This window comes from Lactuca virosa, chromosome 2 (genome assembly GCF_052849685.1).
Source record: "Lactuca virosa cultivar CGN04683 chromosome 2, Lactuca_virosa_CGN04683_v6, whole genome shotgun sequence".
Classification (NCBI taxonomy): domain Eukaryota; kingdom Viridiplantae; phylum Streptophyta; class Magnoliopsida; order Asterales; family Asteraceae; genus Lactuca; species Lactuca virosa.
The window spans coordinates 88,127,209-88,199,297 of record NC_136427.1 but is presented as its reverse complement, the minus strand read 5'-3'; the positions used below and the strand labels follow the sequence as shown (position 1 = coordinate 88,199,297).

The window sequence follows — 72,089 nt, the reverse complement described above, 5'->3', positions numbered from 1 at the left end:
ACAAAAGTCAACTCTCCGGGTTACGCTGTGCGTACCAAACCTGTATGCTGGGCGTACCCGGCGACCTCACAGAAACGGGGAACGCGACCCCCTACGCCGCGCGTATTGGGATTACGCCCAACGTAATTCCCAGTTTCAGATTCCTTAGCTTTTGGGGTCTTAATCAGTTAAGAACCACGACCAACTTCTAGATCTGACCATTTCTAAGCCTCTTAATCCATAAAGTTGGTGACTTTAAGCCTTTGCATGGCTGGACAAGTCACTAACACCCATCACATTCCATTTCCCAACTCTAGAAAGCTCATAACTCAAGCATGACCTCATAACAACGACCAAGATGGAAACTTTATGGATCTATAACACAAATATCACTGAAATGGGACAGATCTAGGTCCATGGAGTACATTACACTCATAAAGTCTCCACCTTTGGGACTTTTAACCCTAGAAATGGTCCATGCAACATCAAACCAAATAAAGAGGAAAGTTTTGAACTTTATACCTCTAGATGAAGCTCCTTTCTCTGAAGATCTCAGATCCAAACTTGCACTTCAAGCCCTAGCCTCCACAAGTTCCTCTCATTCTTCTTCACTAACACACAAAGGCACTTTTAGCTCAACTCACCCACACACAAGCTTTAGGACGAAGGAAATGCTCTCTTAGGGTTTCTCTCTGTGAAATGGTGGCTGAGGATAAGGCCATATCATTCCTTTTATAGTCCTCAAGTCTTATTAGGGTTTTGCACCTGGGCCGGTTACGCCCAGCGTAACTTTGGTACGCCCAGCGTACCTTAAGGAGTTCGCGTCCATTTCAAGCGCATGAGTACGTGCAGCGTACTCATTTTCCATAACTTTCTTTTAAGGGCTAAACTTGACAACTTGGAAAAGAAGAAGGGTTTAAGAGATGCACCTGAATTTCAGGATGTTACAATTCTCCCCTACTAGAACAAGACTTCGCCCTCGAAGTCTCACGCTGAAAACAACTTTGGATGCTGCTCCCGCATCTCTGACTCTGGCTCCCAAGTCAGCTCGGACCCTCTCCGATGTTGCCACTGGACCTGAACCAGGGGCACTTCCTTGTTCCTCAAAACCTTGATCTTTCGATCCACAATCGCGATTGGCCTCTCAACATAATTCAGGCTCGCATCCACCTGAATGTCCTCTAACGGTACAACTGCTGTCTCGTCGGCAATACACTTCCTTAACTGAGACACGTGACAGGTATCATGAATCTGGCTCAACTCCGCAGGTAGCTCCAAACGATATGCTACCCTGCCCACCCTCGCGGTCACCCTGAACGGCCCGATGTACCGGGGCCCCAGCTTGCCCCTCTTCCTGAATCGGATCACTCCTTTCCATGGAGATAATTTCAGGAGTACGAAATCTCCTACCTGGAACTCAAGCTCGGATCGTCGTCTATCCGCATAACTCTTCTGACGACTCTGAGCCGTCAATAATCTCTGTCTAACCTGCTGTATCTGCTCTGTCGTCTGAAGCACTATCTCAGTGCTACCCATCACACGCTGCCCTACCTCTCCCCAACAAATGGGAGTCTGACACCTCCTCCCGTACAACAACTCGAAGGGAGGCATACCAATACTAGAATGGTGGCTGTTGTTGTAGGAAAACTCAGCCAACGGTAAGTACGTGTCCCAACTTCCTCCAAAGTCCAACACACATGCTCGAAGCATGTCCTCGAGCGTCTGAATCGTCCGCTCACTCTGCCCATCCGTCTGTGGGTAGTAGGCGGTACTGAAATGCAACCTCGTACCCAACTCCTCGTGGAACCTCTTCCAGAACCTGGAAGTGAAACGTACATCTCGATCTGACACAATCGAGATCGGTACTCCATGGCGCGATACCACCTCCCTCACATACAACTCTGCCAACCTCTCAGCAGAAGAGCTCTCACTGATAGCAAGAAAATGCGCGCTCTTCGTCAGCCGGTCGACGATCACCCAAATTGCATCGACACCCCTCGCGGTCCTCGGCAATTTGGTGATGAAATCCATGGAAATCTGTTCCCACTTCCACTGGGGAAACTCAAGCGGCTACAACTTGCCATGCGGACGCTGGTGCTCGGCCTTAACCTTGCGACAGGTTAAGCACCTCTCGACAAACCACGCGACATCCCTCTTCATACAGGGCCACCAATAATCTTTCTTCAGGTCCAAATACATCTTCGTGGCCCCGGGATGGATCGAGAACCTCGATCTATGCACCTCCTCCATCAGAATGGTACGTGCCCCGCCTGCATGCGGCACCCAAATCCGACCCTGAAAGGTCATCAGCCCTCGACTATCGGTAACGAACTCGGACACCTGCCCGATCACCCGCTCCCTCTTGCGGTTCTCCGGTATCACGGCCTCTGCCTGGGCCTCCCGAATGGTGTCCAACATCGGGGTCATCACTGTCAATCTCATATAATTGCCTCGAATAGGGGCACTCTCCGCCCTACGGCTCAGCGCATCAGCTACGACATTAGCTTTGCCCGGGTGGTACAGGATCTCACAATCGTAATCCTTTACCACATCCAACCATCTCCTCTGGCACATATTCAGGTTGGGCTGATCCATCAGATACTTCAAACTCTTGTGGTCCGTGTGTAAGGTACACCGAACCCCATACAGATAGTGGCGCCAGATCTTGAGGGCGAACACCACTGCCCCCAACTCCAGATCGTGGGTGGGATACCTCGTCTCATGAGGCTTCAGCTGCCTCGATGCATACGCTATCACATGCCCTCTCTGCATAAGCACCGCACCCAACCCTGATATCGATGCATCACAATACACCACAAAATCCTCCATCCCTTCCGAGAGGGCTAACACTGGGGCTTCGCATAATCTCTGGCGAAGTGTCTCAAACGAGGTCTGCTGCTCCGGACCCCATGAAAAAGCAACACCCTTCCGGGTCAACTTGGTGAGAGGCACGGCGATCTTGGAGAAATCTCTGATAAATCTCCGATAGTAGCCTGCCAATCCCAGAAAACTCCTGATCTCGGTGGGAGATCTCGGCACCTCCCACCTCATAACCGCCTCAATCTTGGCCGGATCGACCAAAATCCCATCCTGGTTGACGAGATGCCCCAAGAACGGGACCTCCCGTAACCAGAACTCGCACTTGGAGAATTTGGCATAAAGCCTCTCCGTCCTCAATACCCCAAGAATCTCTCTCATATACTCCTCGTGCTGCTCTCTAGATCTCAAATACACCAGTATATCATTGATGAACACGATCACCGAACGATCCAACATCGGTCTACACACCCTGTTCATGAGATCCATGAACGCTGCTAGTGCATTGGTGAGCCCGAAAGGCATCACCACGAACTCGTAATGCCCATAACGAGTCCTGAACGTCGTCTTCTGGATATCCTCATCACACACTCTCATCTGATGATATCCAGACCTCAGATCAATCTTGGAGAACCAAGACGCTCCCTGTAACTGATCGAACAAATCGTCGATCCTCGATAATGGATAACGGTTTCTTGACCGTCAACTTGTTCAACTCCCGGTAATCAATACACATCCGGTGCGAACCATCCTTTTTCTTGATAAAAAGGACCGGCGCTCCCCATGGCGAGCTACTCGGTCGAATAAACCCCTTCCCCAGCAGCTCCTGAAGCTGCGAGGATAACTCCTGCATCTCTGGCGGCGCAAGGCGATAAGGCGCCTTGGCGATAGGCGCTGCCCCCGGAACCAAATCAATGCGGAACTCTACTTGCCTCTCGGGAGGCACACCCGGCAACTCCTAGGGAAAAACATCCGGAAACTCACGCACTATCGGAACGTTATCCACCGAACTTGGCCTCCCAGCAGCCTCTCGTGTGTCCATGACATAGGCTACAAACCCGCTGCAGCCCTGCTGTAAACTCTGTCTCGCTCTGGCAGCCGAACAGAACGCTGACCCACATCGGGTACCCTCGCCGTACACCGTAAGTACTCCCCCACTGGGGTCCCGTATCGTCACCAACTGTCGCTCGCAGTCTATGACAACCCCAAATCGGCTCAACCAATCCATGCCTACTATGACACATACGTCCCCCATCGCTATCGGGACCAGATCTATCGGGAACTCAACACCGAAGATCTCGAGTACACATCCTCAAATCATATCTGTAGCATACACCGCTCGCTCGTCAGCTATGGAAACTCGTAAAGGTCGTCTCAACGCCTCTCGTCTGCTACTGATGTGTCGACTAAACGCTATCGACACAAATGATCGACTCGCACCCGAGTCAAATAGCACTAAGGCAGGTACAGAACTCACAAGAAAAGTACCTACGCATATCATCATATAAGCACAATATCTCAACTCAGCATAAATAAATAAAGAATACATACCAGCCATAACATCGGTCGCTGCGCGTACCTCCTCCGCTGTCAACTGGAAAGCTCTCCCGCGAGCCTTCGGTGCCTCGGCCTTCGCTGGCCGAACCTCGGTAACCCTAGCAGCAGGTGCAGATCCCTGTGCTGATCCCTGATGTAGCTGCGGGCACTCGGCCTTCCGATGGCCAGTCTGGTTGCAATGAAAGCAAACCATAAATCCCTTGGGGCAATCCTTGGCGATATGCCTCTCCTTGCCACATTTGTAGCAAGCACCCGATCGACAGATCCCATCATGTCCCTTGCCGCACTTCCCACAAGTGCATCCCTTCTGGCCTCCAGATCTCGTATAAGCGGACTTTGCCCGCTTGGCTGCCGGCTGAGACTGTGTCGGCCGCCGATCCATCCTCTGAGACTCGGCCTCCTCCCTTGCCTGAGTCTCCAACTCAATCTCCCTCTTCCGGGCATTTTCCTGAAGCTCGGCAAATGTCCGGTAAGTCGAGTTCGACACGAACTCCCGTATATCCCTCCTCAAAACGCCCAAATACCGGCTCATGCGTGCCTGCTCAGTAGACACCTGCTCAGGGCAGAACATTGCCCTCTCATGAAACTTCCTGGTAACCACAGTAACTGAATCAGTACCCTGCTTGAGGTTCAAGAACTCCTGAACCAACCGTTCCCTCTCCACCGGGGGAACATACTCGTCTCTGAACATGGTGGTGAACCTTTCCCAGGTCACCGCTGAAATCTCTGCAAGAGTGAAGCTCGCCGTCACGAACTTCCACCAATCCTTCGCTCCCAAGCGAAGCTGGTTCAATGCGAACCGTACCCTCAGATGCTCCGGACATGAACACGTGTAGAAGCATCCCTCGATATCAGATATCCATCCCATCGCAGCGATCGGATCCTGCGTCCCATCAAACTCTGGTGGCTTCGTGTTGCTGAACTCCCGAAGCAACAACGAATCACCTCCCTGAGGTCTGGCAACAGCCACAGCTGCAGTAGCTGCAGCAGCCGTAGCCTCAGTCACCGTTGCATACCACTCGTCAAAAGTCTCAATCAATGTGGTCTTGATAGACCCAAACATCTCCGGAATCTCGGCCCGTATCGCCGCCGCCACCTCATCGTGGACTATCTGACGAAGCTCCTCGTCACTCACGTCGCTCGCCTCAGGTCTGTGGCGTGTCCCAACCATGATGTCTCTGAAATACAACATAATAATATCAGAGACTCGCTTGAGCATACTCACACTCGATAACTCAACCCTACTCGTTCCTTAGTACCCAAAGGATTCTTACTTATAGTGCGCACTGCTCCGGTGTCTTCAGTAGTACGGGCCCTATACTACCGTCCACACCGCATCAGTATTCACCCTAAGTCCTCCTCCTTGGGTCCCATATCACAAGTACTCTATATCTCGCTGGCATAGGCTACCCTTCGGTAGACCTCTCATCAGCTCCTCACTGCTACCTACTCGCTCTCAAGCATCACATAGCAGCAAAATCCTTCCTAGGCTAAGGCATCACAAAATCAGGCCACTCTAGTCCTAATATGAATACCTAGCCAACTCTAGCATGCATATCATATCATAACATATCTCATAACACATAATGTAAGGGTATTTTGGGAAATCACCGTTCGGGCGCTGGCTGATCGTACACACTGCTTCCTTCTGCCTTTCTCAAAATCTTTTACTTTCTTAGAAAAATTGTTTATTTTATGAAAAACTTTCTCAATTCCTCAGTTTGAGTTCAGATTCATCTGAAGACGCACCCGAATCCCTCAACCCAAGGCTCTGATACCAACTTGTAACGACGTAAATTTTTCAAAACAATTTTTCATTTTTAAAACATACTTTCAATCACACGATGATCATAAAACATAATGTATTCACTGTGTCATAACAAAACATGTCCCCAGAATCTCAATAACATAAAATCTATAAGTGTGTACGGATCATGTCGGCGCCTTCCCGTGATCCTCGCTCGTACCTGAAACACATAACATAACAACTGTAAGCATAAATGCTTAGTGAGTTCCCCAAAATACCACATACCACACATACGCCTTTCCAGGCCATAACTCTGTAGGATCTTCCGATCCATGTGTCTCAGGGACTTCCGTCCCAAATCCCGGTAGACCTTCCAGTCCTACCCGTATCGACCTTCCGGTCCGTAACCTCTTGACCTTCCGGTCCATATCATCTTGACCTTCCGGTCCATACCATACATAACATACATAGCACATACATATCACATAACCCATATAGCACATATATCTCATAGCATACAAGACCTTCCGGTCACACATAAGTACCCTTCCAGGTACAGTATAGTGAGAAGACTCACCTCTTATGATGTCTAGTAACTCACATGCTCGATATCCCTGAATCTCGAAACAACGACCTAGCCCCGCCTAGTTACATAAAGTAATTATTTCAAATCATTAACGGCTCTCAAGGCTAGACTAATCCCTTCCTATGTCTTCTCAGAAGGGTAAAAGAACATTTTACCCCTCTCATGGCTCAAAGACCCAAATGTTGACCAAACCCTAAAAGTCAACAAAAGTCAACTATCCGGGTTACGCTGCGCGTACCAAACCTGTACGCTGGGCGTACCCGGCGACCTCACAGAAACGGGGAACGCGACCCCCTACACCGTGCGTACTGGGATTATGCCCAGCGTAATTCCCAGTTTTAGATTCCTTAGCTTTTGGGGTCTTAATCAGTTATGACCCACGACCAACTTCTAGATCTGACCATTTCTAAGCCTCTTAATCCATAAAGTTGGTGACTTTAAGCCTTTGCATGGCTGGACAAGTCACTAACACCCATCACATTCCATTTCCCAACTCTAGAAAGCTCATAACTCAAGCATGACCTCATAACAACGACCAAGATGGAAACTTTATGGATCTATAACACAAATATCACTGAAATGGGACAGATCTAGGTCCATGGAGTACATTACACTCATAAAGTCTCCACCTTTGGGACTTTTAACCCTAGAAATGGTCCATGCAACATCAAACCAAATAAAGAGGAAAGTTTTGAACTTTATACCTCTAGATGAAGCTCCTTTCTCTGAAGATCTCAGATCCAAACTTGCACTTCAAGCCCTAGCCTCCACAAGTTCCTCTCCTTCTTCTTCACTAACACACAAAGGCACTTTTAGCTCAACTCACCCACACACAAGCTTTAGGACGAAGGAAATGCTCTCTTAGGGTTTCTCTCTGTGAAATGGTGGCTGAGGATAAGGCCATATCATTCCTTTTATAGTCCTCAAGTCTTATTAGGGTTTTGCACCTGGGCCGGTTACGCCCAGCGTAACTTTGGTACGCCCAGCGTACCTTAAGGAGTCCGCGTCCATTTCAAGCGCATGAGTACGCGCAGCGTACTCTTCAGTACGCCCAGCGTACTCATTTGCCATAACTTTCTTTTAAGGGCTAAACTTGACAACTTGGAAAAGAAGAAGGGTTTAAGAGATGCACCTGAATTTCGGGATGTTACAATGGTTTGGAGGGTTCTATATATAAGTTTAGGTATAACAGCCACATATTCCCTAAGCCCAATTGTTAAGGGAAAAGTGAATATGTGGTTGTTATGTACCTAAGCTTAGGTATAGAACCTCTTAAACGACATAGTTTTAAACAAAACAAATCAAATTTCATTTTCTCTTAATTTTGTTTTAGTATATTACCATTGAATTGAGTTAAATTATGGAAGGAAAAAGATAAATTATATATCTTTTTATTGCAAAAAAAAATCATTGAAGTTTATAGGGAAAGTAAAAAACAAATATATTTTTAACGAATATAACTCAAACGTTTTTTCCTTCAATTGAAAAACTATATCCAAAGATTTGTGAAAACCTTGATTGAGTTATTGGATGTTCTTCTTTTATCTTTTATTATATTTCTTTTTATTTAAATTTTAGTAAGGTTGAGTAATGGTCATTACTTTCAATGCTCTAAGTTCTTAGACACAATGAAGAAAAAGAACATAAATTCGATGGGTTTAGCAAGTCACATGATTAAATAAGAATAGTAAGCGAGATATCATTATTAGTTTAGATATAATTGATCAAAACTATATAGTTTGGAGGGTTCTAAATATAAGTTTATTTACATAACAGCCACATATTCCCTAAGCCCAATTGTTAAAGGAAAAGTGAATATGTGGTTGTTATGTACCTAAGCTTAGGTATAGAACCTCTTAAACGACATAGTTTTAAACAAAACAAATCAAATTTCATTTTCTCATAATTTTGTTTTAATATATTACCATTGAATTGAGTTAAACTATGAAAGGAAAAAGATCAATTATATATCTTTTTATTGCAAAAAAAATCATTAAAGTTTATATTAAAAGTAAAAAACAAATATATTTTTAACGAATATAACTCAAACGTTTTTTCCTTCAATTGAAAAACTATATCCAATGATTTGTGAAAACCTTGATTGAGTTATTGGATGTTCTTCTTTTATCTTTTATTGTATTTGTTTTTATATAAAATTTAGTAAGGTTAAGTAAATAGTCATGACCTTCGATGCTTTAAGTTCTTAGACACAATGAAGAAAAAGAACATAAATTCGATGTGTTTAGCAAGTCACATGATTAAAGAAGAATAGTAAGCGAGATATAGTTATTAGTTTAGATATAACTGATCAAAACTATATAGTTTGGAGGGTTCTATATATAAGTTTAGGTACATAACAGCCACATATTCCAATTGTTAAGGGAAAAGTGAATATGTGGTTGTTATGTACCTAAGCTTATGTATGGAACCTCTTAAACGACATAGTTTTAAACAAAACAATTCAAATTTCATTTTCTCTTAAATTGTGGAAGGAAAAAGATCAATTATATATCTTTTTATTGCAAAAACAATCATTAAAGTTTATAGGGAAAGTAAAAAAACAAATATATTTTTAACGAATATAACTCAAACGTTTTTTGCTTCAATTGAAAAACTATATCCAATGATTTGTGAAAACCTTGATTGAGTTATTGGATATTCTTGTTTTATCTTTTATTGTATTTGTTTTTATTTAAAATTTAGTAAGGTTGAGTAAATGGTCATGACTTTCAATGCTTTAAGTTCTCAGAGACTATGAAGAAAAAGAACATAAATTCGATAGGTCTAGCAAGTCACATGATTAAAGAAGAATAGTAAGCGAGATATCATTATTAGTTTAGATATAATTCATCAAAACTATATAGTTCGGAGGGTTCACATAACAACCACATATTCCCTAAGCCCAATTGTTAAGGGAAAAGTGAATATGTAGCTGTTATGTACCTAAGCTTAGGTATAGAATCTCTTAAACGACATAGTTTTAAACAAAACAAATCAAATTTCATTTTCTCATAATTTTGTTTTAATATATTACCATTGAATTGAGTTAAATTATGGAAGGAAAAATATCAATTATATATCTTTTTATTGCAAAAAAAATCATTAAAGTTTATAGGGAAAGTAAAAAACAAATATATTTTTAACGAATATACCTCAAACGTTTTTTCCTTCTATTGAAAAACTATATCCAATGATTTGTGAACCCTTGATTGAGTTATTGGATGTTCTTCTTTTATCTTTTATTGTATTTTTTTTATTTAAAATTTAGTAAGGTTGAATAAATGGTCATGACTTTCAATGTTTTAAGTTCTCAGAGACTATGAAGAAAAAGAACATAAATTCGATAGGTTTAGCAAGTGACATGATTGAAGAAGAATAGTAAGCGAGATATCATTATTAGTTTAGATATAATTGATCAAAACTATATAGTTTGGAGGGTTCTATATATAAGTTTAGGTACATAACAAACACATATTCCCTAAGCCCAATTGTTAAGGGAAAAGTGAATATGTGGCTGTTATATACCTAAGCTTAGGTATAGAACCTCTTAAACGACATAGTTTTAAACAAAACAAATCAAATTTCATTTTCTCATAATTTTGTTTTAATATATTACCATTGAATTGAGTTAAATTATGGAAGAAAAAAGATCAATTATATATCTTTTTATTGCAAAAAAAAATCATTAAAGTTTATAGGGAAAGTAAAAGATAAATATATTTTTAACGAATATAACTCAAACGTTTTTTCCTTCAACTGAAAAACTATATCCAATGATTTGTGAAAACCTTGATTGAGTTATTGGATGCTCTTCTTTTATCTTTTATTGTATTTGTTTTTATTTAAAATCTAGTAAGGTTAAGTAAATGGTCATGACCTTCGATGCTTTGAGTTCTTAGACACAATGAAGAAAAAGAACATAAATTCGATGTGTTTAGCAAGTCACATTATTAAAGAAGAATAGTAAGCGAGATATCGTTATTAGTTTAGATATAACTGATCAAAACTATATAGTTTGGAGGGTTCTATATATAAGTTTAGGTACATAACAGCCACATATTCCCTAAGCCCAATTGTTAAGGGAAAAGTGAATATGTGGTTGTTATGTGACTAAGCTTATGTGTGCAACCTCTTAAACGACATAGTTTTAAACAAAACAATTCAAATTTCATTTTCTCTTAAATTATGGAAGGAAAAAGATCAATTATATATCTTTTTATTGAAAAAACAATCATTGAAGTTTATAGGGAAAGTAAAAAAAAACAAATATATTTTTAACGATTATAACTCAAACGTTTTTTGCTTCAATTGAAAAACTATATCCAATGATTTGTGAAAACCTTGATTGAGTTATTGGATGTGCTTCTTTTATCTTTTATTGTATTTTTTTATTTAAAATTTAGTAAGGTTGAGTAAATGGTCATGACTTTCAATGCTTTAAGTTCTCAGAGACAATGAAGAAAAAGAACATAAATTCGATAGGTTTAGCAAGTCACATGATTAAAGAAGAATAGTAAGCGAGATATCATCATTAGTTTAGATATAATTGATCAAAACTATATAGTTTGGAGGGTTCTATATATAAGTTTACGAACATAACAACCACATATTCCCTAAGCCCAATTGTTAAGGGAAAAGTGAATATGTGGCTGTTATGTACCTAAGCTTAGGTATAGAACCTCTTAAACGACATAGTTTTAAACAAAACAAATCAAATTTCATTTTCTCTTAATTTTGTTTTAATATATTATCATAGAACTGAGTTAAATTATGGAAGGAAAAAGATCAATTATATATCTTTTTATTGCAAAAAAAAATCATTAAAGTTTATAGGGAAAGTAAAAAACAAATATATTTTTAACGAATATAACTCAAACGTTTTTTTCTTCAATTGAAAAATTATATCCAATGATTTGTGAAAACCTTGATTGATTTATTGGATGTTCTTCTTTTATCTTTTATTGTATTTGTTTTTATTTAAAATTTAGTAAGGTTGAGTAAATGGTCATGACTTTTAATGCTTTAAGTTCTTAGACACAATGAAAAAAAAGAACATAAATTCAATGGGTTTAGCAAGTCACGTGATTAAAGAAGAATAGTAAGCGAGATATCATTATTAGTTTAGATATAATTGGTCAAAACTATATAGTTTGGAGGGTTCTATATATAAGTTTAGGTATAACAGCCACATATTCCCTAAGCCCAATTGTTAAAGGAAAAGTGAATATGTGGCTGTTATGTACCTAACCTTAGGTATAGAACCTTTTAAACGACATAGTTTTAAACAAAACAAATCAAATTTCATTTTCTCTTAAATTATGGTAGGAAAAATATCAATTATATATCTTTTTATTTCAAAAAAACAATCATTGAAGTTTATAGGGAAAGTAAAAAACAAATATATTTTTAACGAATATAACTCAAACGTTTTTTCCTTCAATTGAAAAACTAAATCCAATGATTTGTGAAAACCTTCATTGAGTTATTGGATGTTCTTCTTTTATCTTTTATTGTATTTGTTTTTATTTAAAATTTAGTAAGGTTGAGTAAATGGTCATGACTTTCAATGCTTTAAGTTCTTAGACACAATGAAGAAAAAGAATATAAATTCGATGGGTTTAGCAATTCACATGATTAAAGAAGAATAGTAAGCGAGATATCATTATTAGTTTAGATATAATTAATCAAAACTATATAGTTTGGAAGGTTCTATATATAAGTTTAGATACATAACAGCCACATATTCCCTATGCCCAAATTCGATAGGTTTAGCAAGTCACATGATTAAAGAAGAATAGTAAGTCAGATATCATTATTAGTTTAGATATAATTGATCAAAACTATATAGTTTGGAGGTTTCTATATATAAGTTTAGGTACATATCAGCCACATATTCCCCAAGCCCAAGTGTTAATCTCACTTTACTTTTTAAATTTTAAATCCCATATACTTAAACAAATGAGATAGCCAACTTCATGGGGAAAAAATCCACCTAAGCTTCTCCTCTAAATATGGTTCTGCTACAAACGCACTTCAAAACCGCATATCCATACTGTATACGAAATGCTCAACCATAAAAAATTTTGCGTTTGTTGCTTTCTTGCCGAAAACACCCATCCATGTTTAATTCCAACACTTTATCTCAATTCGCGTCTTCCTTGTTTGATTTTTAAATTACAGAGCATCACCCATTGTTTCTCTAAATGTAATTAAGCTACATACCCCAATGTAAAAACCTCCCCTGAGAGCCCCATGGCCAATTGAGTAAATTCAGGTAAGTTTAATAAGTATAATATGGAAGATACCAACCTTTAATTGTGGCAATCTTATGTACAATGTACGTAGACTATTTTTCTTTTTTCCTTATGGTATTAACCATGAGGAAAAATAAAAATACTAAAAATATATTTAAAATAAAAAATAATAAGAAAAACTGAAAAATAGAAGAAAAATGAATAAAAACACTAGTTTGGTAAATATTTTTTTCAATAACCTTATTTTGGTCAAAAACTCTCCAATCTCTAGTTGCAAACTTTTCTCATTGAATTCAACTTCTAACACCATACTCGAAGGGTATTTGAAATCTCACCGTTAGAGATGTATTTAAGGGAACCTTAATCTCATCGCTACCACCATAGACATGTGCACTAAGTCTCTAGCTAAACCGTTTATCAAGTGGTTTGCTAATTTTTGTTGAGACCGGATAAACTTTGTGGATGTCACTCTATTCATGATCTACTCACAAAATGGACAAAAATGTATAAGTAAATATGATTTTGTTGTCATGGTTGTGAACCAATGAAAAGAATCGAGTCATCAAAGAGACAAAAGCTCTCTTAGAATGGAATATCAAGAAGTTGTCTTACAAGAAAAATTGAATTGCTTTTGGTGATATGGTAGCATAGGTAAGTCAATTGAAACCCTTGTAGCTTTCGGTTTATGTTGCATTTAAGGTCATAATGTGATTCTCAACCCCACATCAACCTTGGGATCAATTGTTGATATGGAGTAACATTTGTAAGTTTGGAATAACTGGGTTAGTCGAAATATTGATAGAAAGCTAAATTTTGAATTTCAAGTTCTTGAAACCATTTTAAAGAGTTTTAAGAATCAGATGAGCAATATGAGAATTTGTGAAGTGCAACAACAATCCATGCTACATAATAACTGAAAACTTGTTGATATAAAACATCAGGAGATGACAATATCAAACTACTCAAGACTACATCAAAATTTAAAACCGAAACACATACATAAACAGAACCAATCAGAGATCAAACACTACTCTCAATAAACAAAAAAACTAAGTCTCAAAACAAACCTTGATTTAGAAATGGAATCAACACCTAAATTGAAACACATTAGAGCATCATATATAATACAGACTTGCAAAACATACTCTTATTCCTCCCTCCAATTTCAGTAGGTGATGGTGAGATGTTACTTACTGGCTTTTGCCATTTTGCTGTGAAGCAGCAAAATTACGAATCACTTCCATTGCCAATTGATGAGCACTCTTGTTCTCAACCCTTGCAAGTGCATCCACAGCTTCAAATGTTTCCTTATCAGTGAAAAGCTTTAAGTAGTATCGCGATGATGATTTTGGTACACCTTCCCATTTGTCCACTATTTCTTGAAGTTTCTCAAATCCCTAAATTGTAATTCAATAATAAAAAGCTAAATTAATTTTTTAATTTTAGTTTTATTCAAATATTTATTTTTTTTATCATAGATACATATAATTGAACTTATTGTTTTTACTTATTTCAATATATAACAATGGTATTTTGGTCTTTTAATAAGAAAATAGATATGAATCTTACGACGCGATTTGTCAAGTCGCCAAATGATTCTTTAGATTTCCTCTTGGATTTCCAGCTGTGGAACAAGGGTTCAAAGACTTTCTCAAGGTCCTGGATCTTAACCTTGTTCATGAAAGTTCTGGCTAATGCAGTTTGACCTGGTGTTCCCCTAAGCCATAGCTACAAAAAAAACCAATGTCATTTTCTTTTAAATATCTAATACTTTATCACAAAAGAAATAATCAAAACTCCTAGCAACTAGTATAAAAATCAAAACACTAAGGTTGTGTTTGGCACGCCATAGCTAGCTGATAAGCTGGCTTATTTTTCGATCTTTTTTAAGTTGTCATGTTTGGCAAGCCAAACAGTAGCTTATAATCTAGCTTTTTTAAATTTTTCCAAATATACCCCATAATTAATTATAGAAACACATTCTTTTAAATGTCTTTTTATGTCATTTTATATCTTTCAACTAGCTTTTCAACTAATTTTACCAAACACCATTTTTTATTAGTTACTTTTTCAGTTAGCTTTTTATTTAACAGCTCGATTTTCAACTAACAGCTAACTTTTCAACTAACAGTTAACTTTTCAGCTAGTACTCCAAATATAACCTAATATTACATTTTTACAAAGGGTAAGACTAATCAAACATTTTAGGGCTATTTTCCATGATGATGAGGACACAAAGGGCGTGCAAGTCTTTTGCACACATGATCAAAAGTGAACCCCTGTCCACACCTGACAAAAAAATTGCTACTTTTTTTATCATTAACGCCACTCTTTGTCTTGGGTAGGACAAAAACTTGCAGCTTTTGTCTTATTGACATCAGTCGCAACTCTCCATTACTTTAAATGTATGTCAGATGAAGTACAACCTGTTCTATTCTGTTTTGTATTGTGTAACAAAAAGAAGTGAAAAGTACCTGATAGCTATTAGGACCATCACCAACTAATCCAAGTTCAGCCATGTAGGGTCGAGCACAGCCATTAGGGCAACCAGTAACTCTTACTACTATGGATTCATTATACGGAAGACCAACCTGACATCACAATTTCATGCTTCTTATCTTAATTAAAATCACATGCAATTTTTTTTTAAATAAAACAACCAAGTTTCACACTTGTTTCACCTAGGTACCTCCAACATTTTTTCAACAAGTTTAACCCCTCAACTTTTAAATGTACAGTGAAACTTTTTTTTGGTCCATTGTTACGAAATTTTGTATTTATTGATGACGTGGCACAGCGTATAAGATGTGGCAGACAAATGGAAACAACTTCATTAAATAATAACCAAGTTTCACTATCAGCAAAATGTACAAATTTGAGAGTTAACAAGAAGCTTGAGATATTTAGGTGGAATAATCATAAAATTTTGTTGCTATTTAAGTTATGTTTGGCATACTAGCTAAAAAGCTAGTTGATAGCTAAAAAACCAACCGATAAAAAACGAAGTTTGGTAAAGCTAGCTGAAATATATAAATGACATAAATAGGCATTAAAAGAATATGTTTTTTATAATTAATTAAGGGTATATTTGAAAAAAAAAATTAAAAAGCTCCTAAAAAGTTAGTGTAAGTAGCGTTTTAAAACGTTAGCTTATGAGCTACTTTTTGGCTTGCCAAACATGACAACTTAGAAAAACTCGAAAAATAAGCTAGATGTGACACGCCAAACACAATATTAGTAAACTAATGAAATTGATTTGATAAATACCTTCTCAAATACAACTCGGTAATTGCGAATTCCTCGTTCGGCTTCGGTAATTGCAAGAGGGCAAAGAGGAAGAGCAGGGCATGTCATTGCAGTTATGTTAAGGGGGTCCACATAAGTAGGAGGCTACTAAAAAATAACATTATATAAGTAACAACTATAGAAAACCTATAAAAGGTCATGTTATTTTCATTTCTTTTTATTTTGACTATTTTCTATATTTTTTTCTTATTAAAGAAATTATACTTTGAAGAAATGAAAGTAGGATGATATAAAAAAACAAACAAAAGTACGTTGCTATTTCTTGTAAAAGCTAAATGACTTACCAAAAGACCTCCTTGTGCTAGAGCTACAGTAATAGGGCATTTCCAAGAGGGGCGAATATCACAAAGGACAATATTTTGGTTTAATGTGATCCTCACATTCAAGTTATACTTCTCAATTATTTCCCTTAATGTCTTCTTCATTATCCCCTTAACCCTGCCACTATCAACATGGAACCCACAAAATAAACGCCCATCACCCTGCCACTGCCACAAAAAAATAAATAAAACTCAAGTAAGAAAAATAAAGTAACGTCTTTTTAAGAAAAAGATTGAAAGTATCAATGTACAATGACATAAGTGGATAGATTTTGATGAAACTAACCTGATCATTCCATCCAAGGTGGCTTTTGAATTCCCATTCAGGTAACTCCTTTGGAGGTTCAAACTTCTTTCCATAGTACTCTTCAACAACTGATCTAAACTTATCAATTCCCCATGAATCTATCAAGTACTTCATTCTACTGTATCTTCGGTCATCTCTTCTCCCATTTTAAACAACAAACCAAATTTTAGTAAGCCAAACTATCAAACTAGGCAATAAAAAGTATGCATCAACAGAAAAGACATCGATAAAATAATTTTTTCCCATTTTCATATTACTTAACAAAAAAATTAAGAATAAGTTGATATGACTTATATACATCTATCAATCAATTTTTCTCTTTCCCTCACAATCCGGTCTAATCCACCATCCATTTTAGTTAATTTAACTAAAACTTAATAAAAGAGGCATTTGATATAATTTATAACCATGTTTATCATAAATCACTTTAATGATCTATGCAAATGAATAAACTAAAAAAATTAGGTATGTAGTTATTTATTTTGTCTTTCCAGCTTCAGAAGAATATGAGCTTATGGAGTTACATATGGAAAAGAGAATATTAAAGAAAAAGAAATTAAAGAAATAGTTGAATACTAAAAGAATACACTTATAAGAAATGATATCTTGAACAGATCATGGATGGTCCATGTGTTTATGTGCTTTTCTCGTTTTTTTGGTTTAGGTCCATTAAATTATTTTCCAATTTTAGTCCCTGCTTCATGGTTTATCACTCACACCGTTAATTTAAGTTTCTCAAGCCTTATTAAATGACTATTGTCACACCCCCGAACCAGACGGTGGAAACGTCCGGGGGCTTGTGCGTGACTTCATCTTGAAATATCATTATGGTGATTATAAATGAAACATAACATCATCATTACCATGCATAATATAATACAGCTGTCATTGTTTACATCAAGTACAATCTTTTAAATAACATGACCAAAACATTCAATGTATGATGTTTAACAGTACACAGAACAAGATCCCATATTCTTGTTGATTCTTCTGCTTAACGAGTCCCTAAGAATACAAGTTATTTAAAAAATGTCAACATATATAATGTTGGTGAGTTCATAAGTATATTTGAGAAAATGATTTGTATAACTTTGTAATCACAAGAAAATCCTGCATTTTCTTAAATAGTTTGGTATGTTTATGTCTGATCTTGTATTAATGCATGTGTGTTATTGTTTAATAGAATGCCAAAGGTGATAGAAGAAAATGTAAATAGAATGCCCCCAGACAACCCGATGTTGCCCGAAAAAGAAGAATAGACAATGTTGTCGTACCAACACCGAGGTTGAGTACCAGTATGAGTAAGTTTCCGAGTAATCCGACATAAAAGAAAAATAGTCTTCCGCAAACTTCATAATGTTAATTCCTCTAAGTGAGCCGTCATAACCATACTAAATAATGACAATTTCTCCTGTCTTGGCGTTTGTGAATGCCGACTGAAAAATATAATAAGGTTATAGTCACCCTAGACCGATGTAGTCTAACTGTAGCGAACAGCTCAGGTGTGGGGGGTCATCCCCGTATAGATTTATACACAAAACCCCACTCTCCCTCAAATAGACTCTGATTATAACTACAGGCTATAATCGTACACTTAATAGGTGTCGACCGACAAAAACTCACTAGATCCTTAATCGAATTTACGCGAAGATAAACGTATATAACTCATTCCAGGCCCAACGAACCATGTAAGTGAGCCACTAGGGCATCGCTAAACATGTAAGTCATTTCAAAACCTAATATGAATGAGATTATATAACATGGGTCCAAAATATATGTAAAAGGACAACTAAGACCCATTTCACATGTAAGGTATTTATAGGCCCAAATAGCACGCAAATAGTATACAAAACCTATCAAACATATAAATGGGCCACTAAGGCCCAATAGCCTAAAAATGATCAAAATTAAACCGTTTGTTAGTTTATTGTTGGTTTTGGTTCAAGTAGTCACTAAAATAGCATAAAAGGCCCACTTTTTGTAAAAATGACGTTCTTGGCCCATTAAGCCAAAAATTTACAATTAAGGCCCAATTTTTGTAAAAATAACACATTACTCCCCATTTTGTTCAAAACTTGTATTTATGACTAGTTTTTGGTAAAAATAACATTTTAAACCCATTATTGTCAAAAATATCATTCTTGGCTTGATTTTTGTGAAAATACACATTTTTCTGGTTTTTGGCTTTTCTGAACCGGTTGTTGGAAAATTTGTAGAAAAATCATCGTAAGTCGAAATTTGGATCCGTAAATTCTGGAAGTTTGGAAATTTTGTCTACTTTGTTTACAATTTTTGTCATAATTTTTAATGGCCTCTAACAAGTGTGAAATTGCTCACCTTCACAGGCTGGTCCGAAATTATTTCAAATCTGATAGGCAGTTTTGTAAAATTCGCCAAAAATTGTAGAAAAATCGTATGAAAACGTGAGAGTAGTCATTTTAAAGGTATAAACCTGAACTTTTTTCATGAAAAACAGTTTTGAAAAATATTATCATTAAGGTGGTCAAAACAGTTCGAAATTTGACCAAAACTTTTCTGTCAAGGGCTGAATTTTTAGTTTAGTTTATAGATCTTTGAACACAACACTCATGTTTGCTATTTTAAGTGTATAAATCCCAGATCTACTAGTTTACATGTATTATATGTTATAACACATACTTTTCTTAAGGTTTTCATGTAGATTCAAGTGATAAACTTAATATTCTTAACATATTTTTAGATTTATGAAGTAAATTGCACATAATCAACAAATAAGTCATGAAAAACACACATATTCATGCATATACACATAGATCTACATAAAGAAACTTGTATTCTCCCCCAAAACCAAGTAAAAATCGAAAATAGGGGGTATGAACTCACCTTGGGGTGATGGATCGGTTTTGATGAAGGGATATGAGAAGATGATGTTGTTTTCGGCCTTAGCAAGCTTTCCTTGTGTGGTTTTCGAGTTTAGAAGGCTTCTAAGAGTATGATCACAAACAAGTGTTTAGAAGGAGTGTTCTAACACAAAAATGAAGTTGTTTAGCTTGAATGTGTAATGACTTACCCAAGATTGATGATCTTTAGTGAAGATCTTCTTGGAACACCTAGAGATCTCGAAAATTTGGATGGAAGGAAGGAGGATGTTCTTGAGTGTTTTGAGAGAGTTTTCTTGAAAGATTTTTGAGAGAATGAGGGTGGTGTGAGGTGTTTTGGCCGAGAAGAAGAAGAAGAAGAGAGGAGAGAGGGAGTGAGGTGATGTGCATGGAGATCCTCCATGCAATAAAAAGGTGGCAAGCTCTCATAATTCCTCTAATTTCCCTTTATTTTTCTTTTCTTTTCCTCATTGGGCCGAGAATTGGGCTTAAGATGGATGAAATTGAATTAGTTTGGCCCACTCTTGGCTTTGCTCGATTTTGTGAAGCCCAATAAATATGTTTCGGCCTATTGGGCCCTTAAGTGTATTTACGACCCAATTTGACATAAAAGAATGGATTTATAGCCTATTAGGGTTAATCGGATTAGTTATGGCCCAATAAGGCCCATTAGGGTTAGAATGAATCATTCTAAGTCTAATGGTCCAAAATGCTAAAGTTTTATGAATGTGGTCCATTTAGAGCCTAGTTAGGGTTCCTAGGCCCAAGATGGTGAAGTCGGAGATTTATTGGTCCATTAGACCCAATAAGAGAATCTTAGTCCATAATGAACTTGAGCCGGGATTTCTAGGGTTTCCAACCCTTATTTGAACATATGAGATGTATTTGAACGAGCATAGAGTATAGTATTCACTTAGAGTACAAGCTTTTACAATGGATGATGTTTACATGGGAATAGAATTTCCTAGCAAAATGTCAGTTGTGACAACTATTTTGCCTTTTTATATTTTGTATTATTAATCATCTTTATAACTATCGATAGCCCGTAGGGCCCACCACCATCCACCTCTTTCCCATTTCACAATCTTCCTCAAGTTCCCTATCGGTTTTTGTTATTAACAGTCCTTACTCAATCCTTCTTGTATGATAGAATTTTTATATTTTGTATTGTTAATAAAACCAACACCCTGCAAAGTAAAAAAACGCAATGCATACAACATAGTGTCTCAATCGAAAACAAGAAAACTTGTTTCCAAAAGATATTATACTTTTTGAGATTAGTGAAATGTGAAACTTAAATGAAAAAGTTGTAGGACAAGTGGGGGTCGATGCAAGATGTTAAACTTGACGTAAGGACTAAAAATGCTAAGAAAACATGAGTTAAGTACTAAAACTGCAAATAAATTGTTTGAAACAATGTAAACACAAGAAACAAATTTGGTTTTTGGTTTTTCTTTTACCATACATAAATAATTTTGTGTGATCACTCATTTGATTAATAGATCAAATATGTAGAATCTTTGCATTTAATGGAAATGTGGTCGCTCTTAAATCTTAATAAAATATAATAATAATTGAAGTTACTATTGTTAAATATAATAAACACACAAGCTCATAGGTGTAGAGAAGTAACCAAAAAAACATGCTTATAAATATGTAAAATTAATAATATGAAGGCTCAAAGAGTTCCACAGTACTTAGCAATGTGGGAAATCTAGCCTACTTTTCCAATCTTAAAAGTGTAGTGATATAGGTAATTTGTCCACGTTCTTTAATTCGGAGTTTTAACTTTTTTTTTATCACATGTTGAAGGGTAAAAATTTAGAAATGATTTGTCAGGACACATTTCTTCATTCATGTTAATAATCTTATACACTTTTAAGTGCGAATACATCCAAAGAATTGTGTATAGTTGATTGATTTCTTGTAGTGTGATACACATATATGTATATGTGCGTATGTATACACACTCACACATATTTACATACAGTCATACACATACACACATGTGAGTGTATATATAGACACATATACATAAGTTCTCAAACATCAAAATAGAAATAGAAATAGAAAGCTCAATAACATAGATGAGGATATCATAGCTACTTTCACCTTTCATCCTCCACAACTCTCTTAGCTTCCCCAACTTATATATATGAATGTGTCTCAAGTTGCTACTGTGTTTTTCAATTTCACCAACACAACTCATCTCGATGTTAAATAACATTTCAAAGCTTCCACAATAACTAACATGAAGCTCTTCCAGACGACCCAACAAAGACATGTGATTGATTGGAAACAGATTCACAAGATTATTATGCTTCTTCACTTCAATCTTTCTCAAAATGCAAGTATCAACTTCGTCACTACTACTAAATTGATAAGGCCATATCTCTTTCAGCTTATTCATCCTCGCAATTAACAATATCTCCAAATTTGGAATCAGCATCTGCACAGTAATTAAGACATGTTAAACATAAATAGGGAAATACAGACTTTCATTACAAAGACAATCCTAGTATAGAGGTACCTCTTTGTTAAAGATAGGTTGAACTGCAGAGATATTATTGGGATGTTTGCTCAGGATAAATGCTAGTGAAATCAGGAAGACCATCAAGTATCAACTCCACCAGCTGTGGTAGCTCAATTACATTAGCAGTGTTGCAAAGACCTGTCAACTTTGGTAGACTATCCAAACATAGAAACTATAGCTCCTCCAGTTTTCCAATTGTGGATGGCAATTTTCTGATGCCACAATGTGCAAAACTGAGAAATTTTTCATATGCTAAAACTTCAAGATTTTCCATTCTTATCATAAAACTTTTCAGTAAACCTAAGAGACTTATCTCCATACATAAGTCTCAAAAGTGATAGGTTTGGGTACTTAGAGTCACTAGGAAACTCAGACATACCTGTGCAAGTAATAGAAATTGTTTTGCAAGATTCTCTCATTTCAGCTATACTCCACTTTGAAATATCACCATGGTTGATTATCCATGAAAAGTCACCTTTGGCAACTCTACCTAACACAAAAGCTAGCAAAGATCATGTATTTTAACACACCCGATGTAATTGCTATCCGTCAAAAAAATTGTATTTTTAGGATTCTGCACACATGTTTTTGTCCTGTCTCTCGCATCTCCCACAACAGAAACACCATTTAACAATTGTAGGGCCTACAATTGTTTAATCGGAGATGCGAGAGACAGGACAAAAACATGTGTGTAGAATCTGAAAAAATGCAAATTTGTTGATCAATAGCAATTACATTGGGTGTTTTAAAATGCATGATCTTTGCTTGCTTATGTATGGAGATAGACTTATGTAAGAAGATAAGTCTCTTGTGAGTTCCTCAATTGGAATATGAAAGTCATCAGGAAACAAACCACAAAGCACAAAAATCCTTTTCTCCTCTTCTTTTTTTAAATAGGTATATCTTATCTCAATGAGTTTAACTGCAAGGGGCTTGTTGAACAGATAACATGTTAGTCTTTTGTCCAATGACCACCTTCACAATCCAATCAAACATTTTCTTATCTTCTGCAGCCTTTTTCAACTGTTCCATCATTGTGGTTTTCCCCACACCTCCCATTCCACATAGGGCTATCACTTGGCTCGTGTGATCTTGTTGAGGAACTTGAGTGCATCCTTAACGCTTTTCTCTCTTGATTTCAAGTAATTTTGGGCATCACCATCCCACAATGCTGAAGTAGATGCGTTTTGAGAATTCACTTTTCCAAGAAGTTTTTGAGGATCACTCCAAATTATCTTACTATTTTCTTCAATAAGACTTCCCATCTCCTCTGTAATCTTGAACACATTCCTTCCTGCTCGATACCTCATTTTCAAGTTAAAACATCCATTCCCTGTACTTGAAATGATTTGAGCATCTTCCCTAATCTTTTCCACATCTTTTAACCACCCTGTTGCACGAGCAAGTATCCCCAGATTACTTATGTTATTTGTTTCCATGTGATTTTTGACATCACGACTTGTACAATCCGGTTGCTTCATTCTAGTATTCATGTTCTTAACATGTTTTGTGGAGGAAAATAGATAATCTAGCTGTTTTTTTGACAAGAACCATTAATGATTCAACAATAGGACTAATGATTGCAGATACAAACTCCATCTTTCAATATTCATGCTCTTAACATGTTTTGTGGAGGAAAAAAGATAATCTAGCTGTTTTTTTGACAGGAACGATTAATGATTCAACAATAGGACTAATGATTGCAGATACAAACCCCATCTTTCAATATTCATGCTCCTAACATGTTTTGTGGTGGAAAAAAGATAACCTAGCTGTTTTTTGACAGGAACCATTAATGATTCAACAATAGGACTAATGATTGCAAATACATACTCCATCTTTCAATATTCTAGCTTTTACATAGACCTGCAAACCATGTAATGCAAACCATGTAACAGATATAAAAAAGGGATGAAATTGTTAAAAGTTATTACTTAGTATACAAAAACCATGGGTATTTCAATATTAATTTGCAGAACTATCTTTATCCAAATATCATGTATAACCCATAGATAATTAACATTATAGATATTGCCTTCAGGATTTAAGACACATAACATATTTAGTAGGTAAAATAATGTGTATGTAAGTTCATAGTTAATATGATGTTTGTCTTCACTTGTCAACTTCACCTTTGTTTTCTTTAAATTGATTGAAAGCGGGAATAGATTGTTAATTTCACCATCGTGTAAAATTGAAAAAAGATGAGGAAGAAATAGCGTGCCTCGAAATAGGGGATTTATTAGGGCTAGAACTGATATCTACATAGAAGTATCCGTCCTAAGAAAACCATTCCTCTAAACCATTGTTCAATAATCAAAAGAGGGAAATTGAGGAGGCATAGTTATCCATTTAAACATTTAGTTGAATTTATCCGTAGACCATTCACAAACAATCCACAACGAGTAGCAAAGAAAACATATTTTTTCCAGATATATACTTTCGTCAAGGATCGATAGATCCACAACAAAAACAACTAAGACAGGTGATTCTTTAACAAAGAGAAAAACTTTCAACAAAAACGTACCTCGCTCTACTAGATGCGCTTGTGCTAATGCTTGCTGTTTTGTAAAGTGTGTTTGTGAAAGTAGTTCGAATTGTGATGAAGAAGCCCAATACATCAACAGTCCCACTGATTGCTTTATTGAAGCATAATGTCAGTTTACACCCTTGAAGATGTGATATTTTTCATATACACGACATATATTCCTCTAGTGTTGGCGCATCACTTTCCAAGAAAGAAAAGAGAGCCTGTTAAAAGTTTCAAAATAATTGTATTTGTTGCAAATGATTATTAGTTGGTCTAATATTTCAAAAATATTATATTAATTTCATTTAACAGCGAAAAAAAAAACATGTGTTTTCTTGTTTATTGGCGAAAAGCAAATTAAAAGAATGGTCATTGTAGTTTGAAGTAAATTGTAAGTTTAATCTTTATCGTTTCATATGGACGGACCCTTTGGTTTGGTTTTGTTTCGAGTTTGGTCACATGCCAAGTTAAAATGACAATACGTCACTTATCATCTTTTTCTTGTATAATTATCATATTATTTTGGAGACATTATCCATCCATCCACAATGCCCCATTATCCCTCTGTCTCTTATGTATTAGAACTAATGTGCCCTTCGGTGAGCCCTACCTATTACGATCGACACGATCACCCGCTAGGACCGCCACAATAATTCATTATTATAAATTGTTTCTAGAAGTTGATTATTTAAACCCAAAAATCAAACTTTATGAGTTTTTCATGACAATAACTCTTTATTCTATTATAGTTTATATTATATATGTGATAAATTACATGAATGGTCCTTTTGATTTTGGTAGTCTACGTGTTTGGTCCCTTATTTTTTTTTAACTTAGACCATCCTATAGTTTTTTTTTCGAATTCAGTCCCTACCAAACATTAGAATATTATTATCCTTTTTCTGTTTCTTTTTTAGTACTGTCATTAAAAATAGGTCCCACAATCACTCTCTTTCCTTATCAACCACAACCACATTTATCAAGCCATATTTATTTGTAAACAAATCGTTGTTAGCATTCTTACACAACCATATTTATCAAGCAAAGTTTATTCTTAGATAAAACTTAGCCCATATAAAGAACATTTTCCATTACATCAACGATTTGTACCCCATGTCTTTATCTTTATCTGCTTATATAAAACACATATATCAAAAAAGATTGATTAAGGATTAGGGAGAATAGTTGATAAGATTGATTTACTTTCCTTATTTCTCCTTACTTACGCTTCCAAAAACATTACCATTATAACTCATTTCGTCTAGTTTCTCCATGCAGATCAAACCCATGTCTACTAGTTTCTTGTCAGAAAGCTCGTCGATACCGTTCGTTCATAGATTAAAACCCATTTTCTTTTTGGATCGTTATCGTTAGAGAGAGGAGGAGAGTGTTAGAGAAAGAATAATGGGTGATTTTTTTGGGCATATCAGTAAGCGAGACTTCTGTTAGTAGGGGTTTTGAACCGATAGGACAAGAAAAATGGGTGAGATTTTTATTCCCCGAAAAACTCACGAACTATTCGACATTCCGGCGAGGTTGTTCAAGAAGAAGCCAATAGATTTAATCTACCACTTCTACAGTAAAGAAGTAGAGAAAAACAAGGTACTGCGAGATGCGAGAGAGTATGGTGAGAGTGAGGTCTTTTCCGATGAAGGCTATTTCTAACGATGGTGTTTTTTCGGTGAGAGATGGGGAAGGAAAGGAAATATGGTGATCTTAGGATAGCACAATAAAATAGGGTACCCATTAGGTAAAATGAGTGTGATTTAAAGTGGTGGGTGAGACCCACAAAATTTGTAATACAGTGTTGTTTACTAAAATACCTAATAAAAATTCTATTAAGGGTAGTTCGTACATTTTAAGTTGGTTAGGAACCAAAATCGTAACTAAATCAAACTAAAAGGACACTCTGAGTTACAATAAAAAGTTAGAGACCAAGTAAACATAATAAATATGCCCTAAATATAGTAATTATTCATTATACTATCATATATTAAATTGACATTGATTAATCATAAATATAAAACAATATGTTTTAAATATAGTTTTCTTATTTTAATAAAATAACACCTAATTAGAATTAATAATATACAAATAATTAATTTGGTTACAGTTTTGTAATTATATATTTTATAGAGTTTTTATACATAAAGATGCAAATAAATAAGTAAAAATCTAATAAGTTGAAAGGTATTTTTGACAATCTAAATAAATTAAAAATATTGTATGGTATATATTTTTGGGTGTTAAAAATAGTGTAGGTTGGAAATGAAATATTATTTGCATGGTTGGCCCAATAAAAAGGAAGTTGGGTGACAACCCGGGTCTCATCACAATGGCCCTAAAATTATTTTTTTGGTATTTTATATTTAATATAAAAAATATGTTAAAATATTGTTAAATGTGCCTTTATTTGAGTTAGTTAACAAACATTTCTGTTCATCTCAAGCCCAAATTCGAATCCCCTTGTATGTAATTTTTATATTGATATACAAAGGTTTTTAATGATTTATGTAGTATATAAAGTTCCTATATTAGATTCATAAGTAATATTTCTTCTTTTCAACATACAGACTTGGCAACGTGGTTTCAAAATATCAAGTTTTGTTTTTTTTTTTTTTTCAGATATCTAGTTTTAAAAAAGAATGTTTAATGCTAATAAGGTTGTTATATTTAAGTTATCGAAAGGTTGTAGTTGAATTCTTAAGTGGTAACTATGTTTGGCTTTCAACAAATATTTTTATGTTTAAATCCATGTGAAGTTTTTGTAAATATATCGTCACATTTCTAAATTTGTTAATAAAAAAAATGTATAAATTTTTCATGAAAAAATGCAAATGTACCGGAAGCAACACATGTACTAATTAACACTTTGTTAATTTTAACTCAAACAAGACCATATGTTAGTTTTTATATACGACATAAACACATTTTCATCATGGTAGTCTTAAAAGAACATTGTAAGACATTATTTATATTACCTTCTAATATATTTAATCAGATAAATTTATATATGAAATGGAGTCGTTTGGATATTCCGGTTTGGTTCTCTTTTTTAAGACCAAACCAAACCTAAAAAAACCCAACATTTTTAACCGCCAAAATCAGACCGACATACATTAAATTTAGTTATTTGGCTATAAATTTCTGAACTTTGAATGGAATCATTTTTTGCTTTTGTCAGGGCCTCAAATTGGTTTGCACCGATCCTAATTATTCATAACGTTTTTTACATTATTTAGTGTATGGTTGAATATGGTCTAAACAATCTATATAATTGTTCATTTTGCTTCATGTTAATATCAAATACACTTGTGACATATTGAAAATTAGCGGTGGTTTTTTTTTATTGATTCAATAACGGGTGATATGGTATTATAAGACTATAATTGTTAGTAGTAATTGTTAGAAATTGAGGTATAGAAAGGCTTGGAATTCTGAGAATTGTGTTAAACACTTTCAGATTAAAGCATTTGGGTGGTACTCCCAATATTCTTTAATCGGATAAGACTCAGAGAGACAAGAAGTTAGAATGTTTTGATGATAGTTTCGTATGTACCTGAAATGAGACCAAAAACCGACTTTATGATCTTTGTCTAAAACTGTCATATGACAGTTTCAAACTGTCATAAAACTATAAAAACTGACATAAAAACGAAAGTTTAGATAAGGGTCAAACAATGGTCAATTCTCTGAAAATCCGATTTTCGACCCCAGGGGCTTTGCCCCTTGGACCCCGCCAGGGGCTGTCGCCCCATGGATCCCGCTCCCAGGGGTGCTGCCCCCGGACCCCCGTTCGTTTAGGGGCTTCGCCCCTAAATGACAGTGTACTTTGAAACTTGATCAAACTTAAACAAGTGTGTACTCCACACCTTCCTTACTTATTTAATATTTATCAAGATCACTTTTAGTCAACAAAGTAATCCCATTACACTTAAATAATATTGATGATAACAAATCACCAACAGTAATTGAGCACACGGTGAGTTTATACATGTTTTTGTCGACTATTAGAAAAATAGATTAGGAATAATCGTATTATATATATATATATATATATATATATATATATATATATATATATATATATATATATAGACACACACGCACTACGAGGACGGGGTATAAACATGAAATTTTAGAAAATGAAGGGTGAAAGCGATATTGTACAAAGTTGAAGGTGAAGGGATGAAAGTGATATTTTTAAAAGTAAAAGGATGGAAAGTAATATTTTATAAAATAGAAGGATTGCAAGTGACAACTTATACAAAGTTCAAAGATAAAACTTGAACTTCCCGCATTAACGTACTTGTACACTGTGCATAAGAGTATACACTTTTAAAATTATTTATAATGTGTTATTCAGTAACTTTATCAGTGTTTACTTAACCTGTAACGTCTCAAAAACCATCGTAAAACTTTTTGATTTTCAAAGTCATTTTCATAAAACCACGTAACAATCAAACATTGTTTTCCAAAATACCATGACAAATCAGAGTATCAAAACATCTCTCAAATCATAAAAATCAGTAGGATGATAAGTATGATCAAACATTTGCCTTCCCCCGATCATCTGAAGTACCTGAAACATTGAAATCCACAACTGTAAGCCAAAGGTTACTGAGTTCCCCAAAATACTCCACACAACAATACAATAACAAATACGAGACATGCATATAGGGTTTGTTAGCCCGTGGCCTCAACCCAACTATCCAAGGATTATTGGCATATTGCCTCAACCCAGCCATCATGGGTTTGTTGATCTAGCGCACGAAGTTGTACCACCTCAACCCAACCATCCAGGGTTTGTTGGCCTCCCGCCTCAACCCAACCATCCAGGGTTTGTTGGCATATTGCCTCAACCCAACCACCAATATGACGAAATATGCAATAACAGGACATACAGATAATCATAACAATGATACTACATCCAAAGATACATAAACACAATAAGTGGTCCGACCTTGGTGCCTTAGACCCATAAGCATAGTGAGAAAACTCACATCAAAGTCCAAAAGATAGCTTAACTGATCCCTAATCCAAATACCGGCTCTAAAGGTCACCTACACAACCACATGAACCAAGCCTCAATCTACTACTCAAATTACTCCATTTGACCTAAAGTCAAATTTGGTCAAAGTCGACGGTTAACGGTCAAAGTCAATACTCCAAGGTTACTTAGTCATTCGTCAAGTCGTGATCATCTGTTGCTCATGTCGTGACTTAATAAAACAAAATAGTCGTGATTCTTCCATTGTCACATCATGACGCCCAAGCGGCCACGTCATGACGACGCTCTGGACAGAAATGAGCTTTAAGCTCTTAATCCTTTAAGCCTTGCAATTCAGACCTTCCAAAAGGCTTCCTCTACCCTAGAACACCATAAAGTTCGTAGCTTTTTGTACATGTATGTCCAATGCATGTCCCAAACACAAGCTAGGGCACAACAAGGAAGGAATAGGGTAAGGATCTCATGAAAGAGTCCCAAAACCTAACCATACTTCATATCCAACACTTATCTCAGCAAAGGGACATTGGAGATCCATAAAGTTGAGAACTTTATGGACCCCTATCATTATATCAATCCTAAACATGAAAGATGGTACATGAAAACCTAGATCTAAGCTTATAGACTCATAAATCATTGAGCTTGGAAACTTACAAGGGCCCAGAAGGTGTGAAAATGGATCGTGGTGAATCTTGAAAGTTGATTTGATGCACCAATCTCTATCTCTCCTTCTTCTTTGCTAGAAAACACCCGAATGGAGCTCAAAATCATTTACGGAGGATTAGGGTTTCAATGGCAAGTGTTAGGAGGTGATGGAGGCTGAGGGTGGGCTAAACCTAGCCCTCACTTCCTTTAAATAAGGGAAAGATCCCCGAAATTAGGGTTTTTAGTAAGAGTGATTTTCAAAGAAGATAACATCCATAGAGTTATATATTTTATGTGTTGCAGGAGAATAACATTTGTAACCCATTTGATGTGATGAATACCCAATAAAGATACACTTAATAGATTTGGGATCTAACTTACTACAACTCTGAGAGTGATTGTGTATAAAATGCAATGCAGCCAAAGACTTTAGGATCAAGAAGACTGGTGAATTTTGTATGAGGAAATAAATTCAGGATAGTTTGACATGGAGTTTGCAAGTTAAGAACCCGTGAGGGTATCCGTTTATAAGGTAGGTGGCTGTGAGAACATCTTCACCCCATAAGTGTTTGGGAACTTGAGTAGAAAACATGAGAGATCGAGCAACTTCAAGGAGATGTTGATTTTTTTCTTTTAGCAATTTCATTTTGTTGAGGGGTGTCTACATAGGATCTTAAGTGTAGGATATCGTGTTGAGTGAGATAAAGGCTAAGAATAGAAATGAAGAATTCTTTGCCGCTATCCGTCTTAAGGATTTGAATCTTGGTGTGAAATTGAGTTTGAAACATAGAATGAAAGTTTTTAAAAATTTCACCCACTTCTGATTTGGAATTAATGAGATACACCTAGGTTAACCTAGTGTGATCGTCGATAAAAGATACAAACCATTTTTGTCCAGTTATAGTCTTAACTCGTGAGGGACCCCACACGTCGCAATGAATTAATAAAAATGGTTTGGAAGGTATGTATGGTATACTATGATAAGTGTTTTGAGTATGTTTTACGAGTTAGCAAATTTCACAGCAAAGAGAGTTGGGACGTTTATTAATAAACAATGAGGGAAACATTTTTGACAAACACCAAAAATTAGGATGACCGAGACGATAGTGCCACAACATGATATCACTATCTTTATTGGAACGAGACTGGTTATTTAAAGAGAACAAGCTGAATTGTTGAGATGTCTCGACAGAAAGAGCGTCATCCTGTAAGACATAGAGCCCATAACACGTCTTAGCACTGCCAATCATCTTCCCTGAACCCAGGTCTTGAAACACACAAATATATGGGTAAAACTTAGCCACACAATTGAGTTCACATGTAATTTTACGAATAGATAGTAAATTATATTCCAATTTGCGTACATAAAGAACAGATTTGATGGTTAGATTTGGGTTTATTTTGACTGAACCCACACTCACAACTTTGGAGGATGTTCCATCTGTAATTTTTACTGTGTGATGTTTTGGACTTGCATGAAACTCAGAAACAATGCTCGGATTTCCTGTCATATGATCTGATGCTCCAGAATCAAGAATCCAAGGGTTAATATGATTTTTACTGACCATAAGGGCTAATGAAAGGTTACCTTTAGTGGTCAACAACCCTATACCGGGAGTGGTGTATGGTTGAATGGACTGACTTAGAATTTTCTGAAGTGCCTCCAATTGTTCTTTGGTGAAAGGAGATGACTTTGATGTGTCCCCTTTTCCTTCAACAACACTTGAAGGAGTAACAGCCATATTTCCATGAGTTTCTTTGTCTTTCCATGATTTGGTTTCCAATCAGTAGGTTTTCCATGAAGTTTCCAACATGTTTCTCGATAATGTCCAAATTTACGACAATGTTCACACCATGGTCGTCCCTTTTGTTGTCCCCGGGCATCAAGAGCAGACGAATCTTGACTTGATGGATTAGGGGAAGCACCAAGCATGACCTTTTTCCTGCTCTCTTCCTGTTGAACCTTTGAGAATGCTTCCTTGACATGAGGAAGAGGCTTGATACTCATGATCCTACTCTTGACTGCATCTCTTTATTGAGTCCATGAAGAAACTTGAAAGTTCTCCTTTTCTCAACAATATTCCGGTATAGAGTAGTGTCATCAGTACACTTCCAGGAATAGGTTTCAAATAGATATAACTGTTGTCAATACCGAGTAAGAGTGTTAAAGTATTGTGTGACAGAGATGTCTTCTTGGTGGAGGTCATAGAGGGCGGCTTCAATCTCAAAAAGTTTTGATGTATTTTCAGAACTGGAGTAGGATTCTTTGACAGCATCCCAAAGCTCTTTTGCAGTCGGATATAGAAGAAAGTTTTCTCCTATATCATTATTCATAGAATTAATCAGCCATGACTTAATCATGTGATTATCAAGCCTTCTATGTTTTGTACTTTGGATCATCTGATTTTGGAGTCTTGATCTCTCCGGTCAGATATTCCTCCTTTCCTTTTCCACCAATATACATCATCACAGATTGTGACCATTGAAGAAAGCTATGGCCATTAAACTTGTGAATGGTAACAAGAGATACGGCTTCATTACCGTGAGAAGATGAACCAGAGATGTTGAGGTTATTGAGGGTAGAAGGATGTGAAGAAGCATCTGATGTGAGACTGCTTTTGTCACCAGCCATGAGATCTGTTGAAGAAAGAGAAGGCTAGAACAAAGATAGTTGGAAGAGATGAAGGTGAAAAAGAGGCTTCTAATGCTCTGATACCATGAAGCTTTTGGAATGAATTGATCTATTACTCACCAAAGGAAAAATGTCTATTTATAGGCTAATTACAGAGGATATCCTAGCTGTACAATCAAACCGAACAGCGATCACCCCTGGTGAGTAACAAACCATGAAGCAGGGACTAAAATTGCAAAATAATTTAATGGACCTAAACCAAAAAAACCAGAAAAGCACATAAACACATAGACCATCCGTGATCTGTTCAAGGTATCATTTCTTATAAGTGGATTTTTTTAATATTCAATTATTTCTTTAATTTCTTTTTCTGTAATATTCTCTTTTCCATATATAACTCCATAAGCTAATTCTTCTGAAGCTGGAAAGACAAAATAAATAACTAGGTACCTAATTTTTTTAGTTTATTCATTTGCATAGATCATTAAAGTGATTTATGATAAGCATGGTTATAAATTATATCAAATGCCTCTTTTATTCGGTTTTAGTTAAATTAACTAAAATGGATGGTGGATTAGACGGATTGTGAGGGAAAGAAAAAATTGATTGATAGATATATATAAGTCATATCAACTTATTCTTAATTCTTTGTTAAGTAATATGAAAATGGAAAAAATATATTTTATTGATGTCTTTTTTGTTGACGCATTCTTTTTATTGCCTAGTTTGCTAGTTTGGCTTACTAAAATTCGGATTGTTGTTTAAACGATTTTTTTTTTCTGACATGGAACTAAAGAATATGAAACTTTACCTAACTATATGTAGTGTGTCAACTAAAAATATATAAATACAATTATATGTGACAAAAAACTTCCATTTACAATTTTTTTTTTGGTAACAGAGGTGTTCTATTTGAAAATATTAAATTGAAGACATTAAACAATCATAGAGTCAAACGTCAAGATTATCAGTTATGGGAAAATCTTGACAAGTAAAATTCAAAGTCGAAAGTACAATGCTATAATTGGGTGGATCTTCAAAGTAAAGTACAGACAAGTAAAATTCATAGTTATAAATCTAGGTGAAATATTTGTATATTTTACTGTTTATATCATGCTTGCATTTGTTTATGTCTCACATTTATTAACTTTTTTAGTTTAAAAGATGAGACTAACCATTATCATGACCACCACGTCCACTTCCAGTGTCGTACTTTGATTCTGCACGAGACACGCGTGAAATATATGTTGATTGTGAAATATATGTTGAAAACTTATGTTACAAAAAAAGGTTGTGAATGGGAGTCTTTTGCCACATAAAATTATATTTATATATTTTTAGTTAGCACACTACATATAGTTTAGGTAAAGTTTCATATTCTTTGGTTCCATGTCAGAAAAAAAAATTCTTTTAAACAACAAACCAAATTTTAGTAAAAGCCAAACTAGCAAACTAGGCAATAAAAAGAATGCACCAACAAAAAAAGACATTAATAAAATAATTTTTCTCCATTTTCATATTACTTAACAAAAAATTAAGAATAAGTTGATATGACATATATATTTTGATGGGTTTTATACAAACAATCATATGTGTGCATGCAACCCTAATTGGATCTATGTTTTCACTATTAGACATACAACTTTATGTAAAATAAAAGGAAACCTAGCATGCATCTACTATTTTCGAAATTGACATAGGAGAATAAAATACATACCTTTTGTTGTTATATAGTAATAATAACTAATTCCTTGAGTTTCATTAGCTCTTGAAAGCAAGTACCACAAGTGTAGTACCTCTAATGGCTCACAAACACACTTTGAGTGAGAGGATGAATATGAGAGAGAGGAGGAAGGGTACTAAGCTCCAAAATTCGGCTCTAGTAGGGTTTTCCCAAGGGGTGGCCGAATTCTAGTGCCTTAGGGTGTTATTTATACTTGAGGCTAGCTAGGGTTTCAAGGTGGAAACCCTAATCCCTTAGCTTAGGGCCTAAGCAAGTCCATGGACTCCTTTCCTTAAGCCCTTGGACGAAAACTCCTAGATCCTTCTAGGATTTTCGTTCAAGCATTAATAAAGGTGATCCAATAGCCCAAAGTCTCAACTATCAAATAATTATAAAACAACCCATGTACTTTTAATTAATTCCTTTAATCCCAAAATTAATTCCTAATTAATTTCTAATTAAATACTAATTAATAATATGATTCCAAATTAATATATTATTCATATAATATATTAACAAATCATATTTATACCCCAATTTATTATTCTTAACAATAAACCAGCCTCTCTCCTCAACAGTCATCCTGTCTAGTCACCAGTATGAAGGCAACCCAAAAGGACCATGCTCACAACCGGGTCAAGTACATACCAAAATAGTTATGGGCTTAGACACTAATCCAACAGTCTCCCACTTGGATAAGTCTAATAACTATTCTGCGTATGACTTCAGAACCTGATCAGCAATCGTAGCTTTCAAAAGTTGTTGTCAACTCTGATCTTATCAGAAGCGTGTCCTTTAGATAAGGGATCATATATTCCTCCATTCTTGATATCATATAGACGTGAGACATGGATTGAAATCATTCTATCAGTCTATGTCTTGTTTCTCGATTTCCGATTTACGACGACTGACAACAGACTACAATTGAACACATCAACTTAGTCCCGGCTTGGCCAAGCGCTTAGGTGTCATCACTAAATCATCGAGGGGCCCACAGATATCGCTTCTATCCCACTTTGGGTAAAAGGAACGGATAAACTTTGACTCAATGCTCTCTTGTACTCACTCACCGAATCACACACAACAATACGTTTTATAGCACCAAGTTACTGGTGCGTTTACATATTATCAATGTGTAACCGACTCGCAAGATACAACTCACACATCTCGGTTTCAAGAATATAAGATATTATCGTCTCACCAATCACTCGTGATAAAATCCATGAAGCGATCCAAGTGAGTTTGGGTTTAATCCAATGCTCAAATCATATTCGTAAGCACTCATGAACGTTGCAGCAAACCTTTGCTATGTCTAATACAATTTAGACTATCTACAAACCAATTCATAACAATCTTCTTTCATACCTACTCCCAAAGTATGAGCGACTGTGGAACGTTCGAATAATCTTATCATTCAGGAAGTCAAAACATGAAAAGTGAAACACAAGAATAATCGAACCCAATATGGCCCCAAACTTTTGAGTATAAATAAAACTCCTTTTATTTAATCACCATATTGATTACACATTATTCATTGTATAATGTTTCGGGTAATCAACTTATTACTTGAATTATAACAACAATTGTCCCATGCTCTTAGCATGCACGCTATGCTTACCTATGGTCCTTACTTTGTGAAATAGTATAATTGAATAACATTTTCAATCACACTCATTTCGCAATTCCCAATCCTTACCACAAGTGTGAGAATACCAAATTCTTTCCACTTATAGAATATGTTAGATTTTAACATTTTATGCAACGATCCTTTCATAATGTCATAGCGCCAAAGTCACAAAGACTTTGCCAATGAAATTACAAAGTCATCTATTGGAGATTGTTGCAAGACAATTCCATAGATATGAAGTCTCACATTCAAAGTACATTCCTTTGAACATCCTTCTTGCATAAAAGTTTCTAATCTAGACATATAGATTCTTAATGTCCAACTCCCAATAAGAAAACATTTCCATATTTGCCATATGACAACTCATCATATCTAATAATAATGTCAGTATGGTCCTTCCATTACTATACTTCCAACTGCTCACAAGCGACCAATCCTCGGCGAACCTTAGATTGTCCTCTTGACAGTTGATTAACCACTTTTAGTCATATCTGGTTCCAATCCTTTTCCCTCTTAATGCCCTAGGCATTTGGAAAATTTTAGAACACACGAATATTATAGCATATGCAATTGATCCTATGCCCGAAGCATATGGGATATTATTCATAATGTCTTACATAAAGACGTGATACTTGACCAGTCTTTTGCTACAATATCTCTATTTTCCATGTTCTCATAATTCGAACTATAAAGAGGGATGTTGTAATCATAATCGAATTTGAGAACACAATCTTAATTTTATATGACTAAATTAGATTTAAAAAATCAATCCAAGCTTTTAGAACTGAAATGAAGTATAAAATTCTCTCCCTTAATTATAGCAAAACAACTTTTCAACCCTTGCAACTTTGCGAATTGAACCTTTTGTTTTCTATAATTAATATTGCTATCTTGCAATACTTACCCTAATTATCATGCTCCCACTCACATGATGATTATATCTTTTCCAAGCATAACACTTATTCTCCCATTAGATTTGACACGTATTCAGAAATTAGTTGGACTACTAGAAACCAATACTTATTGACTTTCTTTACTAAAGTTCAGATTTCTGAAACCAAGACGCTTCGATAAGCTTTTATCAAAGCTTCTCGAACTCATACACCTTTCCGTAGATAACCCATATGTGTGTTTAAACAATTTTAGAACTTATAACAATAAGTCTAAAATGTTCACACCCATTTGCCATTTCCTACAATTTGAACTATGAAGAGGGATGCCGTAATCATAATCGAATTTGAGAAATGCAAATTACATAATGCTATCTTCAAAATCTCTCTTAGTGAAAGCGTTTCTTCACAATCATTTTCATGAAGGAGAGAAACCTTATGACACTCAGATTTTGTGATGTATGTGTTTCTATCCATGTGAATTTGTCATAACCATAATCATAAGATAATAATTGTGACAAATCCAAACTCTTATGGATCGAACTTGTCCATTCTTAATTTCTTGCCATCAAGGGTCCCACCATTGCTTCCAATTTATTGAGCAGCTCACCCCTACCTTTCAATGTACTTTCCATTGATCAATGTGCCTTGCCCCTATGCAACCCATTGAGAACTCATAGAACTCACATGCATAGTTGACCAAACTGGAATGGCACAGAAACAAGAATATGTCAACACGATAGGTTAGAAACCTCAAGTCGTGTGCTAGTAATTAACAGCAGGTTTACTCTCGATTAGTTCTTTAAACTTTTCAAGATCTTTAGACTCCCACTGATCTCTTGACATATTAGATTCTCTTATCAAGAAACATTTCTTGACAAAACAAGTATTCAAGAATTAGTTTGTGTCTATATCAAGACAAAACCTACACGCAATTTGGTACTAGTTGGTCTTTGTCTTATTCAAGACATCACAATTTACTAAAATGTGCAAGTGTAAAAACATTCCTACTTAAGACTATGTCACTCAAGTCACAATCTTGGAGTATGATTCTAAGACTTGATTTTGGAACGAAGTACGATACATCTTATTGACTTAACCACTACAACAATTCTCGATTCCTCTTCTTAGCCAAACTAGTGCACTAAGGTGTCCTTAGAGGATGAATTGTAATATGGTTCCTACGAATACCAAGATGATCATAAAACACGATACAAAAGTACTCTCCCTTCTTCTTGGATTGGAGAAACTTTTTATCTTTCTGTCTTCATTGATTCTACTTATTCGTTCTGCCATTCATTGAAACTTTTCAATGATTCAGAATTACACTTAATCTTGTAAGTATAACCACATTTAGTATACTTTTAGTAAATCATGACGAATAATGTTATTGTTATTTATGGTGGACTTGACCAGTGCACAATATTGTGAACTCGATCTCCTAGTCCTTCACTTGACTCTTTGTCAAGGAATTAGCCTTATAATTTCTAAGTACCAAGATTTCCATACATCACATGATTCAAATCATATAATTCCAAGCTTCTGTCCAATTGAAACTTGGGCGATGAGAATCTTTCCTTACTTAGAAAATTATGACATTACCATAAATTATATAACTAAGAATCACATCCATTTAATATTGCTTATAATAGAAACACACAGACACCAATTTTCACAATTGCCATTGCAAGGAAATATAAATAAGACAAAATCAAAATTTATTTTATTGCGGAAAAAATATATCCTTACAATGCAAATGAAAACTATGCTATTACATATTCCTAAGCAATTTATCATAACTCTAAGCAGCAGCTCAAAAATCCGATCATTGAATCCATGCGATCGTAATCCATTTCTTCGCGATCAGACTCAGCTCGCTCCTTCCATTGAGCTTCCTTTCTTTTCTTCGATCCTTCAAAACATCAAATGTAATCTTATCACGTCATGTATTAAGAATATCCAAATAGGAACTTAATGGAGTTAGATAATGGATTTTACCTGAAGCAGAGTCATACATCTTGACTCTCCCATCTCTTAGATCTCTCAGGTAGTCAGGGCAGCTTCGTAACCAATGCCCCTTGTTTTGGCAGTAGAAAGATATGGACTCTTATGGAATGGCACACGAGACTATCTCAGACTCAGCCTTTCTCTTATGTAGAGAAGACTTTTCTGGACTTCCAATGTTGCCATTGCTCGTAGAAGGTTGGGATATTGATTTATCAGACCAATTTGCTCGACCAGTGCCCCAAATCATTTCTGATTCAGCAGCAATAAGCAAATAAGTCAAATCAATAAGGGTCATGTCGTGGTCCATCATATAGTACTCTCTAACGAACTTACCATATGATTCGGGAAGTGATTGAAGAACCAAGTCAACAACCAACTTCCTTGAGACATCGACGCCCAACATCCTTAACCTGTCAATGTGTGACTTAATCTGTAAGACGTGTGCACATACAAACTTTCCATCTTTGTGTCTTATTGCCAATAGGGCTTAAGTGACCTTGAACTTTTCAAATCTTTGAACACGTGGGTCAGGGAGAATTGTTGGAGGAGGTGGAGGAAGTGAAGCATCAATTCTATTTCCACAATCCAATCATGGAAAACTTTTTCCAATGGATTCAGGAAGACCATAGTTGTCAGACTTTGACATCTATAAAACGGGAGAAAATTCAAGTTAGTTGATTGAGTCCTTAATAAAACACCCAAATGAGATATTAAGGCTAGGACCCATCACAATATTCTATAAACTGGAAGAAGGATGTCGTAATCGAATTTGCAAAATATTTGAAGGTATGTAAATGAAGATTTACCAATTTCCACCATGAAAAACGAAAAAGAAGGTTAAGTTTTAAATGTATTGGAAACTCCTAGATCTTTTGAGACTCATTGAACTTTTCAATGACATGTTTAAATCTCGATATGCCCCTTGATTTGTGATTGGGATGTCGAGGATCACAAAACAGGGTGTGAATAACCATGCAAATATACATGGTGTCCCCAATGTTACAGTCACTTATTCGATGTGCCGGTTAACCATACACGCTCCACCGAACTATGACAAACATCGAGTCACCCTTTGCCACCTTTGCTTAAAACCCAATTAGTGTGCCGGTTAACCACACATGCTCCACTAACGTCTTAGCAAGGGTACAAAGTGTAATTTCATGGAATTGCATCAAATTCACTTTTGCCTAAAGTAACTAAGATTGGGAATTTAATAAAAGCATTTAGTTACTTTATTAATCATTATACTTTTAATGAGGAATTAGTTGCCCTATCCTACCCGTTCGGCTAACGACCCTCCATCAATCAAGGAAGCGGTGGGTGAGAGTGGACACCCATTAAACGGCCATTTTATAGGCCATAACCTTTTACCCCCCTTATAGATCGGCTTCGTGAATGAGGCCTACTAACGGTAAGAGTAGCTTAATCTTATACATATATATAATTATTAATCTTATAATATTATAATAGTATATGGGTGTATTTTAAACATTTCAAAATACTAGGGTTTTAATCATATTTAAAAAATTTTGAAAATTAAAACCTTTTAATTTTAAAATCTTAAATATTAAAACTTTGATTTAGTAATTATCTCAATTAAACAATTAATTTAAATTATTAAATCTTGGAGGATAATCTATTAAATTAAACAATTAATTTTAACCTAATCCCTTTATCCCCTAAAATTCGAAAATTTGGGATGGGATAATTCAAAAGATCTTTAATTATCTATTTAAACAATTAAGGGATAATTACAAGATATGACATTATCCAAATCCCTAAAATTTGGGAATCTTATCATGGGGACAAGGCAAATTTCGAAATCCTAGGGTTAGATAACCTTAATTTCGAAATCTTGGTGGCTAAGGAAAGAGTTTGGGAAACCCTAATACAATTCGAAAACTAGGGTTTTGTAACCCTAATTTCGAAAATCCAAGCCCTAGGGTTTATTAGCCATAAACCCTAATTTGTCAAATTCATACATTTGTATCAAATCTAATTGAAAACAAAAACCAAAGGCTCTGATACCACTGATGGGTTTTATACAAACAATCCTATGTGTGCATGCAACCCTAATTGGATCTATGTTTTCACTATTAGACATACAACTTTATGAACATAAAAGGAAACCTAGCATGTATCTACTATTTTCAAAATTGACATAGGAGAATAAAATACATACCTTTTGTTGTTATATAGTAATAACAACTAATTCCTTGAGTTTCATTAGCTCTTGAAAGCAAGTACCACAAGTGTAGTACCTCTAATGGCTCACAAACACACTTTGAGTGAGAGGATAAATATGAGAGAGAGGAGGAAGGGTACTAAGATCCAAAATTCGGCTCTAGTAGGGTTTTCCCAAGGGGTGGCCGAATTCTAGTGCCTTAGGGTGCTATTTATACTTGAGGCTAGCTAGGGTTTCAAGGTGGAAACCCTAATCCCTTAGCTTAGGGCCTAAGCAAGTCCATGGACTCCTTTCCTTAAGCCCTTGGACGAAAACTCCTAGATCCTTCTAGGATTTTCGTTCAAGCCTGAATAAAGGTGATCCAATAGCCCAAAATCTCAACTATCAAATAATTACAAAACAGCCCCTGTACTTTTAATTAATTCCTTTAATCCCAAAATTAATTCATAATTAATTTCTGATTAAGTACTAATTAATAATATGATTCCAAATTAATATATTATTCATATAATATATTAACAAATCATATTTATACCCCAATTTATTATTCTTAACAATAAACCAGCCTCTCTCCTCAACAGTCATCCTGTCTAGTCACCAGTATGAAGGTAACCCAAAAGGACCATGCTCACAATCGGGTCAAGTACATATCAAAATAGTTATGGGCTTAGACACTAATCCAACATATTTATCAATCAATTTTTTTCTTTCCCTCACAATTCGGTCTAATACACCATCCATTTTAGTTAATTTAACTAAAACTGAATAAAAGACACATTTGATATAATTTATAACCATGCTTATCATAAATCACTTTAATGATCTATGCAAATGAATAAACTAAAAAAAGTAGGTATGTAGTTATTTATTTTGTCTTTCCAAGAATTAGCTTATGGAGTTATATAAGGAAAAGACAATATTAAAGAAAAAGAAATTAAAGAAATAATTGAGTATTAAAAGAATCCACTTATAAGAAATGATACCTTGAACAGATCATGGATGGTCCATGTGTTTATGTGCTTTTCTGGTTTTTTTTGGTTCAGGTCCATTACATTATTTTGTAATTTTAGTCTGTTCATGGTTTATTAGTCATACGGTTCATTTAAGTTTCTCAAGATTTATTAAATGACTATTTTGCCTTTTTATATTTTGTATTATTAATCATCTTTATAACTATCCGTAGGGCCCACCACCATCTACCTCTTTCCCATTTCATAATCTTCCTTACGTCCCCTATCAGTTTTTGCTATTAGCAGTCCTTACTCAACCCTTTTTGCATAATATAATTTTTATATTTTATATTGTTAATAAAATCAACACCATGCAAAGTAGAAAAACGCTATGCATTCAACATGGTGTCTCAATCGAAAACCAGAGAACTTGTTTACAAAAGATATTATACTTTTTGAGATGAGTGAAATTTGAAACTTAAGTGAAAAAGTAGTAGGACAAGTGGGGGTTGATGCAAGATGTTAAATTTGACGTAAGGACTAAAAATGCTAAGAAAACATGAGTTAAGTACTAAAAAACCGCAAATAAATTCTTTGAAACAATGTAAACACAAGACACAAATTTGTAATTTGTTTTTTCTTTTAGCATACATAAATAATTTTGAGTGATCACTCATTTGATCAATAGATCAAATATGTAGAATCTTTGCATTTAATGGAAATGTGGTCGCTCTAATTAAATCTTAATAATTTATAACAATAATTGAAGTTACTATTGTCAAATATAATAAACACACAAGCTCATAGATGTAGAGAAGTAACCAAAAAACACTTGCTTATAAATATGTAAAAATAATAATATGAAGGTTGAAAGAGTTCCAGAGTACTTAGCAATGTAGGAAATCTAGCCTACTTTTCCAATCTTGTAGTGTGATACGTATATATGTATATGTATACACATATTTACATACAGCCATACACATACACACATGTGAGTGTATATATAAAGACAGATATACATAAGTTCTCTAACATCAAAATTGAAATAGAAATAGAAAGTTCAATGACATCACATTCGGATGAGAATATCATAGCTACTTTCACCTTTCATCCAATCATCCTCCACAACTCTCTTAGGTTCTCCAACTTATACACATTAATGCGTCTCAAGTTGCTACTGTGTTTTTCAATTTCACCAACACAACTCATCTCGATGTTAAATAACATTTCAATGCTTCCACAATAACTAACATGAAGCTTTTCCAGATGACCCAACAAAGACATTTGATTGGTTGGAAACAGATTCACAAGATTATTACGTTTCTTCACTTCAATCTTTCTCAACATGCAAGTATCAAGTTCGTCACTACTACTAAATTGATAAGGCCATACCTCTTTCAGCTTATTCATCCTCCCAATTAACAATATCTCCAAATTTGGAATCAGCATCTGCACAATAATTAAGATATGTTGAGGATCAATAGGGAAATACAGACTTTCATTATAAAGACAATCCTAGTATAGATGTACCTCTTTGTTAAAGAAAGGTTGAATTGCAGAGATATTACTGGACATAGAAGATGTTGAAGATGTTTTCTCAGGATAAATGCTAGTGAAATCAGGAAGGCCATCAAGTATCAACTCCACCAGCTGTGGTAGCTTAATTACATTAGCAGCGTTGCAAAGACCTGTCAACTTTGGTAGACTATCCAAACATAGAAACTTTAGCTCCTTCAATTTTCCGATTGTGGATGATAACTTTCTGATGCCACAATGAGCAAAACTGAGAAATTTTTCATATGCTAAAATTTCAAGATTTTTCATTTTTTCATAAAACTCTTCGGTAAACCTAAGAAACTTATCTCCATACATAAGTCTCAAAAGTGATAGGTTTGGGTACTTAGAGTCACTAGGAAACTCAGACATACCTGTGCAAGTAATAGAAATTGTTTTGCAAGACTTTCATTTCAGCTCTACTCCACTTTGAAATATCACCATGGTTGATTATCCATGAAAAGTCACCTTTGGCAACTCTACCTAACACAAAAGCTAGCAAAGATTATGCATTTTAACACACCCAATGTAATTGCTATCGATCAACAAATTTGCATTTTTAAGATTCTGCACACATGTTTTTGTCCTGTCTCTCGCATCTCCCACAGCAGAAACATCATTTAACAATCGTAGGCCCTACGATTAGGGCCTACGATTGTTAAATGATGTTTCTGCTGTGGGAGATGCGAGAGACAGGACAAAAACATGTGTGCAGAATCTTAAAAATGCAAATTTGTTGATCGATAGCAATTACATTGGGTGTGTTAAAATGCATAATTTTTGCTTGCTTATGTATGGAGATAGACTTATGTATGGATATAAGTCTCTTGTGAGTTCCTCGATTGGAATATGAAAGTCATCATGAAACAAACCACAACGCAGAAAAATCTTTTTTTCCTCCTCTTCTATTAATTAGGTATAGCTTATATCAATGAGTTTAACTGCAAGGGGCAGAAAACCATCTAATATCACTAAAACCTTTTTTGTCCTTCAAACATCTTCCCAAACCTTATACGAAGACAATCAACACTTGCTGTTATACTCGTTTCTGTTAAAGGTTGACCCATGTATTCTGCTAGAGCTTGCTGAATAGATAATATGTTAATCATTTGTCCAATGACCACCTTCACAATCCAATCAAACATTTTCTTATCTTCTGCAGCCTTTTTCAATTGTTCTATCATTGTGGTTTTCCCCATACCTCCAATTCCACATAGGGCTATCCCTTGGCTCGTGTGATCTTGTTGAAGGAACTTGAGTGCATCCTTAAAACTTCTCTCTCGATTTCAAGTAATTTTGGGCATCACCATCCCACAATGCTGAAGTAGATGTGTTTTGAGAATTCACTTTTCTAAGAAGTTTTTGAGCATCACTTCAAATTATCTTACTATTTCTTCAATAAGATTTCCCATCTCCTCTGTAATCTTGAATGCATTTCTTCCTGCTCGATACCTCATTTTCAAGTTAAAACATCCATTCCCTGTACTTGAAATGATTTGAGCATCTTCTTTAATCTTTTCCATATCTTTTAACCACCTTGTTACACGAGCACGAGCAGGTATATCCGGATTACTTATGTTGTTTGTTTCCACGTGAGTTTTAACAAAACGGCTTGTACAATCCGGTTGCTTCATTCTAGTATTGATGTTCCTAACATGTTTTGTGGAGGAAAAGAGATAATCTAGCTGTTTTTTGACAGGAACCATTAATGATTCAACAATAGGACTAATGATTGCAGATACAAACCCTATTTTTCAACATTCATGCTCCCAACATGTTTTGTGGAGGTAAAGAGATAATCTAGCTGTTTTTTGACAGAAACCATTAATGATTCAACAATATGACTAATGATTGCAGACATGCTCCTAACATGTTTTGTGGAGGAAAAGAGATAACCTAGCTGTTTTTTGACATGAACCATTAATGATTCAACAATACGACTAATGATTGCAAATACATGCTCCATTTTTTCAATATTCCAGCGCTTTTACACTGACCGGCAAACCTGTAACAGATAAAAAAAAAAAAAAAAAGGATGAAATTGTTAAAAGTTGTTACTTAGTATACAAAATCCATGGATATTTTCAATGTTAATTTGCAGAACTATCTTTTTTCAAATATCATGTATAACCCATAGATAATTAACATTATAGAAATTGCATTCAGGATTTAAGAAGGCACATAACATGTTTAGTTGGTAAATTAATGTGTGGAAATTCATAGTTAATATGATGTTTGTCTTCCCTTGTCAACTTCACCTTTGTTTTCTTTAAATTGATCGAAAGCGGGAATAGATTGTTAATTTCAACTCTTCACCATCGTGTAAAATTGAGAAAGATGAGGAAGAAGTAGCGTGCCTCGAAATAGGGGGGATTAGGGCTAGAACTGATCTCTACATAGAAGCATCCGTCTTAAGAAAACCATTCCTCTAAAACATTGTTCAATAATCAAAAGAAGGAAATTGAGGAGGCATAGTTATCCATTTAAACATTTAGTTGAATTTATCCGTAGAGCATTCACAAACAATCCACAAAGAGTAGCAAAGAAATTTTTTCTTCCAGATATATACTTTCGTCAAGGATCGATAGATCCACAACAAAAAACAACTAAGACAAGTGATTCTTTAACAAAGAGAAAAACTTTCATCAAAAACGTACCTCGCTCTATGCGCTTGTGGTAATGGTTGCTGTTTTGTGAAGTGTGTTTGTGAACAAGCAGTTCGAATTGTGACGAAGAAGCCTAATATATCAACAGTCCCACTGATTGCTTTATTGAAGCATAATGTCAGTTTCGATCCTTGAAGATGTAATATTTTTCATTTACACCACATATATTTCCTCTAGTTTTGGCGCATCACTTTCCAAGAAGGTAAAGAGATTTTGTTAAAAGTTTCAAAATAACCATATTTGTTGCAAATGATTATCAGTAGGCCTATTGAAAATACCCGATCCGACCCGTTTTGTATTCGGGTATCGGGTATATATATTTTCGGGTATTCGGGTTATCCGATTTTTTTTAAACCGGGTATTGGGTATATGTACAGGGTTTCGGGTATACCCGAAATACCCGATTTATTTAAAAAATAAATGGTTATTTGGGTAATATCCACACTTATCCATATGGTGTTTACAATTTTAACCCTCATTCACGATCATTGATTTCAAAAAAAAAAAAAAAAAACCTTCTGTGTTTCTTGAGTCGTCCATCGAAGTATCGAACCCTATAAAAACATAGAGACATCTCAAGTAAACTTCAAACTTAACTCAACTTGTGGTCACCAACACTCACCCATTTAGACTTCAAACTTCAAAGTAAGTGATTTTCTTGTAAATGATTTCGAAAATAGGGTATTGACTTCTTGCATTTTGCTTTCTTGTAAATGGTATTATTTTTGTGAAATATTACTTGATGTCTCAAGTATTATTGACTAAAAAATCTTAATGTTCAAAGTTTGAGTAACTTCGTTTATGTCTCATTTGTTTATATAAATAAGACTAATAGAGCACGACATATTTATTTCATTACATTTATTTTCGGGTAATACTCGAATTACCCAAACCCGGCCTACCACCCGAATTTAATTCGGGTCGGGTAACAAGTATTTTTTTTAACATGAAAATTTTAAATTACCCGAAACCCGAAAAATTTATTCGATCAACACCCCTAATTATTAGTTGGTCTAATATTTCAAAAAATTTATATTAATTTTATTTAACAACCAAAAAAACATGTGTTTTCTTGTTTATTGGCGAAGAGCAAATTACAAGAATGGTCCATGTAGTTTGAGGTAATTTGTACGTTTGATCTTTAACGTGTTTTTTTCATCTGGATGGACCCTTTGGTTTGGTTTTGTTTCGAATTTGGTCACATGCCAAGTTAAATGACAATACGTCCCTTATCATCCTTTTTTTGTATAATTATCACATTATTATTAAGACATTATCCACCAACCTCAAAATCTTATGTATTAGCACTAATGTTCCCTCCGATAAGACCTACCCATTACGATCGACACGATTACCCACTATGACCGCCACGATAATTCGATATTTTAAATTGTTTCTACATGTTGATTATCCCTTGATGAACAAGTCATTTCCCACTTTAGTGATCTAAAAAGAAAAAATTTAATTCAGTGACCATTTAAACTCAAAAGTCAAACTTTATGAGTTTTTCATGACAATAACTCTTTATTATATTCTAGTTTATAATATATATGATAAATTACATGAATGGTCCCTTTGATTTTGATAGTCTACGTGTTTGGTCCCTTATTCTTTTTTTTTAAGTTAGACCCTCTTATAGTTTTTTTTTGTTTTGAATTAGTCTCTACCAAACATTAAAAGACTATATTTCTTTTTCCTATTTCTTTTTTAGTATTATCATTAAAAAAAATAGGTCCCACAATCACTCTCTTTCCTTATCAACCACAACCACATTTATCAACCCATATTTATTTGTAAACAAATTGTTGTTAGCATTCTTACACAACCATATTTATCAAGAAAAATTTATTCTCTGATAAAACCTAGCTCATATAAAGAACATTTTCCATTACATCAACCATTTGTACCCCATGTCTTTGTCTTTATCTTTATCTTTATTTGATTATATAAAACACATATATAAAAGCAGATTGATTAGGGATTTAGGGAGAAGACTTAAGATGATTGATTTACTTTCCTTATGTCTCCTTACTTGCTCTTCCAAAAACAGTACCATTGTAACTCAATTCTTCTAGTTTTTCCAAGTAGATCAAAACCATGTTTGTTGGTTTCTTGTCGGAAAGCTCGTCGATACCGTTCGTTCATAGATTAAAACCTTTTTTTCTGGATCGTTATCGTTAGAGAGAGGGGGGAGAGAGAGTGTGAGAGAAAGAATAATGGGTGAGATTTTTGGGCATATTTGTAGGCGAGACTTCTGTTAGTAGGGGTTTTGAACCGATAGGACAAGAAAAATGGGTGAGATTTTTGTTCCCCGAAAAACTCATGAACTGTTTGACATTCCGGCTAGGTTGTTCAAGAAAAGCCAATAGATTGAATCTACCACTTCTACAGTAAAGACGTAGAGAAAAACAAGGTACTGCGAGAGAGTACGATGAGGGTGAGGCCTTTTCCGATGAAGACGATTTCTGACGATGGTGTTTTTCTAGTGGGACATGGGGAAGGAAAGGAAATGTGGTGATTTTAGGAGAGCACGATAAAATAGGGTACCCATTAGGGAAAATGGGGGTGATTTAAAGTGGTGGGTGGGACCCACAAAATTTCTAATAGAGTTTTGTTTACTAAAATACCTAATAAAAAATCTATTAAGGGTAATTTGGACATTTTAAGTCAGCTAGGAAACCAAAATCGTCACAAAATCAAATTAAAGGGAGGGCCTGAGTTACAATAAAAAGTTAGGGAGCTAGTAAGCATAATAAGTATACCTTAAATATAGTAATTATTCATTATACTACTACATATATATGAAATTTACATTGATTAATCATAAATATATAACAATATATTTTAAATATAGTTTTCTTGTTTTAATAAAATAACACATAATTAGAATTAATAATATAGAAATAATTAATTTGGTTACAATTTTGCAATTATATATTTTATAGAGTTTTTATACAAAAAGATGCAAATAAATAAGTAAAAACCTAATAAGTTGAAAAGTATTTTTGACAATCTAAATAAATTAAAAATATTGTATGGTATATATTTTTGGGTGTTAAAAATAGTGTAGGTTGATAAGATATTATTTGCAAAGTCGGCCCAATAAAAAGGGGAGTTGGGTGACAACCCGGGTCTCGTCACAATGGGCCCCTAAAATTATTTTTTTGGTATTCTATATATAAAAAATGTGTTAAAATATTGTTAAATGTGCCTTTATTTGAGTTAGTTAAAGGACATTTCTTTCTATAACAACCCGAAAATCTCTGACTCTAAGTTACCTCGATCATTGAAAGTCAGACTCGTTTTCTGTTGTCATTTGGCACTGTATAAGGGTTCGTTTAAGTGTTCTAAGCTTAAGAACAACTAACGTTGAGATTAGGAATGAGTTGCCAAGGTACAAAGTAGCAAAATCGGGCCATACACTCTCTTAGGAGGAGTGTACAGCCGTACACATGGGTGTGCGGCCGCCCACCCCACCCCATGGCAGCACACTCAAGGTGGTGAGTCACCCACCCCTATATATATGAGTAGACCCTTTCCTTCACTCCTTTCTTCCCTTGGCTGCACACTACTCCTTCTCCCTCAAGCTTCTTCAACCGCAAACCCTCCCAAGGCCTCAAACACGTGAGTTTTCCATCACCTAGCTTATTATACTTGAAGGAACTATTGATGTAAGCATTGAATCATCGTGTTCTTCACCCTTTGAAGGAGTACGGCCGCACACCTTCATAAGGTTGGTCGTACACTCCTTAAAGGCTCTCCAAAGTAGGAGTTTGACCCTTATCTTCTAGGTGGGCATGGCCCTAGCCTTGTTTCACCTTAAAATCGTCAAATTGGACATAAACATGGAGGGTGTACGGCCGCACACCCCTTTGTACGGCCGCACACACACCCCAGGGCCGCAAACCCTCCTTTGATGATCATTTTGGGCATCAAACTTGCATTCCAACCAAGCACGGGGCCTAGAACACTTCCTTGATGCTTCTTAGGGCCTTGAAACACCTCAACATACACACTCTTTCATGAGTGTACGGCCGCACACCCATGACCGTACACACCCTTAGGGTGGCCATACACCCCCTTCACTCGACCACATATGGTTTTAACACTTAGTGCAAGCGGTTCCATGTCCCTAGAGTGGTTTCGTATCATATTTAGTAGTGAAATACATTCATTTGACTCCTATATGTGTTATTACATGTTGAATAGGATCTAGTTGTGTTCGAGGTTTCATTAGATACTCAGCATCTCATACCGACCTTTCGTTCAAGCCATCCACTCGAGGTGAGTTCATACCCCTACATTTTCCGAGTTTTTATAAGGTTTTCAGGGGGGAATACAAGTAAAAGCACAAGTAATCTTGTGTTTAAAATAGAATTTGGTTTATTATATTTCTTATCATTAGTATACAACGAACATAGAACTTACTAAACTTGATGAACATAGCTACTACTAGATTTACAGACAGTCTTATAAACATGCTAAGATACAAACATTACAAATTCAGTTTTCAGATCAAAGGAAACAAACTTATGAATTATAAAGTAAAAGATATTATTTTATAAGATTTCATAATAATAACAAAATGGATTTTCATAGTATTATTAGTGAATTCGTTGAGAAAACTACAGTATGGGACGCCTTGTAACGAGAGTCTCCTGGAGGGAGAGCGTGAGTTTGTGTATAGATCTATACGGGAGTGACAATCTCGCACCCTGACTACTAGCTACAGTTAACCGAGGGTGACAAACGTCATTTTTATCGACGTGCGTCCGAGTACGTCGTATTGTTGAGCATCCATAGTATGGTTATAAGAATCCACAGGTGAAACAACGACCCGTTCACATAATAATACACCTAACAAACAGACACTAGGGTTAGTAATCATGTGATCATTTAGTATATACACTAGGGTAATATGAAATTAACATCCAACTTTCAGTGAGATGTGTGATCTCCGCCTCATTTCCTGTTCCTTGTTTGGTTGTGGGCTTAGGGCGGAATCACCCAATCGACTGTCTGTCCGATCCAGATTTCTATAACTCGTATGTGCTAAGTGATCGCATGAGGGTATTCACACTACGGTATTCACACTACGGTATTCACATTATGGTATTCACACTACGATTTTTCATACAAAGGCTTTCATGCAAAGGTTTTCAAACAAAACAATGCTTAAACAACATAAGTATGGTAGATACTTGTACTCTACGATTTTGAAACAGATAATTCAACAACTTACACTTAGGGAAAATATAGGATTTTCCAGGGTAAACATCCGTACTTTATAAACAGTTGGTTCATTATTCAACTAACGAATATTCATTATTAATTCCATGACTCCTTAGTTTATACATCCAGGTTACGTATGAAGAATACCTGATAGACTGTGGAATGTGTGGTTTCCGCTTCATTCCCTGTTCCTTGTTTGGTTGTGGGTTTAGGGTAGATCCACACAATTAACTGTCCATCCGATATTGGTTTATACATAACTAGTATGAACTAAGAAGTCATAAAAGGAACGGGTTAATCATGCTTTACATAAGAAAAAATTGGATTTTCTTGAGAAACACTTTCAACAGACATCAAAGAATCATTTTTACTTAACATTCATTACATCAGAAAATATAAGGTTTTCAGGAGAAACATAACGTACTTTTCGAAAGAACAAAGAATAGTTTTCTAAAACAAAACGCTTATGAACTCACCAGCTTTATGTTTATACTCTTTCAAAACCTACTTGTATTCTCAGGACAGTAGTAGACAGGTACACGCACCGGGTTCATGAAGATGGAGCATCGTAGTTCGAGTCTTTACTTGTTATTTACTTTTGGAATTAATCATGTATGAATCAAATGTAATGTAAACACTATACTATTAGTACAATGGTTGTTGTTGCTTTGATTACTATTATTCAATTGTTGTGATGCTATACATGACGTCCTCCGCCCCCGAACGTTTCCGCCGTTTCGGTTTGGGGGTGTGACAAGATCTAACACTTATCTCAGCAAAAGGACACTGGAGATCCATAAAATTAACAACTTTATGGACCCTCATCACTATGTCAAGCCTAAACATGAAAGATGGTACATAAAAACCTAGATATAAGCTTATAGACTCATAAAGCATTGAACTTGGAAACTCACAAGGGTCCATAAGGTGTGAAAATGGATGGTAATGAAGCTTGAATGCTGAGTTGATACACCAATCTCTATCTCTCCTTCTTCTTGGCTAGAAAACACCCAAACGGAGCTCAAAATCAACTATGGAGGATTAGGGTTTCAAGGGCAAGTGTTAGGAGGTGATGGAGGCTAAGGGTGGGCTAACCCTAGCCCTCACTTCCTTTAAATAGGAGAAAGATCCCCAAAATTAGGGTTTGGCTTGCAGTAGATTTCACGTCGTGACCCATAAGTGCACATCGTGACTCCTAAAGTCATGCGCGATTGCGAGAGGCCATGTCACATCGTGACCTAGGTTTAAGCCCAAAATATAGTTAATAAATTAATAAAATGATTACGTGAACTGTGTGTTATATAACCTATATATTTGTTTGACTGACGGGATATTTGATTAGAGCATGTAATATCTCAAATATAATATTCCATTTAGATCTTTGTATTTACAATTTTTATATTTGTATCTACAATTATTAGAAATGGTATATAGACTTAAATCATAAACAACGCAATACTTGTGGAACATTCATATTTTATTCTATCATCAAATTTATTTGAACATGAGTTAATCGATTAGTAGACAATAAAGGAATTCATATTTGTATCAAATGACACGTGGCAGCCGTTTGAGATGGCCCTACGTTTTGGATAAGAGAATGGATAACATATTTACATTCGTGAACCCTTCCTTTTTCTACACCTCGTGTATTTGTATCTATCTCATCTCCACCATACACCAACAATTTCATCCAATGGCATCCATAACAATGTCAACTGCATTCCTTGGTGCCAAAAAGAAGTATGGGCATGTATGTGTTACTATGTCAACTGCACATATTTTTCTTAACTGATTAAATTGTATTATTGTAAATGTTGTGTTTTGTCTCTCTATATTGAATTCTATCTTGTAAAGATGCATTTTTTTTTGGAAGAATTGTATTTGACTTTCTATATAAAAACAACCACCATAGTAATTTGAACAAGACAGCGAAAATAGTAATCTTATTTTATTTGGATGACTTATATTCATCATGCTTAGCAAATAGTCTGTTGGAAATTCATGTATTGGATATGGGATAACAACTATATTTATGCATAAATGAAAATGTCTAACGAATTTTCAATTTAGTATATCACAGTTTATGGATTCAACCCTTGAAGGACTACAAGTTGTGTCACTATCCATTCGTGAGTTTATACGGAACCAAGTCCAAGCTTCTTGAAGCATCTATATTGTCTACTTACATAGGTCGTTTTTATACAGACATTTGTTTGTATTTCTCTTCAAAAGAACTAAAAGGTAAATATTCACCTTTACGATCACTTACATGTACAAAGACATACCTAATTAGGATGATGTGTCACATGTGCTCCAATCTCTAGTTGCAAACTTTCCTCATTGAATTCAACTTCTAACACCACGCTAGAAGGGTATTTGAAATCTCACCGTTAGAGATGTATTTAAGGGAACCTTAATCTCATCCCTACCACCATAGACATGTGCGCTAAGTCTCTAGCTAAACCATTTATCAAGTGGTTTGCTAAATTTTGTTGAGACCGGATAAACTTTGTGGATATCACTCTGATCTACTCACAAAATGGACGCAAATGTATAAGTAAATATGATTTTGTTGCCATAGTGGTCCCTGATCTACTCACAAAATGGACGGAAATGTATAAGTAAATATGATTTTGTTGCCATAGTGGTGGACCGATGAAAAGAATCAAGTCATCAAAGAGACAAAAGCTCTTTTAGAATGGAAGATCAAGAAGTTGTGCTACAAGAAAATTGAATTGCTTTTGGTGATATGGTAGCATAGCATTAGGTCATATCTGAACAACATACTCGGATTTCATTAGATTGAGTTGACTAGGTAAGTCAATTGAAACGATTGTAGCTTTCGTTTTATGTTGCATTTAAGGTCATAATGTGATTCTCAACCTCACATCAACCTTGGGATCAATTGTTGATATGGAGTAACATTTGTATAAGTTTGGAATAACCAGGTTGGTCGAAATCTTGATAGAATGCTAAATTTTGAATTTTAAGTTCTTGAAACCATTTTAAAGAGTTTTAAGAATCAGATTACCAATATGAGAATTTGTAATGTGCACCAATAATCCATGCTTCATAATAACCGAAAACTTATTGATATAAAACATCAGGAGATGACAATATCAAACTACTCAAGACTACATCAAAATTCAAAACTGAAACACATACATAAACAGAACCAATCAAAGATCAAACACTACTCTCAATAAACAAAAAAAGTAAGTCTCGAAACAAACCTTGATTTAGAAATGGAATCAACACCTAAATTGAAACACATTAGAGCATCATATATAATACAAAGTTGCAAAACATACTCTTATTCCTCCCTCCAATTTCAGTAGGTGATGGTGATGGTGAGATGTTACTTACTGGCTTTTGCCATTTTGCTGTGAAGCAGCAAAATTACGAATCACTTCCATTGCCAATTGATGAGCACTCTTGTTCTCAACCCTTGCAAGTGCATCCACAGCTTCAAATGTTTCCTTATCAGTGAAAAGCTTTAAGTAGTATCGCGATGATGATTTTGGTACGCCTTCCCATTTGTCAACTATTTCTTGAAGTTTCTCAAATCCCTAAATTGTTATTCAATAATAAAAAGCTAAATTATTTTTTTAATTTTAGTTTTATTCAAATATTTATTTATTCATCATAAATACATATAATTGAACTTATTGTTTTTACTTATTTCAACATATAACAAGGGTATTTTGGTCTTTTAATAAGAAAATAGATATGAATCTTACGACGCGATTTGTGAAGTCGCCAAATGATTCTTTAGATTTTCTCTTTGATTTCCAGCTGTGGAACAAGGGTTCAAAGACTTTCTCAAGGTCTTGGATCTTAACCTTGTTCATGAATGTTCTGGCTAATGCAGTTTGACCTGGTGTTCCCCCAAGCCATAGCTACAAAAAAGAACAATGTCACACAAAGGGCATTCACGTCTTTTCACACATGATCAAAAGTGAGTCCAAAAAATTGCAACTTTTTTCTCATTGACGTCGGTCTTTGTCCACATCTTTTTAGGTAGGACAAAATCTTGCAGGTTTTGTCCTGTTGACATCAGTCTCAATTTAAATGTACGTCAGATGTAGTACAACCTGTTCTGTTCTGTTTTGTACTGTGTAACAAAAAGAAATGAAAAGTACCTGATAGCTATTAGGACCATCACCAACTAATCCAAGTTCAGCCATGTAGGGTCGAGCACATCCATTAGGGCAACCAGTAACTCTCACTACTATTGATTCATTATACGGAAGACCAACCTGACATCACAATTTCATACTTAATAAAAATCACATGAAAATTTAAACAAATTTTGTATCATCTTTTTGTTCCATTGTTATAAAATTTTGCATTTATTGATGACATGGCATGTCAACAAAAAAGTAAAATTTTGAGAGTTGTACGAGAAGTTTTGAGATATTTAGGTGGAAATAAATAATAATGGAAGTTGATTTCTATTTAGTGAAATAATGAAACTAATTCAATAAATACCTTCTCAAATACAGCTCGAACCCGTTTAAGAAGGTCAGGAATTCCTCGTTCAGCTTCAGTGATTGCAAGAGGACAAAGAGGAAGAGCAGGGCATGCCATTGCAGTTATGTTAAGGGGATCCACATAAGTAGGAGGCTGCAAAAAACAATTAAGTCTTCTTATTTACACTTCTTTGTATTTTGACTATTTTCCATCTTTTATTCTTATTAAAGCATTGTAAAGGCTAGATGAACATAGATGACTTACCAAAAGACCACCTTGTGCTAAAGCTACAGTGATAGGGCGTTTCCAAGAAGGGCGAATATCACAAAGGACAATGTTTTGGTTTGGTGTGATCCTCACATTCAAATTATACTTCTCAATTATTTCCCTTAATGTCTTCTTCATTATCCCCTTAACCCTTCCACTATCAACATGGAGCCCACAAAATAAACGCCCATCACCCTGCCACAAAAAATTAAACACAACTCATGTAAGAAAAGAAAAATAAAGTTTGGGTAGAGTTTTCAAAGTATAATGTTTTTTTTAAGAAAAAGATGGAGTAGATTTTGATGAAACTAACCTGTTCATTCCATCCCAGGTGGCTTTTGAATTCCCATTCGGGTAACTCCTTTGGAGGTTCAAACTTCTTTCCATAGTACTCTTCAACAACTGATCTAAACTTATCGATTCCCCATGAATCTATCAGGTACTTCATTCTACTGTATCTTCGGTCATCTCTTCTTCCATTTTCTCTTTGTGTAACAACAATGGCTTTCACTGCATACAAAACATCCTCTTTAGGGACATAACCCAAGGGCTCTGCTAGGCGAGGGAAAGTGGATTCCATCCTATGTGTTCTTCCCATCCCACCACCAACCTGAAAAAAAAAAAAAAAATATGAGCTTGATTTTCATATTTCTAAAACAGAAAACAAACAATAATAATGCATGTTTAAAAATGTCATACATATAGATTGAAACCCTGGGGTTCTCCATTATCATCAGTAACAACCACAACACCAATGTCATTTGTCAAAAGATCAACTGAGTTATCTGTAGGAACAGTAACTGCAACTTTGAACTTTCTTGGCAAGAACTGAGTTCCATAAATAGGTTCAGCAGAATCAGGAAAATTTGTCCCATGAGAGTTGTCATTGCGAGCTTTCACAACTTCAGGAGGTTCTGCAGTCATAAACTGTTCCCCATCTACCCACATATCATAATAAAATCCAGATTGTGGGGTTAAAAGAGCAGCAATGTTGTCTGCTGTTTGTTGGGCAAAAAGGTAATCTTTCCTCACAAAAGGGGCAGCAGGAGCAAGAACATTTCTATTGAGATCACCACATGCACCAAGTGTTGATCCCATGTTTTTGATGATTGTGCTCATTACAGTTTTGAGATCCTTCTTTATGACTCCATGGAGTTGAAATGTTTGTCGGGTTGTTAACCGAAGAGTTCCAATTCCAAATTGATCAGCAAGATCATCCATTGCAAGGTAGAGTTGATTGGAAACTTTTCCACATGGGTTCTTTGTACGAAGCATGAATGAATATGATTTGGCACCTCTTTCATCTCTGTTATATTGTTGGTAGCTTCCATGGAACTTGATTAGTTGGGTAGCGGCCTCGTTTATATTAGGTGCATCAGTTAACAACTCTTCATTGAGAGGGTATCGAATGAAGTTGCTTTGTTCTTTGAATATTTCAACCTTGCTTCTCTTAGTCTCAACTGCAGTTTCCTGCTTCACTGGCTGCAAACACGTAATAGAAAATTAGAGACAAATATCTTCATTAGTTATAATGATGCAACTTGGAGATTTTAAACTATATCAAAAGAAGGTGGTCTGTTTCAAATACTTAATTTGAGAAGTGAGCTTGATTTACAGGCTTGGTTTGTTGAAAAAAGAGAGATTGCCTCGTAAGCACTTAAGTTAATTGATTTCTGTAAAGGAACACTGCTTCTGAACTAGAAAATAGAAATGAAATGCATATGCTTTGTAAAGTAAAATAATTTCTGTTATATGAAAATACATGACGCAAAGTGAGATTAGCAGAAGCTTTCCGAATTTATGAACATCGGAAGATCCAAATGCCATGCATCCATTCCCGTAATGAAAGGGAAACGAGATTACATACGAATGTGTTATTTGAATCCAAATCACCACTCAAAAAGAACTCATTTCCCCTGTTTTTTCAAACAATAACACAACTTAATCATACTGCTAAAGCTCATGCTAGAGCCATGGAAGCTAAAATCATTTTCACACTTCAATTAACGTTAGATCTTACACGACTGCTATTTACATTTCAGATGCTAAATCTGAAATCGTAAAGAAGAAAAAGCAAGAACGAATCAATGTTGCAGAACAAATAGAGAATCCAGTAACAGTAGAATATGATAATTACCGTTGAAACAGCTCTGATGACGGCAGGAGAAGTGGAAGAAGATATGGATGTGAATGGATGTATGCGTGTGTCCAACAGAAGCGAATAAGTAGACGAGTAGCTCGTGTTTTTCCTGAATCCATTAAAAGTTTTCAATTGAAGCTTAGAATCCTTCACCAGCGATGTGTTTGCAGCTCCGATCGATGACGCCGCGGCTGTCGACATCGGAACAGATAGAAAAATCCGATTGAATGAGAATAAAAGCTAGGGTTTATAGAAAGCGAGAATTTAATGGGCAAGCTGATATTGAATCGGGTGGTTAGTGAAAGGCGACTGTGGTTCTTTCAAACCTCTCTGTATTGTGCCATGTCACGTGCCACTCACGAGCACACTTCGTATGAATAGTTTCACGCGCTTCATTTTATTGTCCGTTTCTTACTCGCCTATATTTTTAAGGGTACGTTTGGTTGAAATTACTAATATCTTTTCTTATTTTTTATTAAGGCAATTTTTGTTGGCATCGTATATTTTTTTATTGGCACCATATAATTGTTGTTTTTGTTTTTTAATGTTTTAATTTTGTTGGCATCGTATATTTGTTTATTGGCACCATATAATTGTTGTTTTTGTTTTTAATGTTTTATTTTTATATCTTACTAATTTATTTAAATAATACATTTATTTTTAATTAAACTTGATTATTTTATTATATTTATAAGCTTTATATTTTATATGTTTTTATGTATATAGTGTTTGTAATATAAAGAATCTCGTCAATATAATTTTAAAATAAAACCAATAATAAATATTTAACGATTATTGAATATAAAGAATTAGGTTATAACTCATGGAAACCACAAATAAAAGATTTATAAAGTATTATTAAACTAATAAAATATAAGTTTTTTTTTAGAATTTTATATTTATTATTTAAAGTTACTATATATATATTTATTTGAATATCCGATATATATTATATATGTAAGGATATTTAATATAATTATGATTTATAGAACATAATATAAATTTCAATAGAGTGTAAAAGACACAATCAATCATTGAAATAACATTAATATACAAAAAACTAAATATAAAAGAAATATAATAAAAATAAATAACATTCGGGACACCTTAAAACAAATTTAAAGCCTTAGAGATAATAATATATTTGCAAACATTTATTTATTTGGAAACTTAGATGTGTTAACTGTAATTATACAAATATTAATTTTAATTTTCATTGATACTACTTTTGATAGATTGTTTTCTTTTACTTTTACTTATATTTTTTCTTTTTACTTTTCTTACTAAATAATTATAATTTATCTTAATTTTTATTATTTACTTTTCAAAATTATATGTTAAAAAAATTTAATTCATGTTGGAAAAAAAAAACTATTTATTTTAAGAAGCAACGCACAAAATAACCATTTTAATATAATTACTCTCTAAAATGTTTAAATAACAAAGTTTTTATTTTTTGATATTTTTTTTATTTAGTTTTCATATTCAAATAAATTAAATGTTTTAACTTTAGAATATAGATTTTACCTAAACAGGTTTTGCAAAATAAATGCATATACAAGTATTTTTTATTTTTTTTAGTTATCTATAATATTACTCTAGGCCAAAAACGTTAATGTGTGTAACTTAAAAATAGACTGTTTTTTGGTATATATTAAATCTCTAATAACATAACAAATATTATATTTATGTATAATTATATTTAATACATATCATATCTTGAGAAAAATTACATTGAAATGTAGATATTACACTTGGTTAGTATAATCAAAACTTTCGTATATATACAAAATAACAAAATGTATAATTAAAGTTCTTATATAGTTAAAAAAAAATTGTAATAACTCGGTTAGTATTTATGAACATTTTTTTGGCAAAACAATTAAACAAAAGGATATAATAATGTGTACTTTTTACACTCTATCTGTGCATTAGTTAACAATGAACATAAAGATGACATGATTTGTTCCGTTTATAAGATACATTTTATTATGTATGTTTTATAAAATCAATCAATATATAATGATAGAAATAAAGTAGCATCTAAACGTACAAAAATAAAATTCTAAATTTTTATTTAATTTTGATAGGACAATGATTTTCCATTTTCTATTATATTAATTATAGGGAAGTATGTATATGTTAAGATGTGATGTTTGATTCGATTGAAAAATGTATATTTCTATATTTTGTTTAATAAATCAAAGTAGTCTTCACCATAGCAACACTTTTTTTATTGGCAGGGTAAGATATTTTTTGAAATGTATAAATTTAGTCCTTATTTTTTTTTTTTTTGTAAAATAAACTCTTATATTTTATTTTTTGTAACAATGCAATCCTTCTGACCGGCTATACCCGGTATACCGGTCATATACGAATTTTCTTTTAGGGAAAATGACTTGATAGGGTAGGATACTTTTTGAATTGTACACATTTAGTCCTTATTCTTTTTTTTTGTAAAATAAACCCTTATACTTTATTAATATGTACACATTAGGTCATTTTCACCGGATTCTACAGGTTTTGCTGATGTGGAAGCACAAGTGGCACTAAATAGCAATTAATTAGCTTAGTCACGGGAGGTGGGTGATCCTCCAGCAACAAGAAAAGGGCGGCGACCCTTCTCTTTCTCGTCTCTCTTCCTTCCGATCGAACAGCAACAGCCAAACACCCTTTACCTGTTGTGTTTCTCTGATCTGTCTCTCTTTGCTTCCATCTTTGAGATATGTTGCCAGAAAAAGAAGAAAGAATCGACGAGGGGGCTACCAGAGCAGCTCCTCGCCGCCAACTACCGTCTCTACTTCCTCCTGCCTCCCCTTTCGACCTTGTTGTTTTTGCCATCATTCCTCCTTGCTACCAGTGATGTGTAGGAACACACAAAGGAGTCGCCGGAGATCGGCGTTCTCCCTCTTTTTCATGATGAATAAAAGTTGGAAAAATCTCGTTGTGGATATGTGGATGCCACCTGGGTATTTCATTTCAACAAAATAAAAGAAAGGGAAAATGACTTGATAGGGTAAGATACTTTTTGAAATGTACACATTTAGTCCTAATTCTTTTTTTTTTGTAAAATAAACTCTTCCACGTCAGCAAAACCTGTAGAATCCGGTGAAAATGACCTAATGTGTACATATTAATAAAGTATAAGGGTTTATTTTACAAAAAAAAAGAATAAGGACTAAATGTGTACATTTTAAAAAGTATATTACCCTATCAAGTCATCATCCCTACATGATTCTTATGATTCTTATGTATTATTTATAAAAATATTTTAGCATATTTATTATTTAACTATAGTTATAAAGATTATTATTTACAAAACTGAAAGTTCATCACAATAAAAACTTAAACATCATCATGTAAAATTAATTTCTAAATAAAAGTTCAATTTTTAAAAAAAAAAATTTGTTATCAAAATTTTAATAAATAGAAACATCCTACCTAATAAATGAAAATAATTTTGACACGTGTCATTCTTTCATGCATTAAGTCACATGTCATTTTGTCATAATTTTGAGATATTTATTTTTCACTTGTCATTTACTTCATTTTTTTATTTTTGAATATATCATTAATTTAGTTTCTATAAATTAAACATACCATAATAATTATATTAATTTCAAATTTTAAATTTCGAATTTCAAACTTCAATTTCAATTTTAAATAAATTTACAGTTGAAACCTTTGTGATTAACATTTTGTTATAATTAACACATTTAATACACAGGTTTTACAACTAAACACATAATTTTAATTTAAGTTTTTCATGTTTTTTTAATGTTTTTTTTTTCATAATTTTTACTTATTTCAAATTTCAAACAAATAAACTTGCCGTTTAATCATTTGTATTTAATATTTTGTTTTGATCAACCCGTATAGTATAATGGGTATCACAACTAGTATTATAATATAAACTTTTTGTTGTTTTCTATGATTTTCCATGACGATATAAAAATATCTCAAGCCTAACCAACAAAGTTTAACGAAACATAACGTGGATCCTTTTAATAATTATTCCAATATAATAAACCTTTTATTTTTATTTTTTTGGTTACATCCTACCAAACATTATGAAAAGAAATAGCATCCCTAGTTTTCTCGAATACTAAAATTATAAGAAGATTTAATATTTATTTATGAAATATGTTTTATTTATGTTAGTTTATACAATAAAATATAGTCTTGACGAATATATAATTATGTGTCATTATAAACAAAAAGAAAATATAAAATGGGGTATATGTTAATATGTTATTCCTAGACCTCTCCCAACATTGAAGAAATAAAGGAGAATATATCAAGAACAAAGAAGATGATGTAAATGTTAAAGTCCGAAACCAATTTACATATTTTTACAAAAGATACTTAGGTGGTGTTTGTTTTTTGTCCGCAAATCTTCTTGGCCTCTTCTGTCTGCGCGACGCAGACCACGCGCAGACATTAGCCTTCGTAGACTGTTTGTTTTTTTGAAGACTGCAGACCTAAAAATGTATGCGCGCCCTCTTCTTGGCGCAGATGTGGACCAGAGTCTTCTAACATTTTCAGTCATCTTTATCCTAAAAACCACATATACTTTATTTTTATTTTTATTTAGTTTTTTTGAATTTATATTTATTCCAACTTTACTAGTGATAAACAATTTGAAAAAAAAAAAGTTACAATACTTAAAAAAAAGTTCGACGACACAAACATGATGTTTTTAACAAATTTATAAATAAAAGTTTATTACAATAATGATCATTGAAATTGTTTATATAAATATGAAAAAAAATAATATATTCTTATATTTTTTGTGCCAAATTTTATAAAACATTATTTAATAAAGTATCATCAATTTCTTAGAAAAAATATTTATGACAAGTTTTTAATTGATTTAATTGAAAAAATCGAAGTTTATTTCCGTTCATTTATATATCAAATTATTTGATTCCTAATTATAATGTTTAGGCATAACTTTGCGACCAAAATTGTTGGTTTTTATCAAATATATGCGTTAATTTATACCATTTTTATTTTTCACTTTTTATACAATAATTCATAAAAGTTGATTTAGATTTGTTAATTATTTATAACAAAGTCATAAATAAATTAAAAAATCACTTTGTAGTTTAAAAAAACCAGTTTATTTAGATTTTAGTTTATTTTAGTAGCATGCAGATGTTAAAAAAATAAACAGTCTTTTTTTTTCAGACTGCAGACGTTTGGTCCACCTCTTCCGTTGCAGAGGTCTACAGATGTGGTCCGCAGACTGCAGACATTTTGCCTAAAAAAAAAACAAACAACACCTTAGAAAAAAAAAATATAACATTTTATCTATAATATTAACTGCACTTATATTTAAGAAAAAATATAACAAATATTTATGATATCAATCGTTTTTTTTTTTTTTTTTTGTGATTATTGGTTTTTTATATGTTTATCTTTTCAATCTATTTTGTATATAACACCAAACTAGAAAACTGGAAGAAATATATTTTCCTATTATTATATATATATATTAAAGTTGTGTAAGAAAAGAATAGTAAACTTGGTATAAATTTTGTCACTTTTGGTCCCTTAAGTTATCCTTGAACTTTTTATGTTTGTGAATTGGTCCCTTAAGTTACATTCCAGGTCCCTGAACTTTTTATGTTTGTGAATTTTATCACTTTTAATCATTTTGCTCATTATTTTTTACCCATTTTGACACTTCTTGTCCTTGCAATCAATATTTTTACATTTTTTTGGAACCTTTTAATATTTAAAGTTTGGCCACAAAACTTTAACGGTTTGACAACTTTGATCCCTTTTCTAAAAAGTTGTTAATTCCTACCCCTTTAATTCTTTAGCCATTTTCACACTTATGCTCCTTGCAGTCAAAACTTTTACATTTTTTGTCTGAGGCAAAGTCCGGACTTTTCATCCTTGCACTTTCTATGTCTGTCATATTTATCAATTCGGAAACAACATTGAAAGCTTCTGGTCCCCACGTAGCAGGAACCTTTCTAGTTAAAAATAAAAAGATGTTTTTTATTAAAATAAAAAGAGGAGAGAATCTTGGGTGGAAATTGGAAAATGTGTCCTATGGGCTTGTTGGAGGGGCACTGGTAGATGAGTGAGGGCGCGTAGCTGTTAGGCGCGTGTTGTAAGTAGTAGACGACGCGAAAGCCAAATTTGTTTGAGAAAGATGATTTGGTGAGTGGAGTGGAGTGGGGTTCATTGAACTTGGACGTTTTTGGACACCATAATCCTGACCCAGGTCAAACTGGGCTGCGCCTCACATTTTCATTCTTAGATTCTTTACGTCATTAGTTTTCAAAATCAATTTTTGGAGATTAACTCGAACCAAATCTTTTTATCGAATAAACGAACAACTTGCTCAGCTCTAGTTAAATCGGATTTGTCTTGGAAAAAATTAATTACATACGCATTTGTTTAATGATGTTTCAATTTTCATAATTTATACAAAATAATGGTTTCTAATTCTATAGAAAACTATATAAAAACGTTTTATTTTAGAAATTAAATACTATAAAATAATTTATAGAAAATTACAAATTTAGCCAAATATCTTAATTATGTTGTGGAAAATAACAAAAAAAACTCAAATTACATTTTTAGCCATTAAAATCGCTATTGGATTAAGCATATTTGCGATTTGGCAAACCATCTGCGAACGTACAAGTCGCTAAAGCACAGACGTACTTTAGTGACTTGTATATTCGCAGATGGTTTTTTTTTTGCTATATAAATACCCCATTTGTATGCTTAAAATCGCAGATGGACTAAGCCCATTTGTGATTTCCTCTCCATTTCAACTGCGATTTTGGGTTTTTTTTATTTTGACTACGAAATTGATAGGTGTTGGGTATAGAAGATTGCGTTATTGGGCTTTTTGCATTAGTCCAATATGTATACGGTTTTGGGCCTGTCCAGCCGTTTATTATTAGGGTTATAGTATATATATATATGGTGCATGCATGCACCGTATTAGGTTAACTGTTGATTTTATCGTTCTAATCATTATTGTAACCCTACCACACCTCTACAGTAGCAATTCTTCATAGAGTTCTGAGGTTGTGGCTTATTAATCATTCGACATCAGTTTGATTCATCTTGTGTTCTTATTTAATTTACGTTCTTGGTTTACTTGTTAAGAATCTTATCAATCTTAAAGTATTTTTAGTCTCATCAATTGGTATTAGAGCAGGAGACTGTGTAATTCATACGCATCTCTTCTGTTTGAAGAAAATTTTTAGGGTTTCCGTTATTATCGAATCTGTTGGAACCGTCATCACTTTATTGACATTACTCCTTGATTTTGATTTTACCCTAACTAAATTTTTACAAGTCTGATTCTTGACAGATAAGCAAATCAAGTCGTCATGTCTCACGACGCGTCTCAATCCAATCCCATCAACATCTCTAACAGTATTGGTTCGACCACAAGGATTCCGATCCTATATACTCACGAATATGAAGTCTGGGCTCTTCATTTTAAAGACTATGTTCTCGGCTCAGAAGATAACGGGTATTTGATCTGAGAGGCTATTACTTTGGGTCCTTTTGTTCACTCCGGAACCAACAGAACCATAAAGACACAGAAAGAGTACAATCAGTTAATGGTAGATGTGAAAGAAGTCCCTCAAGATGAGAAGGACAAACCAATTTGCAATGTAAAAGCAATGAGGATGATCAGATTTGCTTTACAATCTGATACCTTTCGTCTGGTGAGTTTGTGCACTACTGCAAAGGAAATCTGGGATAGGCTTAAGGAGTTATATTCCACCGATGAGGGTCTCGAGCATTCCATCCAAACTCTTCTACTTTCGGAGTTTGGTGACTTCAAACAAAAACCTGAGGAAAATCTTGTTCAAACATTCAATCGCTACAACCATCTTCTCAGTAAGATAATTAAGCACGGAATTGGCAAAGAGGTGATCGAGCAAAAGGTTACTTTTATGAATGGTCTAAGGCCCGAATGGATGGTGGTGGTTTCAACTGTTAAAGATCATGAACAATTCAAGGCTTACTCTTTGGCAAAGCTCGTGGGGATACTCAAGTCACATGAAAATGTCGTGACAAAAGAAGCGAAAGTAGTCTCGGGCATGGGATCCTTGGCCCTTATCTCAAAGGGTAAGAATGTGGTTGAAGAAGAAGCAGAGTCAGATCTTTCTGAGTGTGATTTGACTAGTGAAGAGTATGCTCTAATGGTGTCTAACCCTAAGCGGTTCGCAAGGAAGAAATTCCCATCTGCCAAGAACCAAAACTGGCAAGGAAGTTACAGCTCTGAGAAGGCGAAAGAGGAGAATAAAATTACACCTCAGAAGGAAGAAGAGAAGAAGGAAGGAAAGTTAGTTGGTAACTCTGGGTATGATTGCCACTACTGTCACGGGCATAATCATTTGGCGAAGGATTGCATGTTGCGATAGCTGAATGAGAAGAAAGACGGAGAAGATGATGAACCTTACCACATGTGTAAGCTGGAGGAGATCAAGAAAAAGAAAACTAATGACAAATACATGCCTGCTCTAATTGTGCAGGAAAATGTAGCTGATGATGAGTTAGGTGGAGTAGAAATTTGGTCTACTAACTCGGAAGATGAAGAAGTTCGCAAGCCCACACATGGCAAAGCATTTGTTGCGAAGGAAGAAGGCTCTGAAGTTGCTGGTAGATGTTTGATGGTGACAGGTGGTGTGTCACAAATGAGAGGCTACACAACAGATGACGGGTGTGAAGAAACAAAGGAGAAGGAAGACAAATGCTTTACCGCAAAACCAGTCGAAGAGCAGAGCAACAAGTGTGATCAGTTGATCAAGAAGGTAAAATTCATCCTTGAATCTCTTAAAATACCCATATCTAACTATGAAAATGAATTAAATGATTTAAAATTCACCTTCTCTAGTTTAAGTGGTAGCCTAAAACAAACTCTCCTCACGAACTCTAACCTAACTGATAAAATTAGCAGGGTGTCTTCCAAGAGTGAGGAGCAAAGAATGTGGATAGAGAAGAAGGAATTAGAGTTGGTTAGGGCAAGAGACGAATTGATTTATTTGCAACGTGACAACTTAAAGTTTTTGAAACAAAGGAATATTTTTTGCTTGATTGCTAAACATCTTTATTCCAATATTACTCAGTTGCATTTAGATTGTGAGATTGGCAAAAAGATTCACAAAATGATTTTGCCTTTCCTTGAATTAAAGGAAGACGAAATAAATGTTGATTGTTATAATTGTGAATCAATTGTCTCATCAGAAGAAACCTCTGAAGCCTACAGAATTGGACTGGACAAAATTGAGTCATTTATTAAGTCCAAATACCACAAGTACATGCTCAGAAACTTACTGGATGAAAATGACAAATTGAAAATAAAGACCGAAACTGTACAGAAATTTGATTCCCCGAGTTCTAAGTTGAGTTCAGATAACAAGATTAATGCTGAAAATACATCTGAATTTGATGAGGACAGTGACATGAGTGAAATATCTGTAGAGGACGAAGTTGACTGTTCTGAATTTATTAAAACCGAACCTATACCAACAAAAGTCCTTATATCCGAAAACTCTGTTGAGTTCGCTAGACTGTCTAAAGACAAGATCAAAGTCATGAAAGAGAAGGTTGTGGTATACCAAAAGTTACAAACCGTACCAAATCAAGTGTACGCTACCACTGGAGTTACCAAGGGTCAAACAGTTGAACTAAAAACCTTGGTCGATGAAGACAATGCTGATGGCTGTGACGATTATTTTTGGTCTGCCCCAATCGACAACGCCGATGAAACAGTAGGACTATCAGAACGAACCTCTTGGAGAGTGAAAGGCCGTTACGTCGCAGAACCAATAAACAAGCCATCAAGCTTCGAGAAAGGCAGTACAAGTGGTACCAAGGGAGTTCAAAGCAAAACCATAAGTACAAGTGAATCTCAATCAGCAAGAAGCGAAACTCATGCAAGGAAACCGGAACCGAATGTGAATATTCACAAATCATCCAAGCAACTTGCAGAGAAAAAACGTCAAAGAAATAGGAGATATCAGAAAAATCTCAATGAAATGAAGCAGTTTTGGCAATCCCAAAACTCCAACTATGTGCGCAAAGAAAAGGCTTTCAGTCAAAAAGCGAAAGCACATTCGCATGCGAAACCCAAACATTGTTCACACTGTCATTCATGTGCTTCACAGAAACAAAAAGGCAGTTTTGCTCATAAGTCATCAGTTCCTAAAAGGTTCTCTGAGAAACCCAACCCTCCTCACTCAAAGAACACTCCTATCAAGGATGTTAAAGGGAAGGGAAAGCTCGTCTCGGATTCTGAAGTTCAAACAGAGAAGAAGACCACTAACTGTAGGAAGGATAAGAGAGAATTTGTTAAGAATCAACATAAACAAAAACAAATTGATTCAAACAAAACGAATAACAAAATCAAGATTTTCACCATTAAAAGGAAAGATGAAACCACTTTAATAAAACGAATGTATATGTTGATCCTTCTATTACTTTTCCCTGTTCTGTAAAAGGCTCACCAGGACCCAAGCAACTTTGGGTTCCTAAATCTGCTTAATTTTTGCAGGTTATACGTGACGAGCAGTTTGACAACGAATGGTATATTGATAGTGGATGCTCGCATCACATGACAGAAAGAAAGGAAGAGCTGAGAGAGTTTCGGGCTCTTAAAGATGGTGGATGTGTCAAATATGGAAACGATTCTTGTGGAACGATAAAAGGCTATGGGATGATCACAAATGGAGATTTTTCGATCCGAAAGGTGGCTTATGTGGAAGGATTACAGCACAATCTGGTTAGTGTTTCACAATTAGTTGTGGGGACTGGACTAAAAGTATCCTTTGACGACGAAGGATCTGAGATAATAGAGAAGAAAACGAAAGCAGTTCTACTGAAGTCGCAGCGAAAAGGAGAAATGTATCCTTTAAACTTAAACCCGATAAGAGGGAAGTCAGCTATATGCCTACTAACGAAAGCTCATTCTGATGATAGCTGGCTATGGCACAGAAGACTTTCGCACCTCAACTTCAAAGACATCAACAAGCTTGTTCTTGGTGATCATGTGTGAGGGCTTCCTCTCTTGAAGTTTGACAAAGATCATCTTTGTGCTGCATGCGAAATAGGAAAACAAAGCAGAAAAAGTCATCCAACTCGTGTAAACACGAAGATCATCGAACCTCTTGAATTTCTACACATCGACCTTTGTGGACCTTCTGCAATTGAAAATGTTGGTGGTAGTAAGTACATCCTAGTAATTGTTGATGATTTTTCACGTTTTACTTGGGTGTATTTTCTTAAACAGAAATCAGAAGCTACTCCAAAGCTAAAGAACTTTATAAAGCATGTGGAAGTTCAGTTGCGAAAGCTGGTTCGCAACATCAGAAGCAGTAATGGGATGGAATTCAAAAACAATGAATTTGAATAATTCTTAGCTGAAAAGGGAGTAACTTACAATTTCTTTGTTCCCTACACTCCACAGCAGAACGACATAGTTGAAAGACGCAACTGTTCCTTGTGCAAAGCAGCTCGGACCATGATCAGTTTCGCCTGCTTACCTCTGTATTTCTGGGATGATGCTATAGCCACTGCTAGCTACACTCAAAATAGATCCTTCTTGAATAAGCGATTTACTCTTACTCCATATGAAATATTAAATAATCGTAAACCTAAAGTCAAGTTTTTCCATGTCTTCGGTTCCAGGTGTTTCATCTTTAATTCTAAAGAAAACCGAAACAAGTTCGATGTGAAAGAAGATGAAGGTATCTTTTTGGGTTATTCACTAACCTCCAAGGCATATAGGGTTCTTAACAAATGATCCAAGAAAATAGAAGAAACCTATTATGTTACGTTTGACGATAATTATCTGAAGAAGTTTCAATCAAGCGAAGGTCCAATGGAGGAATCTTTCCTAAGTCAGGTCAAGTCACAGTGTCCATATCCAATCTTTTTGAAGAATACATGCTACTTTTTGATGAGCCAGAGAATGCAATCAACTCTGAAGCAAAAGCAGCAGATAATAAAGTTGATGAAATAAAGAAAATAAGCGATGATGACACAAAAGAAATGGAAAGCGAACCTCCAATCTCAAGCGAACCTCCAAAAGAAAGCACTCCATTTCAGGGGGAGGATTCGTCTACGGCAGATAAATCCGATTTGCCTTTCCAGGGGGAGAATCCATCTCCAACCATGACCCATGAAAGTCCACTCGAGGGGGAGAATTCTGAACCTATTATTAAAATCGTCTCATCATTCGAGGGGGAGAATCACAATACAAATGATGATTCAGATGCTCAATCAGAATTCAAAGTGGAAGTCAATGCTGCACTGGATCCTGCCTATGATCCAAACTACCCTCCACTCACAAAATGGACAAGAGATCATCCAAAAACTCAAGTTATTGGTGAATCATCTGAGGGAGTTCTTACACGCTCTCAACTGAAAGTGAAGCAAACTGATTTATTCTCTCAAGTGGAATATTACATGTTTAATTCGTTCGTCTCCAAAATAGATCCTAAAACAGTTAATATTGCACTCGATCACTCTGATTAGGTTCAGACTATGCAAGACGAACTCAATGAGTTCGAACGAAACAAGGTTTGTAGATTGATTCCCACACCACCTGATACATCTGTGGTCGGTCTAAAATGGGTGTTTCGCAACAAGATGGATAAAGAAGGCAATGTCATAAGGAACAAAGCGAGAATTGTGGTGAAAGGATATTGTCAGGAAGAAGGGATCGATTATGAAGAAACTTTCACTCCAGTAGCAAGGTTAGAATCAGTTCGAATCATCTTGGCATATGCGGCACACAAAAACTTCGAGGTATTTCAAATGGATGTCAAGTGTGCTTTCCTGAACGGAGAATTAGAAGAAACTGTATATGTTGAGCAACCACCGGGTTTCATGAATGAAAAGTATCCCAACCATTGCTATATTTTGGACAAAGCCGTATATCGTCTGAAGCAAGCTCCTAGAGCCTGGTATGAAACTTTAACTCATTTTCTTAAGTTGTCCAAGTTTAAACAAGGTTCGGTTGACCCAACCTTCTTTCGCAAGAAAGAAGGTGACCATTTAATGATCGTCCAAATTTACGTCGATGACATCATCTTTGGTTCCACGAATCCTAGCCTAACCGCTGAATTTCGGAAGTTGATGGAGACTAAATTTAAGATGAGTTCAATGGGTCCAATTAACTTTTCCCTTGGATTGTATATAAGACAAGGACCAGAAGGTATTTTTATCAATTAGGAGGCTTATACAAAGACTTCACTGGCGAATTGCGGAATGATGAGAGACTCAAGAGTGAAGGTTCCAATG

At 34.9% G+C, this 72,089-nt stretch overlaps 4 protein-coding genes across 9 annotated transcripts; all 4 read right to left on the bottom strand.

The window, feature by feature from the left end:
• Positions 1-13,904: 13,904 nt before the first annotated feature.
• LOC145157594 (sulfite reductase 1 [ferredoxin], chloroplastic-like) lies at positions 13,905-17,226 on the bottom strand. The gene is made up of 7 exons (XM_079076621.1): positions 17,172-17,226; positions 16,853-17,019; positions 16,531-16,728; positions 16,208-16,330; positions 15,415-15,531; positions 14,510-14,668; positions 13,905-14,337 (listed from the first exon to the last, which is right to left on the bottom strand). The coding sequence occupies exons 1-7, from the start codon at positions 17,224-17,226 to the stop codon at positions 14,131-14,133; spliced, it is 1,026 nt and encodes a 341-aa protein (XP_078932747.1). The 3' UTR covers positions 13,905-14,130.
• Positions 17,227-21,624: 4,398 nt separating this feature from the next.
• On the bottom strand, positions 21,625-24,899 carry LOC145159271 (uncharacterized). Of its 4 annotated transcripts, none has more exons than XR_013737590.1 (4): positions 24,792-24,899; positions 22,644-24,130; positions 22,262-22,497; positions 21,625-22,180 (listed from the first exon to the last, which is right to left on the bottom strand). XR_013737590.1 is itself a non-coding variant. In XM_079078209.1 (4 exons), exons 2-3 carry the CDS (start codon positions 24,100-24,102, stop codon positions 23,338-23,340), a joined length of 387 nt encoding a protein of 128 aa, XP_078934335.1. In that variant the 5' UTR covers positions 24,103-24,130; positions 24,792-24,899; the 3' UTR covers positions 21,625-22,180; positions 22,262-23,337. The 4 variants fall into 4 exon arrangements, 1 of the variants encoding a protein (XP_078934335.1); XR_013737592.1 differs by having other exon boundaries at positions 22,262-22,476; XM_079078209.1 differs by having other exon boundaries at positions 22,262-23,654; positions 24,033-24,130.
• Positions 24,900-43,279: 18,380 nt separating this feature from the next.
• LOC145159269 (uncharacterized) lies at positions 43,280-44,643 on the bottom strand. 3 transcript variants are annotated; one of them, XM_079078207.1, is made up of 3 exons: positions 44,390-44,643; positions 43,992-44,244; positions 43,280-43,910 (listed from the first exon to the last, which is right to left on the bottom strand). In XM_079078207.1, the coding sequence occupies exons 1-3, from the start codon at positions 44,425-44,427 to the stop codon at positions 43,569-43,571; spliced, it is 633 nt and encodes a 210-aa protein (XP_078934333.1). In that variant the 5' UTR covers positions 44,428-44,643; the 3' UTR covers positions 43,280-43,568. The 3 variants fall into 3 exon arrangements, with proteins under 3 accessions (XP_078934333.1, XP_078934334.1, XP_078934332.1); XM_079078208.1 differs by having other exon boundaries at positions 43,992-44,223; XM_079078206.1 differs by having other exon boundaries at positions 43,992-44,643.
• A 10,457-nt stretch (positions 44,644-55,100) lies between these two features.
• Positions 55,101-59,102, bottom strand: SIR (sulfite reductase). The gene is made up of 8 exons (XM_079078205.1): positions 58,794-59,102; positions 57,356-58,138; positions 56,970-57,266; positions 56,654-56,851; positions 56,408-56,542; positions 56,059-56,175; positions 55,657-55,815; positions 55,101-55,485 (listed from the first exon to the last, which is right to left on the bottom strand). The coding sequence occupies exons 1-8, from the start codon at positions 58,995-58,997 to the stop codon at positions 55,279-55,281; spliced, it is 2,100 nt and encodes a 699-aa protein (XP_078934331.1). The 5' UTR covers positions 58,998-59,102; the 3' UTR covers positions 55,101-55,278.
• Between the last annotated feature and the right edge of the window lie 12,987 nt (positions 59,103-72,089).

Excerpts from the sequence above, each read along its gene's own strand:
- LOC145159269 (XM_079078206.1), bottom strand. The coding sequence starts at position 44,387 with ATGTCTGAGTTTCCTAGTGACTCTAAGTACCCAAACCTATCACTTTTG. Across the intron at positions 43,911-43,991 it reads AACCTTTCTTTAACAAAGAG|ATGCTGATTCCAAATTTGGA; the intron begins GTACATCTATAC and ends ATTATTGTGCAG.
- LOC145159271 (XM_079078209.1), bottom strand. The coding sequence starts at position 24,102 with ATGGAGTATGTATTTGCAATCATTAGTCCTATTGTTGAATCATTAATG. Across the intron at positions 23,655-24,032 it reads TCCTGTCAAAAAACAGCTAG|GGTGGTTAAAAGATGTGGAA; the intron begins GTTATCTTTTTT and ends CTCGTGCAACAG.
- LOC145157594 (XM_079076621.1), bottom strand. The coding sequence starts at position 17,226 with ATGGATGGTGGATTAGACCGGATTGTGAGGGAAAGAGAAAAATTGATT. Across the intron at positions 17,020-17,171 it reads AGAAAAATTGATTGATAGAT|ATGGGAGAAGAGATGACCGA; the intron begins GTATATAAGTCA and ends TTGTTGTTTAAA. Across the intron at positions 14,669-15,414 it reads ATGGTCCTAATAGCTATCAG|CTATGGCTTAGGGGAACACC; the intron begins GTACTTTTCACT and ends TTTTTTTTGTAG.
- SIR (XM_079078205.1), bottom strand. The coding sequence starts at position 58,997 with ATGTCGACAGCCGCGGCGTCATCGATCGGAGCTGCAAACACATCGCTG. Across the intron at positions 57,267-57,355 it reads CCCAGGGTTTCAATCTATAT|GTTGGTGGTGGGATGGGAAG; the intron begins GTATGACATTTT and ends TTTTTTTTTCAG. Across the intron at positions 56,543-56,653 it reads TAGCACAAGGTGGTCTTTTG|CCTCCTACTTATGTGGATCC; the intron begins GTAAGTCATCTA and ends TGTTTTTTGCAG.